Source organism: Sphaeramia orbicularis, chromosome 22, assembly GCF_902148855.1.
Source record: "Sphaeramia orbicularis chromosome 22, fSphaOr1.1, whole genome shotgun sequence".
In the NCBI taxonomy this organism is placed as follows: domain Eukaryota; kingdom Metazoa; phylum Chordata; class Actinopteri; order Kurtiformes; family Apogonidae; genus Sphaeramia; species Sphaeramia orbicularis.
Window position 1 is genome coordinate 33,297,121 of NC_043978.1, and position 72,089 is coordinate 33,369,209.

General features: G+C 40.0%; 3 protein-coding genes across 4 annotated transcripts; 1 reads left to right on the plus strand and 2 right to left on the minus strand.

Moving 5' to 3' along the window:
* Positions 1-23,591: 23,591 nt before the first annotated feature.
* On the minus strand, positions 23,592-34,923 carry exoc5 (exocyst complex component 5). The gene is made up of 18 exons (XM_030127255.1): positions 34,733-34,923; positions 34,272-34,366; positions 32,769-32,916; positions 32,453-32,647; positions 30,975-31,039; positions 30,696-30,724; positions 30,454-30,563; positions 30,294-30,338; positions 30,069-30,209; positions 29,902-29,984; positions 28,630-28,839; positions 28,388-28,535; positions 28,148-28,256; positions 27,579-27,699; positions 27,404-27,490; positions 27,151-27,259; positions 26,750-26,965; positions 23,592-25,735 (listed from the first exon to the last, which is right to left on the minus strand). Exons 1-18 carry the CDS (start codon positions 34,757-34,759, stop codon positions 25,547-25,549), a joined length of 2,127 nt encoding a protein of 708 aa, XP_029983115.1. The 5' UTR covers positions 34,760-34,923; the 3' UTR covers positions 23,592-25,546.
* A 55-nt stretch (positions 34,924-34,978) lies between these two features.
* Positions 34,979-39,290, plus strand: ap5m1 (adaptor related protein complex 5 subunit mu 1). The gene is made up of 8 exons (XM_030127658.1): positions 34,979-35,189; positions 35,292-35,952; positions 36,434-36,661; positions 36,749-36,888; positions 38,284-38,369; positions 38,452-38,564; positions 38,655-38,751; positions 38,838-39,290. Exons 1-8 carry the CDS (start codon positions 35,122-35,124, stop codon positions 38,918-38,920), a joined length of 1,476 nt encoding a protein of 491 aa, XP_029983518.1. The 5' UTR covers positions 34,979-35,121; the 3' UTR covers positions 38,921-39,290.
* Positions 39,291-45,910: 6,620 nt separating this feature from the next.
* slc35f4 (solute carrier family 35 member F4) lies at positions 45,911-64,585 on the minus strand. Of its 2 annotated transcripts, none has more exons than XM_030125868.1 (7): positions 64,357-64,585; positions 51,182-51,482; positions 49,317-49,536; positions 49,104-49,229; positions 48,808-49,000; positions 48,409-48,498; positions 45,911-46,683 (listed from the first exon to the last, which is right to left on the minus strand). In XM_030125868.1, exons 1-7 carry the CDS (start codon positions 64,583-64,585, stop codon positions 46,442-46,444), a joined length of 1,401 nt encoding a protein of 466 aa, XP_029981728.1. In that variant the 3' UTR covers positions 45,911-46,441. The 2 variants fall into 2 exon arrangements, with proteins under 2 accessions (XP_029981728.1, XP_029981729.1); XM_030125869.1 differs by lacking the exon at positions 64,357-64,585 and adding an exon at positions 56,076-56,559 and having other exon boundaries at positions 46,442-46,683.
* Between the last annotated feature and the right edge of the window lie 7,504 nt (positions 64,586-72,089).

Here is a 72,089-nt window from a genome sequence, read left to right on the forward strand (position 1 = left end):
TGAATGTAAGCAACACTGTGGCTTCATCAATGTGCATGAAAGTCAGGCTCCCGGAAATTCATTTCTGCCGCCTGTGCCAGATAAGCATGTTTCAGGTCAATGTTTGTGCAGTGTGTTTTTGAGGAGCTGCGGAGTTCATTATAAGGTGTTAGAGTGGCTCTTGTAATTTTCATTCACATTTACATAGGGTTGTTTTTGGGATCCATCAACACCTCAATTGTGTATAACGACCAATTTGAAGATATTAGATTAGCCCACCCAGCATACACCTCCTTAAAACACAGGTGAGAATTTTATTCAGAAGCACAGATTAGGATTTGATTTTGAAAATTAATCTTAGCATAAAGAGAGCCGACAAAATCTGGTTGCAGATGTTTACATATAAATGTACATTAAAAATATGCTTACTAGGCCGTCACACACACATACCACACAGATACAGTACATACTGTGTTATATACATACAATTTGCTATACAGTAAAAGTTGATCTTCTATCCAGTCCAAGGACATTGCTGCTGTCTCCCATCCTCCCCCTCCTCTACCCTTCCCGACAGTGGGCCAATGACAACATAAACACAGAAAAGGCAATTTAGCTCCCTCTTTTAGAACTACTTTGAAAATAAAGGAATTTTAATTATGGACACAATGAAAAAGAAAAAAGGACTAAAAAGGGAGAAAACATTCACGCACAGTAAACAAAGCTGAAACAATTATCTTCTGGTGACCAGTCGGTGTTTTTAGAACAGTCATTTTAATCTTTTATTTACTGCAAAGAGAGAGAGGGGGGACGAGAGAGCAAAAGACAGAGAAGGGAGAAGAGGGTGTAAGAGAGAGAGAGAGAGGGGGGAGAGAAAGGGAAGAGCGATAGGAGGGGGGGTGAGAGAGGCTAGGGTAAAAGAGAGAAAGATAATATGCATATATTTAAAATATCCCCACCCTCGCAATCAAAAGATGCATTTTTTATTAGAGAAACAATTTTGCTACACACCCGGGTGGAGGAGGGGGTAGTTTGTCATTTGTTGTTGGAAATTGCTCGCTGTCAACCCCCAAAGACAACATTGTATTTTTCGATTCATCAGTGAAAGAGAACGCAGTGACATTGTGAGAAAACCAACAGCACAACACAATACAATATGATGTGCAGCACGATTTCACACCCAGGCATAATTGAACCTAGAAGTAGCCTTTTGTTGACTTGTGCCTCAGTCATAAAGCGACAGGCAGGTTGTAAAAACCAGGTAATTGACATTCAAATGATGTGTGGTGACCTGCCATTCACAATATAAAACATTAAACTTGGTCAATTTCAGATGAGAAACACCTTCAGTCCCCTGTGCAGACAATTCCAGCCCTGCCCTGTTAAGTGAAATGATGAGGAAGAAATTAAGGCCTGTTCAGCGTGCTGGACACGGTTAACTGTTGACAGGGCTTTGTAATTGGTTAAAGGAGCTGTGCTGTGAGACACCAGTGTAAGTGAAATATAATTAATCTATCACATCTTTTCCAAATGAGCCATTGACACCTTGCCTTTGAAGCTCTGCTGCTGCTTGGATGTAGATGCGTATCAGCTGTGTCTGGCCCCTGGGTGCCTCAGATATAAACATTCACTCCACCGGATGCTGTTATCCTCTATTGAGTGACACTGATGCGTTATGTGGGATTGGCCAAGATAGCAAGGCAAAAGCTACAAATCTCCATTTGCAATGAGGAGAAAATTCCATAGGATTAATTTTCTGTATAAGACCCCTGCTCGGGCCCCAACCCCCGCCCCATCCACAACTTCAGCTGTGCAGCCCGATGTTAAAAGACCCAGAGGAATACTGTCTTTGTCATCCTGCCGTTTGGGGCTGAAGAATAAGAGAAGTTTTAATCCCCATTGTCCAGGAGTCTGGGGGGGGTCGGCGGCTGTAAGATGATCCAACCGGCCACACTAATCCCTCCATACCACTTTCGCCTTCACATCAAAAACACCCCCCACCCTCCCACAAAGCAGTGGTCTTGTGCGTTGGACCCCAATGTGCAAATTCTAAAGAGGAAAATGGAGCAAAGAAAAAGTTGCAACAACAGAGCAGAATAGACTTAAAGACAGTTGCACAGAAGATAGGGCAGCTCAGGGGTGAGGGTGGGGGCATGGTAGGCTCCTCTGCTGCGAGAACACACGCTCCCTCTGCTGCCACTCTCCCCCTCAGGTCGGCCCTGATGCTGTTGCGGTTGCTCTTTTATAGGTCTCCCTGGCAACCAAAATATTTCCTGAATCCTCTGTGTTTTCCATTTTCTAGAAGGACTATAAGCCAGGGGGAAGGGGACAGGTGCCACTCAGCCGAATGCACATGGGCTTACCGTTGTAAACAAATACCGACTGTGATACACCATATTGTTTCTTTCTAAATCCTGCTGGATTAGCTCGTAAAACAAAAAGGCAGCCAAATGTGAACAACTCCAAAAAAGTGGGGATTGTAGCTTCCAAGGACTCTTTTTGCTGGTGGATCAAAAGTGAATTTTAAGAAATGATGAAGGAAATGTTTATGTACGATTCATCTTCCACATGGGACAAACTGGATGTATGCTTCTTCCAATTGTTCATTCATTTGTAGTTTTGTCCATGTTTGATGTCTTTGGAGTCCTCTCTAGAAACTAAATTTCATCAGAAATTCCCAAAGAATAGCTTGAAAGATGTATTGCAGTGGCATCTGATAAGATTCACCATGACGATTCTTACGAAGATGATGAGACTTGAATATGAAATGAGACATCTTGATAAGGCAGTGCTCTCTTTCTTATGATGGTTCGAGCCACTAGAGGGGGGAGGAGCCAGCGGATGGGAGATGAGGTCGCTGCCAGGGCCACAGCTCAAGGCCCCGACTCATCAAGACGATACGTCGTGTGGCAAAAACACACACACCGGAGCTGCTCTGATGAAGTTCACTGTAATCGAGAGTGTGTGAGGAGTCAGGGTGGGGGCAGGGAGGGAAGACACAGGGGGTGGTGTGTGTGTGTGTCTGTGTGAGGGAGCCAGGAGACAGCCGTTTAAAATTCTGTTTCCTGCAAGTGAGGAGGCTAATCCTGCCCCCATAATTCCCTGCAGCCAAAGCACCCCTCCTTGCTCAACATCACCACTCCCTTTTTCTCTATCTCGCTCTCCCTCTATCTCACTCATTCTCTCTCTCTCTTAGTGCACACTCCATGAGTGACAGCACAATGCCCAGGCCCTCGCACGCTTATCTAACTCTAGCAGATGGTCGACTTGGATCAATGCACACACGCCACGATCAATGGCTGCGATAAAGAGCGGCGGGGATGGTACCCACTCCCTAGCTCCCTCTCTCCTTCTATCTGCCTCCCCTCATGCCCAGCCTGCTGCCCCCTGCCCAATTGTTTCTCTCCGACGCTCGTTCATCTGCATCTGCACTGGCACCTACCCTGCAGCAGGCCCCTCTGTTGGTACTGGGGTCCCACTGATGGCAGGGGTGCCCAGTGTGCTGTCTGCTGCATCCATCCACCTCCCTCAACCTGCTCCCTGGGAGAACTCTGAGCCCTCTTTCTATCAGGCTTATCATGAGATCACTGCTTCATCTCCTCCTCGCCCACCCTCCTCAACTTATCTCACTCTCTCTCCTACACTGGCTCTGGCTGTATCTCCAATGTTAATCTCCCACGGCTGTACTCATTCTCTTCAGCCATACAGGGAGCTTTCTGCTTCTGACCTTTCATGCTCTCCTTGAATGCACCATTTATGATGAACTGTGGCTGCCGTCCTCTGGTCAGGCAACTTCATCATTTATACCTAAACTGGATGGCTGCCATTATGAAATAATACAACTTTGACTTGTTTCATTCCTTGTTTCCATGTTCAGAGGAGGTTCTAATGGGACGCTTAGGCAAATCAAAGTGGGTCAGTGACAGAACTGCGAGGAGAAAAGTGGAGCAGAAGTCTGACTGAGTGAATCCCCATCAGGAACTATAGGTGGAAGTGGGCCAGGGTGCATGCTGCTAAACAAATTTAAACACCTTAAGCAAAGATTTGTAATGCAGAAATGCATCAGAGGATCAGATACCGAAACCCAAGTCAAAACACCATCCATGACACTACAGCGGCTGCTTTCTTAACAGTATCTTTCTGAATAGACAATGCCCCATATTTTTAGCAGGAGGCAAACATAAACTGGTGATTTTTCTCACAATGTCTATGAAAATGCAGCAATGTCTGTTATCAGTGGTAACAGATGTGTTTTTCAACAAATATATTTCAAATGTAATTTATCAATTGTGTGAACATTACAAAAAAATCCATTCATATTTTGTTGCATTGAGTGTTGGTAGACAACACTGGATAAAATCATTCTTTTGAGTAAAATCACCCTTCAGACTATAATTAGCCTGCACTGAGTTGTAAAACTAAAATGAACATAGTGACTGAAGGTAGGTTTCAGCATTAAATATAATAACCTGTGTTTGTACTCACTTATTCACCTTAAAAGATAAATAAAAAAAGATTTCCTCACAGAGGCAGGGGAGTAAGATACAGCTGTGATGCCCATAGGACCAGTGCATCCACAGGCTAAAAGAAAACATGGGGCCGTGTAACTTGTCAACTGCATAAACTTTGCCTAAGAGTAAGCTCTTCCTTTCCTTTTCCCTTAAGGAATTTGTAATTGGCCGTTGGTGATGTAATGCGGTTCATAATAAGCCCATTAAAGCCTTTCTCTGTGCTGATGGAAAACGCAGTGGCAATATGGACACCTCCGCTATTTATACCTCTCAAATCCTCATGCATATTCACACAGTGCAGAGACGGGGAAAGAGCAGGCAGACACCCTGACAAATAAGTGCCTGGATCTCATTTCTTTTGGAGCCTAAGCTATTTCAGCACACTGGGGCCTCCTCCCCTCCTCACACTATGGGCCACAGCCTCATCCATTCTCTAGGTCTTCTTGCTTTCATTCGCACTTGGTCAACATAAGCTAGAGATGTGTGTAAGTGTGTTTGTGTGTAAGAGTAAGTGAAAGAAACAGAGAGAAGGGAGAGAGAGGGAAAGTAATAACAAGACTTGGCGAAAGAGTTTAATCTGTTTTGGTTGAAACACAACTGCCCCAAGTTCTGTTGTCCTGTCCTGTCATTGTACGGAGAGTCCACCTCAAAGCACACCAACAGTACAACTGTATCTTGCTTTGGTCACAATAAACCTGTCTGACTGTTTAAAGCAGTTGTCTTACACCAGTTATTCTTTAAGCTGACTTCAGTCATACAGTATCCTATAGGGACCTTCAGTTTTTTTTTTTTTGTTTTTTTTTTCTTGTTTTTTTTTTTTTTTACTTCATTTTATGAACAATTGACATGTAATACCTATTCTGGGTTAATATGTTGTTAATCTTAAAACAAAAAACAAAACAAAAACATAACCACGAATGAAATGAATCAGAAACAATTTTTGGCATTTTTACTGAATAAAAATGGAAACACTACAATTCCAAACAACATAAACTCTGAATAATTTGTGGAGGTCATTACAAACTACAGATTGAGTACTCTTCCCTTTTTTTTTTTTTTTAAACTTCATTTATTTATTTTCATCAGTTAGTTCTAGTGATGGTCAGAGTGGCACTTCCTGTTCAGCCTTACCCTGAGGTGCCCATCACTTCCCGGGTATCCTTATGGTGTGTTACATTGTAAATGGAAATAAAAGATATTTCTGTTTTTTATTACATCCAAATGATAGGTATTTTTCACTAATACTTTGAGATTTGAGCCAAAAACAAAGGTGCTCACTGTAGTAACATAGATTAAAATGCCCTTGAATAGTAAATATCTTTTTTACATATTGTGTCCACAAAGCTTTCAGAGAGAAAATTTAACTGATATTAGAAAAGATCTCAGTGTGTCAGTAGATCTCTCCATACATCAGAGGTTTATTCTACACATCAGGTGCCAGTTTAGTTCTATACCATTAACATTATGGTTTGATGAGAACATGCAGTGAAACAAAATTCTGAATAAATCAGGTCTTACATGAATATCATTACTATTGTAGTGCTGTACACCAGGCCAAAATATGTCTCATTTTGAGTAATAATTAAAACCTGTCCATTGTGTTGACCATACATGAAAGATAAAACCATTTAAAGAATATATTTGTTCCTTGACCTGCTATATTTTATGTGAGGTAGATCATTGGCTGATGTGCCCTTGAGCAAGGCACTTAACCCCCCATTTTGCTCCCCGGGCGCCTGCTATGGCAAGTCCACTGCTCCTAGTTTGCAGTGTGGTGTGTTCCTGCATGCTCTAGAGATGGGTTAAAAGTAGAGGTTGAATTTCAGTGTGTGGTAAAATGTACTGTATACTGACAATAAAGGATCTTAATCTAATCCTAATTCTGGTCTGAGTGATGTTTTATGGCCAGTAAAACAGTCTTCTGCAGTTTATACAGGATGATCATGGTAAAGTGTGTTGACATGATACAGCTTTTTGTTCAGTCATGAAAAAGATCCCACTCAGAAACTAGACATTAACTGAAGAATTTTGTATTCTAAAAAAATATAGTGTTAAAAAATCAATGTGCTATGTTCGATATGGAATATTTTTGCATGTCCATGTGTTTTCATGAAGTTTGCATCGGCATCTGTGTTGGAGCTGGTTGTTTTTGTCATTTACTGAGTGTCTGAGGTAATGGTAGCTAGTGTTGCAGACTGAATGGGTACAGAAGTAGAAGAGAGGCTATAAAGGACTCAGCAGCGAGTGTAAGGACTTTCACATAAAATCCAACCGGAACTATCTATGTGGAAGTCAGTGTACAGGCTGTTATCATGGACATAGATGACCGAGGCAGCTGTCAGCTCATCTTGTAATGGTGTTAGACAACGTCAACAATCAGTTCCGAGCACAAAATAGACTCCAACACAAACTCCACCTAAGCACACAGGCATACGCACACATCCTCCATAGTGGACATTAAAGGAAACTGGTGGTTCCAGTACTGTTAAATGGACAAGTGAAGGTGCATTAAAGCTGCTGTGGCAGCTCATGGTGGTCCAGCACTTTCCTGAGACACTTCATGTTGGTTTCATAATTAATTGGTCACCCATCTGTGTGCGTCTTTGTTGTAAGGCGTTCCTTTTGTGCTTGCAGAGGGCAACCTTACAGCTCTTACGGCTGCTGCTGGTCAGATAGTCTGGCTGACCACACTCAGCTATTGTCACATGAGCTGCAGTCTGAAGAAGTCGGTGCTCCCCCTCTGTCCCTCCGTCTCCCCCTCCCCACACCCCTTAATCCTGCTTAATTTGAGTGCAAAGAAATTCACATGTGCCAGTAAGAACATTTACAGAGTACACTGCCTCCATTTTCCTCCCTAAAATAAAACAGAGCTTAAGCACTAAGCTTTATTGATCTTACAACTTGATAGTGTGATTAAGGGGGAAGAAGGTGCCTCTTAAAAAATGCACACTTTTAGATTTCAGGCTATGCTACATTGCTTTTAATTGGAAATTCATTAGCATGGCTGCAGAACCTCAGCAGAGGAGCTTCAGCTAATTTCAGCATGGACATACTGTATATTTATGCCAGATGCTTGTGTGTTATATGTTTTGGTGAAACAGTGGGAAAGTAAAGTAAAGAATCGCATACTATTTTATTCATTCCTAACTGTCTGAAGCACCTTAAACGGATAATGTTGAAGGTAGCTCTAACTCTGGCTGCCATCACAAGGGAGGAGTGGATATTTGTGGGTGTTTATGTGTATGTGAGGGAGAAAAAAAATGGAGTGTGAGAGAAGGAGCGTGGCCCAGAGAGATGCAGATTTGTCCCATTGGAGATTTGAACACCTCCATACTGTGGGTGGGCAGACACATGGAGAGAGACAGAGCTAAGGGGCTACATGGCCACCCTGTAGGAGAAACTCTACACCCTGGCGATGGTAGGCATTAGTTCAGCACCAGTTCTTCGGCTCACACACACTGACAAACCCAAAGGCTGCAGAAGTAACAGCTTTGATCACTGAATCACTGGCAGTGATGACATGAACGTATCTACCAGTTCCATTTAACCCACTTCCACTAAATCACAAAAACTCAAATTCATTTTTTCCCCCTCAACATCAAAGTAGGTGAAACAGTCAGCTGCTGTTTTGACAAGATGGGGTTTTATCTACGTGAAGAAAAAGAGAGGAAATACCTTTAAGTGTCTGCATTAAAATCACATTTTGGAACTGGAACTTTATATATTAGATGCACTGACAAATTAAACAAAGTGGAGCCTGTGCCAAAAAACTGAGTAGAAACTGTGCCGTAGATTTTATACACATTGAGCCAAAAGGTAAGAAACACAAAAATCCTCACTTAACAAAGGCTGCATCTTATTGTTTGTTGCACTGAATGTAATTTCTCAGATCTCATTGGCATCTTCCTTTGGCACCCTCACTCGCATTTCTTTTTGTATTTTTTATTGTGGATTGTTGTTTACTGGCTTCAGCGTGTTATATCAGTGCCTCTCTTTCCTCAAAACACCTACTCATTTGAGGACTGATTCATTCCAGGCTAATTCATATTCCCAAGGGATTAGAGACATCTAATTTGGTGATATTTCTGTCATGCACACTTTGGATGTAGTATTCAAACAATCTTCCCCTCCCCCTTTGCCACAAGCACAAAAACACAAAAAAACAAATACACTGCAACACATCATGCAGTTATCTTCCTTGCCAAGCTAAGTATCTTCTCATGTGCTTGAAACAATCTGAGTTCATGTGTTTATTGGACATTTATACAGTGGTTTGATAGGCAGATAAGTGCTCATAGCAAAGCTGGAAAGAAGAAAAATGAGCAGCACCACAGTCATAAGTATTTCCAAAATGAAGTCAGGGTGAAGAGGCACACAGGACACTCGCATGTACCGAAGGATCCAGATTAGATGGAGAAATAAAGTTGTAAACATCCTAAACTAAACTATGTTACAATAATCTGATGGAAAGATACAGTTAAAAGTGAAAATAAATAGATTTAGTTTCATCAACTCTGAATATTTGATCACTAACTGAGTGAATGGTTGTTTGTGTGTGTATGTTATGTGCAGGGGGTATGTGTGGTTGAGATAGGGTCCAGTATCCCCACAAGGATTTGAGGTTCAGAAAATGGATGGATGTTAACAAAAGTACGTATAATAAAATGAAATGAAACAGATGGATCTCACAATAAATTAGATCTAATGTTAAAATCAAATTGTTTAATCTTGCTTTATCGACCCAGCTGGACTGTAGTTCAATTGTAGTCATAAAGGAGAAAGTTCTTTTCTCCTCCTAATCTGTAAAGTGACTGAGGTATGCGTACATTTTTTTTTTTTTTTGGTACAAAATCCACAGCCCTTAGGGTGCAAAAACTAAAACAAACATTTGATGTATCAACACATTCACTTTCAGTTCTGTCAATGGAGCAGCTCCAGGCTATGCATCAAAGTAACACCAAAAATCAGAGCCATTTTTTCTCCCTTATACATACACAGAAGTGTTTATTTCTCACTAATTCACAGAAAAGTGTCCGGAGGCACAGGAAGTTTCTGTTGAGTTTAAAGCACCCAGTCAGTGGCTTCCAAAAGCTACAAGTGTTGATGCAGTTTCTCCCCAGTGTGCCCTGGTTTTCTGAGAGTGGTGTGACAGTGATGGATAGCTGTGAGCTTGGTATCAATAAGAGCCTCCAAGTGGTTGATCTGGGGCCCAAGTCTCCGGTAGATGGACCCTCCAGGAGACCCACTCTAAATTAAATCCTCTGAGGCTGCCAGGCTACTATGACGCTTTCCCTGTGCCTCACGCCCATTCTGGACCACTGCTTCCAGCCAGCCCCACTTTTGTTCCCCAAGAACAAGTTTTTCCTCCTTAATTAATTCAACAAAAAGTAATTAAACCTTTGCATTTTGCCGACATGCCTCGTCTGCCCCCACCCTCACCAGACACAAAGGAAAGGTAGGACAGAGAGAGGGGGTGCAAGAAATTAAGAACACTCAGTGCCAAATGACCGTCGGAAGCAAAACAATATTAGCCCCCTGAGTTAGTGGCCAGGACTCATAATAAAGGAATAACAAGACCAGGCATAGAGCTGAGACGAATGCTCCGCGGTGGTAGTGCAGGTTGTATTGTTCGACGGGGAGGTGAAGGCTGCTGAGGTGGCCGGCCCCAGCCTCAGAGCCCGCTCTTAATTTGCTGAGTGATGTAAGTCCTCAGGGGTGCGTGTTGTTTGGCCCCAAGGGGTAATAATGTACTTGGCAACTTGTCCTCATCTCCCCTGTATTCAGCACTCTTTGTGGAAATTTAAGAAAATGTGTTTCCTCAGCCATAAACAGCTCTTAAAATCCCATGATATTAAAAAACATAGATGCTTCAGAATATAAGTCATGATTACATGATTATACTTAACGATTTATTAATTAATTCTTATTACACTGTTAGTTTTTGTTTTTTTTGGGTTTTTTTCTATGTTAGTCTGGAGGTTCGCTTATTCTTTTAATTATTTTAATATAAAACATAATTATTTTGTTCCCTCCATCATGGTCATTACATGCTTTTTTTCTATGTCAACCACATTGAACTGCCTTACCTTCATACCATAAGTCATTTATCTTATTGGTGGAAAAAATTGTTTTGACACCCTGGGTGCTATTCCACTGTGTTAATCAAACATGTTAAAAATGACTTTGTTGAAAGCTGATTTTTTTTTTTTTTTTAATGTCAAATAATTTCATAATTCCATTTGAGCTGTTCACACTGGTACATGTACATTCTACAATTGCACTGGTTACACTAGTACATGTATCTTTCACATCTACCCTGTTACGTTTGCACTGCCTACACTGTTACTTGCACTGTTCACACTGTAACACTGTTACAAATGTTTACATTGTTTACACTACTACTACTACTACATTGCACATTTTATACTACCTTACATTTTTAAATCTTAGCCTTTCATACTGTACATCTCCATTTTGTACATACTTTTCGATTGCACACTTTATATTTTTAAACTTTAAATTTTTTATTTTTTTTTTAAAGATGTCTATCTTATTGTATTGCCACTTAGATATAAGTGCACTGTCGCAGGCAGAGACCTCCTGCAATTTTGTTGCACAACTAGTGTAATGACAATAAAGCCTATTCTATTCTATTCTATTCTATTCTATTCTATTCTATTCTATTCTATTCTATTCTACTTTTTATATTTCAGACAGTTTTTTTATCTTCAATGTGAGACAAATTATTTACATTTTGAAACTGTAGTTTTTAATTTATAAATTACACTTCTTTGAACTTGGTTTGATTTTAGTGTTCATTTGTCAGGTAATGTGCCTTGATGAATGACAGAATGCATGCATCAAATCTGAATTATACACTGTTGCCCATAAAGTTGGAATTTTTTTTTTTTCTTGTAATTATGATTTATTCTTGATAGATTAAATGGAAGTGGGACTCAGTATGTATTCACTGTGCCTGGTCAAAGGTGATTACTGATGTGTATATATAGGAATAAAAAGAGGGATGTGTCTGAAAGTTATTCCAACTTTACGGGCAACATTGCATAACAATTTATTAATTAGACGCCACATGACACAACGCCATTTTTCCTTGTACATTATAAGCCATTGACTATGGCTGATTCACAGCTTAGATTAATATGGGGCCGATGGAAATATATAAAAAACAAAACTTTTACCTAGCTTAAAATAAAAAAAACTAATATTACCTGCAATTTACTTTGTTTTGTATTTCTCATTATTCATAATGTTTGTTTTTATTAGCTATAGGTCCGATCATTGAAATCATACAAAATCACTGTTTTCACACTTATAATGCTGTAGCTGAAGGTGACGCTTACTTGATGCATAAAAAACTAGCCAGCTAGCTAGGATGTTCTTCATTTTTCGATAAGGCGACTGATCTCCACTGAAATACACTCAACTCGCATTCCCAGCATTTCAGCTCCATATGCATATTCCCAACAAGCATAGTCACTGTCATTGCCTTAGACTGACAGCAAAGTGAGAATGCTGGGACTTTTTTCCATGAAACATGGAGGCTATAAATGATTCATGGCCTGTGTACTGGGTGTGGTCTGTGGATGTCTTCATGGTTTGTCAAGTAAAGAGAAAACCTGGTTAAGCTCATGTCTTTGAACTATGATGTTGGGTCAGACAGCCACAGCAGATATTTGCCCAGCAAATATTTTAATCCCCAACTAATCACTTGGTGAGTCCAGTGGGTGGAGGTTTGGGGGCTGTGAAGGGGGCTGCTGCGGTGGCCTGGCACATTCTTCCTGTCAGTGACACGCCCTTTTTTCCAAGGGGATTGTGGGAAGAGTCAAAGAGGGTGACCTCTGGAGTGAGCCACGGGATGGCAGGAGGCGTGGGTGCATGCATGTGGCACCCACATCCATGTTTAGGCACAGGCACATGCAGGTACTTGCAAATCCACCCAAACGCCCTTTAACAAATCCCTGTAATTAATGAGAGATATGAATCCATTTGTCACTGATCTAAATGTTAAATCGGAGGTATAAATGAACATTGTGAGAGCATGCGTCTCTTTCATCTGCAGCATAAAGAATCTGCCCTCTAGAACCCCTCTCTTTCTGCAGTTTGGATTACATTTCCTTTGACTGAAAATGCTGTGCATGCACTGCTCACTCTAAACATTTTCCACTGATGCAGAGGAAGGCAGTCTCTCACACTGTGGCACTCCAGATTCCTCAGCCATTCGGTGACTCTTGGCATTTGCTTATTATCAGAATATTCTTAATCATAGTGAGACAGTGCCAGTGGAGAGAGCGAGCCGAGAGAGACACGTCAAAACATCTTCAACCGTAAAGGACCAGACAGCAAGCGTGATGGGCAAATTAGTCAGAGGCGCTGCCTAAATGGATGGTGAGGGCACAGGGGGAGAGATAGGGAGTATGAGTGTGTGTGGAAATCAGCGAGGGAGCAGAAAACAGAGTGAAAGAGAGAAAGAGAGGAACCTTCTCTATTTCACCATTCAGCGGTGCCTCCTATTCCCGAAGCGCTTCGCCAGATCACAACCCACTAACTGATAGAGAAATAAATTAAGGAAAGGCTGCTCAAATAGATATGATTCTGAAGGAGATTTAAGGAGTGGAACTGATTGTGCATGTCTGATTCCTGCGCTTCAGAGTCCTCACCCGGGGGGCTTGGCTTTCAAAGCTGAGTGACTTGCACGGAGAAACACTCCATTAACAAAGTTCAGCTCTCCTCTAAGCCCCCCCCCTCACCCCCTCACCCCTTCTCCCCCTCTCCCACCACTGAAGACCTCTCCCAGGCAGTAGAGCTTTTTTTCTAATGATGTTCCAAGGTGCAGTGCCTTAATAAACTGGAAGAATGTACATAAGAAAGCAAACATTTGACTGAAATAGCTCCAGGCCTGGGTAGCGTCTTGAAGGATTTTTTTTTTCCTACAACTTGGGTTTCATCTTTATAGTTTGGGCTATCATTTTCTTGGTTATGATAAAATTGTTCTTGCAAAAGTAATTACTGAATTCTGCAGCAACTTATGACAAAAAAGTCTGAAGAAACAGGTGCAATGGAATGATCAGGCAGATTACAACAAAACAAAGCATTTACAGCTACATGACGCTAAAGCTTATTGTAAATAAATAAATAAATAAATAAATAAATAAATACATAATAATATTCAAAATGATAAATGCACAAATGCCTGACAAACTGATAAACTTAGACTGATGATGGTCTTAGGTGAAGAATTGGAATTATGCAGTTATTAGTTTGATATCTCGCTGGAAAACTTGCATGTCTGCCTAAAAGTGGTGCTTCAATAATGAGGTAGAAAATCCCATGTCAGTCCACTGAGTTGTTGCTGAGGTAACCATCCAGCTGACTGACATTACTGTCCCCAGAACCATGCACTTAGTCTCATTGAAAAAGATGGTAGATTTGAAGATTATCCATTTTAAATTCATTCATTCATTTTACTTAAAGGTTCAGTGTCAAAATGAGAAAGAGAGTCTAATACAGATAATTATGCTTTTGGGTATTATAGAAAAAGTCCTGACTGAGGGAATGGGTACCTTTCCACAGAGTCTGCCATCTTGTGCGATCATGTTTCTACAGCAGCTCTGGACAGATACTTTTAACTTTTTTCAAAAAAAATTTTTTTTTTTTTTTTTTTAGCTTTTTTTTCTTTTTTCAATTTTTTTTTTAACCTTCATCTTATATGCTTGAACAGAGATAATGTTCTCCTCACTAAAAAGCCAAAGGGCAAACCAAACACTCTTTATTTTTGCACACTTATTATGTATATTTCTGTAATTATCATATTGATAATATATTGTCTGGTACATATTCTACAAATTGCTGTTCTAATTTTGTGTCATATATATAGACATAATAAACACTCTGTTAAGACACAAAATTAGATCATATATATTCAGAGCTACATATATGTATATTTAGAGCTTCAGATAGATAGATAGATAGATAGATAGATAGATAGATAGATAGATAGATAGATAGATAGATAGATAGATAGATAGATAGATAGATAGATAGATAGATATTTCTTCCCTTTTTCTTTTTCTGTTGTATTGATAATTTCTTTCCTGCTACTTTTTATTACACTTGAATGGAGTGGCTGTAACACTCAATAATTTTGCCCCTGGATTAATAAAGTATTCAGCTTCTGATTATTGCCACAGTTGGGGAGGGTGAGACATGGGCAATGCAGGTCAAAGATCTACAACTAAAGACAAACGATACCAATCTCTCCAGTTTAACTGTTGATGACAGTGTAATAGCAAACTAATTAGCTTATGCTTAGAACATATATGTGACTGTGATCTAGTCATATCAACACCCTGACATCACTGAACGTTCTCCCAGCGTTATGACAATCACTTTTGTGGTTCAGCAGAGGGGATTTATTAGCTGTGATGGGTGAGATTAGCTACATGGTCGATAAATGTGGTTATGTTTACGTCTGGTTTGGCTTCATGACGGACTGTGGAGCTGCTGTAAATGTACATCACCATGTGCGTCACAACACCTCAAACTTTTACTTGTCTCACAAAATGATCATGTAGTTAATGTTAGGTCTTATCAGGTGGCATTGTAATTTGCCAGTCTATGGATAAGATGTTGAAGCCTCTCCAACACCACCTGACTGTTATGGAAACAACAGTTTTCACAAAATAGCTGTTTGTAGTTTATTCTGAACCACTTCTCCTGTAGGACTCCAGTCACACAGATCAGCCTCTAGTCTCCCTTCAAAGACCCCCAAGGCCATGATATGGTTCATTTTGCATGTGACATTAGAAAATCATTGTTCAGTTGGTTGCAATCTGCAGCTTCACCTCTAGATGTCACTAAATATTACACATTGAACTTTGAATATCAATTCATAATGTATATCATTTAAAATGCTGAAAAATATTATAGGATGCATATAGTTTTAGCTAGGAATTCAGGGTTATCTGTAAACAGTGTTAAGTGTCCATATTTTGTTTTCCCATATGCATTCATATATGTTTATAAAACCTAAAATTTTCTTCAGTATGTCTGATTTTCTACTACTGATTCTTATCCTATTCAACCTCTTTTTAACAGTATTCCTGCCCTCCTAGATCATAAAAATAATATTCTGAGAAACTTATTTTTTATTGCTAATTCAGATATAATGACTAAATATAATGACTAAAATCGAAATTAAGACCCTTGCTGTTAGATTTAAATGTTTTAGGACAGGTGACTTCACTTTTCAGTTCAGTTTAATTACTCTGTGAAGAATTGACCTGTGTTGGTTCTGCATGTTCACTTTTTGTCACTCAACAGTTTATTTACATATAAAACTATATATAAAGGGTTAACATTCAGCAGTTCAGATAGACAGAGGGGCATTGAGCAGTCAGCATGGACGAGAGCAGTAGCTTGGGTCCCGAGTCCCAGGATTAGAGTCATGGGACTAGGCAGAGGCAGGACCATTACCCCTGAGTAGAAAGGCTCAAACCCAGTGACTCCTCTCAGATCAGATGGATAGGAAAAGACTGAGGAGAGAGAGAGAGAGAGAAAGAAAGAGAGAGGGATGGGATGGAGGGGGGTCTGCATTTGAGAAGAGGATTGCAGAAGTGCAGAGCAATTAGGTGTGGTGGGATGAGGAAGATGTGTTATTATGGTCAGTGGAGAGTCTCGTGATCACTTTGAAAGAGTATGTTCATAATCTCTATGAAGGGGTTATTGTAGTGAGAATGATTGTGGTAATGGAGGTCAATGTCTGGTGGAGGAGCCTGGATGGGCCATTGCCACTAAACTTCATTTAACTTAGTCCTTCTGAATCCATCTGATACGAGTTTCCAAAAATCTGTTCATAAATCCTTGTATTATTCCACCGAGGAGTCTGTTATCACCTGAATGTGTTGCAACTTTATCACACAGCTCATGTCTGTGACTGAGCTCTTGACCATTAACCCCTTTAAGTTGTCAATATAGCACTGGAAATATTTGAGTTTTTTCTTTTTTTTTGCATTGGCGAGAAAGAAGAAGGTAGGTGAGTGTGGATAACCGAGCAGTCTGCAGGCATGGAGCCCAGAGATAAGTGAAAGAGTCAGAAATTGAGTGTGATGCTGAGGCGAGGGCCGGGCCCTTTATTTGATGGAGAAAAGAGGAACTGAAAAAAGAAGAGGAGGATGTCTCTGAGGAGGAGAGATAGACAGCACCAGAGCGAAGGACTCGGAGACAGAGAAGGGGAAAGATATGGATGGCAGGCAGCAATTACTGAGACTGAGGCTCCATGTGAACACAGCCAAGTGTGTGTGTGCGTGTGTGTGTGTGCATGTGTGAGTGTGACAGTATGTGAGGACGAGCGAGGCAGGCAGAGAGTGAGAGGGGGAAGAGGCAGAGGGAGGATTGAGATCTCTGCCTGCCTGGGCCCCTGCTGACTCTCATACAGGCAGATCACAGGCTCATCATGTCAGCTCTGTTTGTGGAAATCCTCCCTCATCAAATGACAAATTTGCTACACGTTTACCTTTATCAGATCAGGGAAGAGAGGCAGAGGAGATGAGTGAGGGAAAAGGGGTGTGTGTTTGTGTGTGTGCCTCTTTCTGTCGCCGCTACCGTCAAGGGGCCAATTACTTGCTCCTCCGAGAGCAACTCTGCCATCTCAGGCCTTTCATTCAGGCACCCGCCCTCCTCCTCCTCATCTTCGCCTCTGCCACGGAAACATCTGTCTCTGAATATGCAATGAGTGTGTCAAAGAGAATACACCCACGTCCTGCACAAAGCTAATATTTGCTAACATCAGACCTGTCTGTTCTGCCTCTAGTGCCGTGTATGCCGCTGGTGCAGGATGCCACCGGTGCTGCTGGGAACCTCCCCCCCACCGCCCCCCTCCTGCTGGTCTTGTTACTGACACCATGCTTTGCTGCCCTCCTCCTTTACCTCCTCTTCCTCCCCTTTTGACATCCTCCTCTTATCATCATGAATGCCCTCTCCTCCTCCTTTCCTCCTCCTCTTCTTTTTTTTCACCGTCATTATGACTTAATTAACTGGACTTGGGCCTCATCAGCCTTCAGCAGAATGCCTGTCCTTCTTGAATAAACATCAATATTGACCGTAGTTTTGCATGTCAGCGAGGCTATCTGGATTTTTATGGATCAGTGATAATGAGTGCATTTAACCTGCCTTTACCTGCCTGTCTTACACAAAACATACTCTGTATCCAATGGTACATTACTAGGATGTAGATTGATACTGAAGACAAGCTGAATCCTGTGAATAACAGGAATTAAAAAAACAATTTGTTTTGCCATTTTTTCTCCTTATCTGAGGTTTTTTCACTCTATTCCTTTTGTCATTTATACATAGAAAATGTTAATTATGTTTTGATCATTAAGTGTGATTTATTTACCCAAATGTGCAAGTGTCTTTGCCTTAACCCACCTGACCATCAACTACCACTAATAACGTCATCAAACCCACGGTACAGTTTACAGGTAGGTCAGGGGAAATTTTATTTGGGTCACCGAATACATATGTATTTCGAGCTTTCAAAAACCCTTTAATAAGAGTTTTTGATTGTACAAAATGTTCATACTGTCCTGATAATTGAACTTATGATAGTGAATCTAGTGTGAAAAGCTGGAGTACATTCTTTTTAACAAAATACATTAAATGTGTTTCCAGTGTGTTTCAATACATGCATGAAACATATGATTTACCATATGTAAATTTTGTAAAAATAGCTGTTTTAACAATTTAATATACTTAATCTTCCTATACAACATTGGGTGGAAATTGCTGTAAGATGGTCAAAAACATTAATTCACCTTTAATGTGATTTATCTATAAGGCCGGATGAAAATTAGGTCACAATAGTTTCCCCTTTTTTGCTCCAGGAAAAAAAAGTTTTTGAAACACTACCTTTATAATACACTTTCTCTAAACTTCTGAAAGATTTTACCACCTCACATACATCATACAGTCCCAGGAAATATTGCCTTGTAAATCTATAGTCAATATGTCAGCACTGAGCTCATGTTACAGGGAGTATGTGGAGGATTCTCTCCAGTCTCCAGCATCTCTATAACACTGGGATTTAACAGGAACTGTGGGAGTCTTGGATCCCTCTACTTGACCTTTAATTTTTTTGCTTTTTTTTTAGATTTGGGAAGAAACACTTGAATGAGGAGGAAAATGAGAGATGAGAGAATTGCGAGTCTGTGAGGAGCTGCAGCGACAGGAGACACTCACTGCACTGTCTCTGTCTCTGCTGACTGATGAAGATTAAAGAGACACAGAGAGGAAGATAATAGGAGCACAGAAAAAGACTGCAAGAGAGAGAGAGAGAGAGAGAGAGGGAAAGGGAGGGAAGTGGAGAGAATGGAAGATAGGCTGTGAGAGAGGGAGAGTGAGGAAGAGCATTTGCATAATGTCCTCCACCACAGTAAGTCCCTGAGGCTAGCCACGCTGGATAACAGAGGACCAATACTCTTAATTCAATCTCTTTATTTTTCTAATACTTCAGAAATTAATAATTCGTCCCCATTCCACCCCCTGCCACCCCCTCTCGTCCACAAACCACCGTGAGCGTCGAGCTTAGCTGCCTAAGTTTGTAACTTTAACCCAAGAAATTGATGTGAGCAGGCCTTGAGGCAGACCTGCTAATGAATGGATAGAGAGAGAAAGAAGAAAGTTAAAAGATGGTCTTTTATAAAGTAATTTAAGAAAATCCTGTTAGCTGGATCAAGTACAAGAGTATAATTTCTCAAAATGGGAAAAAGAGGAGCTTTCGCGCCTCTCCCGCACACTTAATAACAAAATTAAGGAGGTAAAAAGATAAAGAGGGGGAATCAATTAGGCCAGGGCTGGTAAACAGTGCTAATTGTAGAGAGGGTGGGATGGCCCATGGAGGTGGGATGATGGCTACGATGCTCAAGTACTCACATCCTCAGGCTGCCTAATCCCACGCCACCTCCCACACTGACATCCCAGATGAGAACTGGGCTGGGTGAGGCCAGAGGGGAGGAAACTCAGGACAGGTAGAGGGAAGAAAAACTTAACTGTCTTCCTACATTGGAGCGCTTGATTTATTTTCTTCAAGAAGACTGCCACCTCCTTTTAACTGATCCCTTTATTTTTCTATTACCTCAATATTCAGATTAAATTGACCTCAATCATTCTGTGTTGATTAAGATTTTTATAAAGCTTATTTTCTAAAATATGGGTTATTTTCAGCTTCGTTGGCTCTGTTTTTTCCTGCTCTACTGTAGCATTCACTCTTCTTTTTTCAGGTTTATGATGACACGATAATTCCCCTATGGCGGAGGCGTGGAAAGACACCCATCAAGTAGACAGCCTGTTTTCAGGCACTAAACACACTGGAGATAAGAGGAGATTATCAGACTTGCATTGTTCCAAAGGGGAGTCCTCTGTCACAGAGACCTGGCCAGGCTCAGTCAGTCAGTGGAGGGATGCTCCAGAGTACAGTAGTGGTGTTTACCTCCTCCACTATCTCCTCTGTGGTGTGAGCATAACCTTGGTATAACGCTGCCTCGGGGACTCAACATCAGATAAATAGAAATTAGGTATATTTGGCTAAAAATTACATCATTGCTACTAGGATATTTTTAAGTGTTTGCACAGTCATAGAAATGTGAAAAGAACTAGTTTTGACTTTAACACAGTAATTAAATTTTTTTTCTTAGTGGTTACAGTATTACCTTACATAATCCTGCAATTAATTCAATCTTTTTTCTTTTTTTTTTGGTAAATAATTCATTCCAGAGACGTATTTACTTTTTCTTACACTAAGGTGAAACCATTATAAATTGAGAGTTACAAATATTACTAAAATTCTCAGTTTTTTTTTTTTTTTTTTTTTTTTTAACATTAAAGGAAATATTTAATTGAAAGAAAAAAGTATAATTTGCATCAAAAATCTAATATTTTACTTCTATATTATTTGAAATCTCTGTACCCTGAAGGCACAATTGTAAAAGCCAGGCGAGACATAATAATTTCCAACAATCATTAATTACCATGAACTCTATAAAATGAATATTATAATAATTATTATTTCAGATTAGTGTTAGATTATTGCTAAGAATAAATTAATTGCATCTTATTACACATTATACCTTACATTTGTACCTTAACCTTGCCTTTTGATGTGACCCTTCTGACCTTTTATGCAGTGTTTCACTTGTGTTCCACTTCCTCACTAGATAAAAGCGAGGATGAATGGTCTCTGTGGGCACACCAAACACTGAGCATTATTTGATTCAGACTCCCCAGGGTGTTATGACTGGGAAATAATTGTACGTATTTGTATTTGTTTCTTTTTGCTGTGGTGTGCTCTGGGTAATTCTTAATACCTTCTAGAGATTATACGGTAACTCCCAAACTCCCATGATTATAATTAAGCCTGACTTGGTTATAAAATGAGCAAATACCAATTTAGTTTTGCATCGTGTGAGGGAGCATCTCCGTGTGTTTTTCTCAGTGTTGCCACATCTCCATACATCTTTACATTTCTGAATGTACTTGTGATTGTGTTTGAGAGTTTGTGCTAGAATATGCACACTGTGTGTGTTTGTGAGAATGTGTGTTAGGGGAAAGTGCTGCAGAGGAAAAGGCACAAACGGAGGGCTTGGTTAGGCATGGAGACGGCTATCATCTTCCTTCTGGCAAAAAAAGAGAAAAGAAAAAAAAACCACAAACATTCCCCCTTCCATTCTCTTTCTCCTCATTATTCTCTATCTTGCACTCACTCTCTTCAGCTTCCTCACTCTCTCCCTCTCTCTTTCTGTATCACTTACAAAGGCAGCCGTTTCCTCCAAAATGAGGCCACGTACGGAAGGTATGCAAATGAAATCATTGCTCGTGGATTAGAATGGGACACCATATACCCTAAATCATGATTGTCAATCATGGCTGGGGATTAAGGGATATGGGCTCACAGACCTAAAAAAGCAACATTTCCCCCTCAGGCAGATCCCCATTGTGAGGAGCTCTGAGGAAGAGAGGCGCTCCACAGGGGAGGAGAGCAACACTGGAGCACTAGTGCCCCCTTCTGTCAGATGTTCACTGCACCATTTCATCATCAAACAGCCAGTCTGAACAGAAATAGAGGCTGGCACACACAAGCCTATTCATTTACATTCAATGTGCCCTAAGGCAAAAGCTTGATTAGACAAATGCACATGCTTTGGTGATGCAGTGTTTCATCTTAAGTGGAGGAGAGAGAGACCTCATTTGTTTCTCTGGTGTGTGCACAGGCTTGGTTCAACATCAGTGGGTTAGGAGGGCCATAGGCCTTACAAATGTAACAGATGTTTGTTTGCCCTGTGAGTGGATGCGTTTAGTACTGAACTCCCTTAACCATCAGAATCAATTTGTTCTTTAAACTCTTGCTGTGTGATGTCAGTGTGCACTGTAGACGGTAAGCATATTTATGTGCATTTTTACTACATTCGTTCCACATACTGTATTTGAGCATTTGTGCATGTGCAGTATATAACATTAAAATCACATGAATGCAAAGAACCATTACATACTTCTTAGATTTTCACAACCAGAATGAATAAACATAACAAATGATATTTTAAAGTACAGCTCAATATTTGCATGTTTCATGTAATTCATATGTTGCAAATTAGGAGCACTACATATTTAGGCTCCTCACACACAGAGACATGTTTAGTGGATTGTGTGTGCAGACCCTGGAGCCCTCAGCTAGAGTGCCAGTCTGTTCCTGTGGAGCAGTCAACCAGACAAACCCAGCCAAGAGAGAGCAAGGCACAGGCACAGGGCCAGGAAATAGCACTGGAAAACACTCCACTCCGGCACAGAATTAATAGTGTTTTTAAAGCAAAGATGGCATGGGAGAAGGAGGGGGGAAAAGGACAGCGTGTTAGTTTAGCATCTTTAAAAGGATGTTTTTGCACCATTGTGGGAATGAAAGGAGAATTTCTTAAAGCCACGTAAGACTAGACCTTAATAATGACAAAAGTGAGCAAAGGAGGAGAGTTGGCACCGTGTACATCCTGCACAGTTCAGGTCCTGGCTGCCCAAGACTGAAGGTGGTACGGCACCTGTGCCATTTTGGCCCCGGCATCATTTGGGCAGGAGGTCAAGGCCAGGGCAACATCTGCATCACATCAGAGGGTCTGGCTGTGTGCCCACTTGTAAAATCTGTCACATAAAGAATAGATTTTAAAACAGGTGCTGCTTTGATACAACACTTCATAACTAATCACTAATGTTTATTCTGTTTAGCTTGAGGTAGATAATAATCATTTCACACTCGTCACATTTACTGGACGCTTCATAAATGCAGAATAATGTGATGTTTGGAAAGCCAAGGACGTTCACCTGCATGTGAGTTCCGAGTCTGAGAGCAATGAAATCTCCAGTGTGTGCTGTTACAATTACCCCACTAATTTCAAAATGGGAATCCTTTGCTTAATACCATCTCAGTATGGATGCTGCGACTAGACCACCTGAGTCATCTTTCTAATGGTGGGAAAATAAACCACAGAAATTGATACAAGCCGCCAGCACACTAAAGAGCAAATCATTATGCATCATTAGGTGAAGATTTAGTTTAAACGTGTTTAGCAGGAATTAAGCAAAGCTGTTGTTGACATGGATTGACTGCTGTAATGCTTTATTGTCAGTGCTCCAGGAGGCAGAGGGAGGGCCAGCCTAGTTGGAGTACCACTGCACCGAAAGCAAGGATTTGTGGGATGTTGGAGGACTAGTCGGGCGTGCAGAAAGAGTGGACAAACAGGAAACAGTGGTTCATGATTTAGAAAGGGAGATATTTAGTTGCTTGAGCCTTTGTGCCAACTGAGGACCTACTTACATCTAATCACTAGATGAAGACTACCAAACATTTCCATGATACTCTGAACCTCAAACGGATTTGGTAAAAATGCTCCAAATTTAACCTGTTTCAGAAAAAACGTATAATCCCAACACAGAAAAAGTTAGGAAGAGGAAAAAAAGGGATGGAAAATACACATAAATAACCCCAAAAAGCATTATTTCCTATAGCTACAATTACTAACCACTATGTTACTGGGAAGTTGTTGTTTTTTTTTAATATGAAGTGTTCAGTGAACATTGTTGATTTAATGGGAGGATATGGATGAGTTAACCTCTTGCAGGAGGAAGCAGTTAACAAAACAAATAGAGCTAAAAGTGTAACTTCATCGACTGTGTTGTTCAATCATGGACAGGTTTGACTCGTCCTGAAGCTGCTGTGTTTGTGTGCTGGTGTCTTTATGTTTCTGAATGTGTATGCAAGTGCTGCTCAAACTGACGAGTAAGAGAGGACAGTCTTATCCAGCTCTCCAGTGTTGACAGCATTACTAATCCCCTCCACCTGCTCAAACAGCCACCCCAAAAAACACATCCCTCCCCCTCTTCCATGTGCCTGCGCTGGGAGTCCCTGGGGCCAGGCTGCGCCTCTGCCTCCGTCTCCACACCAGTTATCGTCCCTGGCCTGGCTTCTCTCCCCCAACCCCTTCCTGAACCGCGCACATTAATCGCTGCAAAAACAAATAGTTTTCAAATGTTTGGAAAAGACCCACTGTTTGCATCAGGGCCTAACAAAATAATTTTTACAAGCTATCCAGTTGTGATTAGGGCTGAGAGAATTGAATTTATGTGGCATTGATAATATTAATATTAGCCTAATTAATTATGTTGTTTGAACTTGCACAGCACTGTGTGTACCTTCTACACAACACTAACCAGCCGGAGCTGGAACTGAGCTCTCAGGCGTCTCTATCTCCCCGGCTCTCCCCAGTCCATGACTACTGCACACAATTCATCAACTCGTAGATATCTAATCCCCTCTGGCTCCGCTCACTTCCTGAAGTCTAAGAAAGAACTTTACTCTGGTGGCAAGAATTCCCATGAATACTTGATGACTTTCATAGAAAAGAAGACTATTTCATCTCACTTTGAAAGTGACATTCGCAGAGACTTCCAATTCACAGCTTCCCGTTTATGAAGGGTTTTCTTAAGAAGGACAGTGGTAAATGCAACATGTTATGAATTGGTCACTAATTAAGGTAAAGGGCAGTACAGTGGGAGCGGCTTTGAGTAGCAGACAGTTTCAAAACACTGGGAAACAATCTTTTCTTTCTCAATAAACTGTTGACATTCAAGACGCACTGTGTAACAAGTCTCTTCTAATTTGTTTCTTTAATCAGCAGAGGCCAATGTTTAAGTGTCCCCTGACCCAGAAATACTGCAGATCCAGCCAACAATGTGTTTGGACTGTGTGCGTCCCTGGATGAGCGAGTGTTGATCTGTGCAATTACAGTGACACATAGTCAGTGACCCATCACATCAGTCACCTGAGCCAAACAAGGGACCACCCAAACCTCAGGAGAGGTTCTCAGACCTGCTCGTAGCTCGGCTCACACTTGTCTGTGATGGCCTCTTGACCTCTGCTTTGAGTTCAGAGGTCAAAGGTTACATAGGTGGTCATGTGTCTTTCTGAGCCAGACAGAACACTATCTCATGCTTCAGCAGGCTTTCTCTGTCAGGCCGTCTACAGTTAATGATAAGGGGTAGCTGTACTCAATACACAATGTTACTGCAGCTCTGACTGTTGACAGTCTCTCTTTACAGCAGCTTTAGGTTTTATTCCTGTGCAGCCACAGAATGTATATATGTATATATATATATTTGGCACAATCAAAAATCTTTTACACAAGCGCAGAAATCAGTGTCGTCCATTTACATATAATACGCCAGAAATTGAACCATGTGGACTTCATGAATTAGTATTTAAAAACAAATGAAAATTAAACTCAAAAGACATCATCAGTTTAGAGAAATCAACATGAAAAAAAAAGATAAAATGCACATATCCCTCATTCTACGAGGAGTGGCCTTTGTTTCCATGATGTACAAAGCAATCCCAGGACAGTCTGTATGCAGGGATGGGTTTTCATCTTCAAGGTGCATCATCTCATCGAAGCATACGGGGGCTGCGTTACTGGACGGAGAGCAGCAAGGTGTTGAGTCAGTCATTAACTGAAATGGCGACCCAGTCTGGCCGACCGGTAGTCCACCCTGAGCTGGACAAAGGCGTGCAGGAGGTTCCGGTCCAGATTGGTTAGCTGCTCACCAGAACAGACCTGCTTCAGGTTGTCGGGGGCAACAACCAGGAGGTTACAGAGGGCATGGAGTGTGTCGAAGAGTTGAAGCACCAGAGGGACCTGCAGTGCACAAAAAAACCCAAACTTAGGCCATGTAAAGTATATACACTTTCAACAAAATTAAGCCTGTTATTACAAATTTTAACATGTTACAGTGCTGGCAGGTAATCTGTTACAATGTGTTGTGCAATTACAAAATAAATGAAATTTAGTTATGAATCAAAAATGAATCAAAATCTTTGTGATTACAAAGGGGTTACATGTGAATATGTTATTTTTTGCCAAATTTAAAAAAAAACTTGTACTGAAAATAGCATGCATTCTATTATCATTTATCTTCACCACCTTTTTCTTTGCATTTTTAAATGCATATTCTACCCATATTTTAGGACAACTGTAGGGATAAACAACAGTATGATAACATTGATAACAATAATGCAGAATGATTTTCACAAATCTAAATAATGACAGGCTCCATTCATTTGGCAGTATGCAATCGAATTTTGCAGTTTGTTTTTTGTCTGAATTTGGACCACTCCTCATAATTTATGTCCTCCATGTCCTGATGTGATAAGACAATCACACCAAGATGAAGGCCATAATGTTGGACAATAACGCCTTTTTGTATTGGACGTTCAATAAACGTTATGGATTTTCTGTGCTGTGTCTAAATATCGTACAGTATCAAATCTTAATTCAAGCTGTTTTGAAGAGCTTTTAACACAAGTTCGACAGTAATTACACTGCCTGGTTATTCATGTATCTAGGACCTTTCAGCATAAATGATATTACACTTGTTAAAACATTATTTTCATAATCAAAATAGTTTTTTTTAAACAAAGATTAGATACTAACAGTTCATTACACTTCAGCAGCAACCTTCCCATCACTCGCTGCAACTCAAGAAAAACATGAGCAAAAGCTACAATATTCTCAAATGTATTCAGATATTATCTTAAAACAGGAAAAGCAAGTAAGCCTCTTAAGCTAATCATCAACAAAATATATGACAAATCTACAACAAACGTGTTGCCCTGTGATCAGAGTCTCCTGGACCTATGCCCCCCCGCTCACCCTGAAGTCCTTGGCGCATCGTCGGTATTCAGCCACGTCGCAGATGGCCAGCATGCCTCCCATCGAGCTGTAACTGTACTGCTGTAGGTGCTCGTGGATGAGGCGGTGGAAACGAACGCCCAACTCCGTCAGCACTGTGTCTACATTTTTCCCATCCATGGACTTCCGCACGTGCTCCACCTGCCGACTGACGTAGGCGCAGACCTTGGAACAGGCCTGCCAAGAGAGGAGACATACCGAGGAATGACATTTGGAAAAACTTGACATTGACCGATTTATTAGAACAAACTAAATCAAACATTTACATTTAGTCAGATAATCAGGGCATGATTTGATTAGTGTCATTTGCTGATTTGTTTTGATTTGCGTGTGAGCTCAGCGGACAAGGCTGTATCCTTTACCGTAGTGTACTGGATCATGACATTATTCTCGTCTTCGGGTCTAAAATCAGTCTTCTTCTGTTCTGTTGCCAGAATGTGCTTCATCTGCCCCACCATGCAGTTCAGTGTTCTGTGTGTGGGAGGAAAAAATAGTTTCTAAGAAAACTGATTCTAAAGATCATTTGTCATTATATCATATTTTGGACATGTTCTGTACACAATAAAAACACAAGATAAAAAAAAGCAGGTTGCTTTAAAATCAAAACCCACAGACCTGTCTATCCCATTGTCCAGTTTCACTTCCATCTGTTCAATCACCTCTTTCTTCTTGTGTAGGCACTCTGCCAGCTTTGGTGATGAGCTGAAAAGACAGGTTTTAAAATGTAAATTCAGGGGTCTCTGTAGGTGTACAAAAAACTAAATACAGTGGTTTAACTTTTAACCCTGACCTTATTAGAGGCATTAGCTGGTCATTGAACTGCTTGTCAAACAAGTGGAAGATAGAGTTTGCCTGCTGAACCACATCCAGGAAGTACAGGTTGGCATTTTTGGCATCTGCTGAGGGAATCGCTGTAAACGAAACAGACATTCCTGATAATAGCATAAATAATAATGATAATCCAAAAGTTGATTTAAGATCATACTTTGCAGGTGCATATTTATACAGGTATTGTACACCTTGAATGTTGAACGCCAAAGAGACACAGTCTGCTTATGTCAAGGACCAATATGTCATTTTTTCCCTTTCTTTTCAAACAACAGTATGCTATGATATCAGTAATGGGAGGTGTTTTCTGGTCCCTCACAAGGTATTGCTCACCTGGTTGGTCGGTGTTATTCATTGGTGATACTGGGAAGGTCATAACTTAGTGATTTGTGTCCCATCGAGGATCAAGCCTCTGAATGTGTACAATCTATGTGCAGCAGCTGTCTTCTGCCCAGTGTGACTGACTGGATTTATCTCCTCCAGTATCAACACACAGCAAGTACAAGTTAGATTTATTTGAGCTGCCTGTACCTGAGAGGCCGATCTCTAGGGCGTAGTCAATGTGTTCCACACAGAGATGGTCAACCAGCAGCAGGAAGATTGAGAAGGCATTCTTGGGAAGGTCAGCAGGATCTGAAAGCTGAGTTACACCAAACAAAAAGGAAGATATATTTAATAATTTGAGCTCAGGAGGATTTTTTTTTCTTTCCAGAAACTAGTTTTCCTAAAACACATAATATTAATTTAATGCAGCAGGCGGCATAGCCTCACCCTGTGGCATCTCTCAAAGGCATGGCGTGTCTCCTGCAGCAGGTTGACCACAAGCTCTGGTGACAGAAAGGTCTCCCCGTGGGTGTCAATGCTGGGGCCCAGGGGAAGATTGGTACGCTGTCTGATCCGCTCCTTTAAGTCTTGGATACTGTGGCAGGACATGGAGAGATATTATTACACCTACAAAACATCAAAGCCAAAATTGCAGTAGTTTGGAAAGAAACTGAGATTCAGAATCTGACCTTCCAGTGCCGATTGGACGTTTCTGGTGGTTCTTGGAGTCATAGTAGCGCTGCAGAATCATGGCACCACGAGTACGAAGGTATTCTCTCTCCATGTCTATGTAACTTTCCAGGTAGGTGGAGAAGATGCTCTTTATGAGCTTAGACAGGAAGGTGTGCTTGTCTGAGCCGAGGTTGAACTCTGTCAGCTTGGTGGCTAAAGTGGTGGTTCTGAGGAAGTAGTATTGATTTAACATATAAACTATGAGTGCAATATTTAATGAGTATGCATGTAGGATGAATAAAAAGGAATCATATATGTATGTGCCAAGTTTGAAATAAATTGAAACAGAATTAATGTTTTTATAGACATTATTATTATTTGAAATTTTGACCATTATAAGTAAATGAAAGAAAAAAAAAAAAAATTCATTGAAATTTTGAACTTTGACTCACTTTTCCCAAAATGTAATCACATCTATTCTGGGTCACTGGCAATCTATAAACCCAATTTGGTATGAATTCAACCAAAAGTTTTGCTGCTACAATTTGAAATTTCGCCCATTATAAGTAAATGGGGAAAAAAAAAAGATTTTTAAAATTCATAAAAAAAATTGAACTTTGACGTACTATCCCAAAATGTAATCAGATCTATTCTGGATCACTGGCAATCTATAAACCAAATTTGGTAGGAATTGAAGCAATAGTTTTGCTGCTAGAATGTTAACAACAAAGAAACAAACAAACCTAACCAAAAACAATACCCCTTGCCTCCCCTTTGGGGGGGCGGTATAATATCATATCGTACGTTTCAGACATACTTCTACCCAGCAGCTCAGAAGATATGTGTAGTTTAAAATAGGCACCAAGCATAAGGGTGCCAATTCCTTATTTGACCAAATGTGAAACAGTTCCTGAGTTATCGTGTTTAATATTAACCAGAAGACTGTGTTTATATAGTACTATGATATCACAGTGTAGGTATCTTTTTGGATATAAAATCAGGTCACCAAAGTCACCACTTCATCATTTTGTCCTGTTCCATATTTGCATAAATTTTTGTACATGAATCATTGAGTTTTGTCAAGTCAGTAACTTCAGTCTTTGTCCATCAATATTTTATCTGTTCATCCTTGAGTCTAAATGTGAGCTAGTGTCGAATTAGAAGAAATTCCTTTGAAGAAAAACTATGTGAATAAATAGATTGCACTCATGAAATAGTGAAATAGAACAGACAGCAGCCATGTCAGTCACTGCATCAGAAGCACAAAAACAAGAGACCAAGTTAATTACCTGGTATAAAGATCATAGAGGTTCTTAAGATATTGCTCCACATCAGAATGTCGAGTGTTATCAAGTTTCTCCTTCACATGGGCCTGCACACAGAAATCCATTCAATTTAATATAACACAAAAAAGGTATCTAAATAACTTTAAACTAATAGAGAGAAGAGGATATACCTGTAATTTGTTCTCAAAGATGTTCTGAATGAGTTTTGCCATAACAGTCTCTGGGCTGCTGAAGACCTCACCAACTTGCTTGTTGACCCTCTGGCAAAGAACTGCTGTGTCCTCAAACACATCGTTTCGCAGGTAGGCCCCCTAGCAAGTCAAGCAAAGGGTTAATGAGCAGTCTGTTGATAATAAAACAAACTATTACGAAAAAGTAAGAACATGTCGACTCACTTCCTGACACTGCTTGATATAGACGTCCACACAGTGTGCATAGCCCTTTAAAGAAAACACAACACAACATCACATCATACAATACTGAACATGTAGGTTCAACATCACCGGCTACAGATCAGACAAAATGTAGACATCAGACATGACTCTTATAGGTCACCTTGAAATGTAACAGAACTGCTGCCACCTCCCGCATACGTCCAATCTCACCCCTGCGTTGGGCAGCCGTGAACTCCTGGATTAACTGCCTCTCCAGGTCATGGTACTTACCTGAACAAAGCAAACACAAACAAAGACACACAAAGCTCACACACAAAGTTACACTGTCCCCTATTATATATAAAAAATATGGAGTACTGAGAACAAGTTGCATTAAAAACAGTGTTAATTTCACAAACTTACTTGCAATTTTGGCCTTCACATCTGCAAATCTGTCAGAGGAAAACAAAACTAATCACTAATGAGTCAATTAGACCATAGACTACACTAGAGCATTTAAAAGTGAATCTGTGTTTAATTTCTGGTGAACATATACAGATATGGTAAACTAATATGCTTAAAGACTTGCTATTTACTATGACGAGTTAACATTGTCAGGAATAAACGGTAGCCCTAAAACACCAACTTCACCATGTTTGACAGTGCTCTTGTCTAAAGCTGCCTCCAGGACGCCTGACTCACCTGTCGAATGGCAGCTCCTGGGCAATGAGATGCAGCTTCTGAATGATATCCGCAGCCTCCTTAATCTGAGAATGTGTGTGTGTGTGTGTGTGTGTGTATGTGAGAGAAAGAGAGAGAGAGAGAGAGAGAGAGAGAAAGAGATGTCAAGTGATGGAAAAGAGAGAGAGCAAGACAGGACCATGAGAGGTGGACATCCAGACAGAGCGGGCAGGCCGCTGGCAATGTTTCCACTTGGGGGATCATCATCTTAGAGCAGCCCTCCTGCACCTCCCCATGTTGAACAGGGAGCTGATAACAGACAGGCTGCGCTCACCTGGGCATCGGCAGCAGCGACAGCAGCAGTCCTGACTTAGCACCACATCCAACTCTTTATTGGCATGCCTTTTCTGAATGGGCTGTAATCCCACAGGAGTCTAAATCGCCTTCAATAATCTGTCCGGCCAGGGATATCTGTCTAAAAAAGGGGGCCCTGTCAAGAACCCCCCTCCCCCTGCCCCTCCTGACATACATGCTGGCTGAAAAAGCCCCAGACCTACGAAAGGCCCGCCGTCCGCAACTCCTCTGTTCCCGCAGATGCCTGCCTCAGCTAACATCATTACTCTGCTCCCGTGAGGAGGATCCAGCCTTTCTGCTCGGCGAAGGTTTTCTAAGTATCTGTCCCCCAGCTAAGATTAGCTAAATCCCATGTAAGTAATGTAGCCGTCTCCCTGCAGTCAGGGTTTAGCAGCACTTGTCTCCACGCTGGCGGCCCAGCCCTCCCTTTCAGAAGGATTAGCAAAGCCATCCCCCTTCAGCTATTCACTTGCAGCTTTCCTCTTTCCTCCTCATCTGGAGGTATGCTCAGGAAAAGGAATCTGGCCAGATATTTCTGTACGCCTCTCCGGAAAACTAGCTCCATCTGTGGTGCTCGTCTTTGGGATTGACCCCCAGACCGAGAACGCTGTATCCAGTAATGATGTTATAATAACAGGAATTAATCTAAAGCATTCCAATCTCTCGACTGTTACTTACAAAACTGCAAAATCAAACTTTCAAGGGTCAGCAGTCATTTGTCATCATCAACGCAGCCTCTGCGTAGGCATGATGTGTACATTTCATCTCTTAGAATGCTTGTTATCACCTCCCTTACATGCACTTTCTTGCCACAAGCTCTTTCCTGCTGTAATGCGACACAAAGCTGTGGACCAACCAAATTCTCACTCCTAGACAACCTACAGTAAATGCAATTAGGGTTGACATGCGCATGTTGACATCCATGCTAGTCAATCAGGCAGCTATTGTCAGACAGCAAATGACAGTTTATTAATCCAAATTAGCCCAGGGATCCAACTAAAGGGATAAACTTGACAAATTAATATGGATGGTTTACCTCATAATCCTGTTCATTCTCACCTCCAGCAATGTCACAGTGGGGGTCCTTCTTAATGGTTACACACACCTCCAATAAAGTGAATGGAGATAATGTGCAGCATGCTCACCTTGTCTGGGTTATTAAACACATCACTGCGAAGGTCTCCATCAAGGAACTCGTTGAAGTAGGTCATCAGACGCTGAGCTTCCACAGCCCTTTGCCGGGGTGTGTTCACCCCTTCAAGCTGGTCACCAAGGTGACAAACTTTGGTTGCCACATAGCTGATATGTTCATCCAGCTCCTGGAAATGCTGAAAGGCCACCTGAATTGATGAAGAAAGGAGAACATGTACAAAATATGAAGAAAGTGCCAATCAGTGGCATGAATAACACAAAAACTATTTAATGTGGGTGTCACTGAGCTCCTTTGACTGTACAACATACCTGGTTGCTCCTTTGCAAGTCCTGCACTTTGTGTGCAAATTCCTTGGCCTCACGATGACACTGATGCTCAAGCTTCTCCACTTTCCGCTGGATCTTCTCATCCAGCTGCTTCAGCTCCTCTATGTGGTTCTCAAATTCTTCCAACAGCCTATTACAAAAAAAAATGTGCCAGTGAAGAACTTCGCACAGATCAAAACAACAGGTTAAATACACAAACAGGCACTTAGTCTAGAGGAGTCATTTGCATCAGCAAGGTTAAATCTGTCCCACTGACCTCACAGCTATAGTTAATAGTTACAGAATAGTGCAGAATGTTTAATTCCTGGGTCCCCATACTTAAGAAGCTCTGAAAACTAGCAGCTTCGTCAGCTGCATTTTAAGTGCCATCAGGACTGCAGAGCAAATGTTCTAAGTCAGCACCACATTTCACAGAGTAGGAAACATCCCAAAATGATGAGTGTATAATCTCTTGACTAATTCCCTCAGCACTGGCTACAGCTTAAAGACATCTCCCATCCCTTCCCAATAGACACTCATTCCTTGGCTGGTGACTCACAGTATGGTGGCCTCCAAAGATATGTTGTCTCTGACTCCTCACTAAGAGCTTCCAAGGAGGTGGTGGCAACATTTTTGTGGAGGAAATAGATAAGGCAGGATGGATCTACAGTATAGTTAAACTGTTGTGGCATTTTTGCTTACAAGAAGAAAGTTGGGACCCAAGTGTAAACATCACCACAACCACTGAAAAAACACACCATGAATTTCTAAACATATTTTCCTGTTTTTCTTCAACACAGCACTTCAGATATTCAATACATACAAGAGTACTGTCTCAGTTTGACAAAACTATTCAGAAACTGAGACTAATAACTGAAAAATACATTAAAATCATACAGTAAAAAGACAAACCTAAAAATACAGATATAAGTACATAGCTTCAAGCAGTACAAACTATAGTGCAGTGAGAAATAAGTGTAAGTTTGGAAGCTGTGAGAGAACAATAATATGTTAATGGGTATGGTGTGCGTACACATTTAAGTGGGTTCTTGTGATAGTGAAACATAATAGAGAAACATGTCAACCTCAGCAAAAGTTTAGAGTTAGTCATCACTTAAACTGTGTCATACTTAAATGATTCATATAGTAAATATGATCCTCTATGATCCACTGAGTGTGAACATTACAGTAAAAGTACACTATTTAAACTAAGCTTGGTTTTGTAATGTACTATGGTAATGGTAATGGTGGGTAAGTTAGGATCTTTTAAAAAACTAAATTTCATGCAAATTCTAGTAAGCATTTCAACTGTATGTCTTTGTGCTTCTTGGGTGATGTGAAAAATACTCTTGATAACAAATGTTTCCTTCATAATTGAAATAAAATTTTAGATACACACCACAAGAACACATAACTTGTGATTTTTCAAGTTTTCTGGTTCTCTTTGGCTCATGTAGATGATAAAGTGAAATGTGTGCAAATGTGTATAAGATGCGCCCTCAGTACCTTTTGGGGTCAAATGCCTCTGCCCCCCCTTTGGAGCCTCCTCCAGGGGTCCTCCACGCCAACCTCTCGATGTACTCGTCTGCATCAAAGGGCTCCTGCGAGCACAGGAAGTTATGAATGTACGATGACCTCCGAATGATCAATAAAACTATATGATACAAGAACAGACTTGTGTTTCTCCACGAAAAAATCCAGAGCCACTTGATGAAACGCTGAAATTATATTGTTGCTTTACACATTCATTAGCATTAACGTTTATCCATGAAACTCAAATTAGCTTTATTTGCACCATTCTTGCAAGCTTATGGTATAAAGTAATAGTCTTCCGAACTATTTTGAGACGTTGGTTAATTTTAATCACGCTATACATTATGATAAATAACACACTACTGTTTCAAAACGTTACCGTTAATAATAGTTAGCTACAGAGCTAGCCTGATAGCTAACAGTAGTTATTTTACCTCGAACAGCTGAGCAGTCGTCGCCATCTTCGAGACTGGACTGTCACCGAGGTGAAATGTTATTTACGATAAGGTGCCCAAAGTCGAAAGCACCGTCGACCTCCACATTGATTTGGTGATACTGTACAGTTTTGTCCTTTGTTGACAGCTCGCTAGTTGAACATTCAGCTTCCTGTATGGGGACGAAGGGTGGGGATAGACGAGTGACAATGCGCATGTGCACATGTCAGCTGATTGATGTCACGTGGAAAAGGAAGGAAACATGTCGTAGTCGTTAGATTCATCATTCGTGCAGTAAGGAAATTGGTTATCAAATGATAGTATGAAAGTGATAAAATGCTGTAAGACACACGTTTCCATAATTTGAGAACTCCGGTGCATCTGGGCTAATGAGTATACGTGCTTTATGGGTAATTTCCCTCGACAAGGGGGAACATGTATCAGTTCGCTTTTCAAGGTTTGTATCTGACTTCTCAATCATTCGCTTCCTGTTTATATGAGTCTTCAAGAATGAAACCTGGCGTTCATATCCTAAAACGTGTTATTTTTCTCTTAACAGGATGTTTTCCACTGTGGAGCACCGTGCAAAGAGACTGGCAGGTTCGTCTTATGTGTCGGTCCCAGAGGAGGACACTGTGCTGCAGCTCCTGCTCACTGAGCTGGGACTGTCAGACCCAGACAAGCCCTATGCAGCTTTGAGGGATGACTGCCTTCACTGTCAGCGCTCTCCAGCCCTGGAACTGCGTGTGGATGGTCGTGACAAGGGCTTACTTTGGCCAGTGTTGGCCATCGCACAAGGCCCTCTGATCCTAGCTTGCCTCCCTTTGGTGGATGTCCCCTCTGAGCCACGGCCACCTCTGGCAAGCCTACTGTCAGTCTCCAAGGGTCTCACTCTCCTCGCAGGCCTACAGACTTTTCTTCTTGGTTCTGGGGGTAAACCTGATAGTGAGGGGCTGGCCTCTCGCCTTTCAATGCTTCCTAATGTACTCCTGCAGATATGTCCACTAGGAACACCTCTGGATGTCCCATCTCTCGGGGCTCCTGTGGCATCCACTGTGCCCACACCAGCTGGAAACCAAAAGCAGCCAGCTTGGAAAACAGGGCTACACCGTGGTCGAGCTGTGGTAAACGTAGCTGTGGTAGAGGTGGTACGCTCTATGCAATATGGGAACCGCAGCAGACAAGATCTGTGGGATGTGTATGGCACTGTGACATGCAAAGTAAGTTAACCATGTAAGAAAATACACACCTTATCTAAAGCTACTGTAAAGGGTAAAACTCCAAATAAATCCAAACCTTACTTAAAAAAAAGTAGTATGTTTTGACTCATATTACATAATCACAACCAAATACAAAATAGTATAGAAAATAATTTGCCATTCAGTCTGGGTTCACTACTTAACAAAACAAAAAAAAATACCACTGAGCTTCTCTCAAAACAAATAGTCTTAGCTTGTCCATATACATGACCAAAACCCTTTTTTTATTCCACTTTGTCACATTCACATTTTTGTCTTTGTCAGTGAACATAAAACTGCACTTATGTCAATTCCCTTTATAAGCAAACAAAGCATTTTATATGAATAAATAAACAAGCAAAAAGTTTAACTTGTTTTATCTTTATTCTTTACATGTATTATTTTAATCTGATAATTTGGCTTTTACATCAATTTTCTTATACATTTTGTTTTTTATTAACAGTGTGAGGTGGAGGGGGTGCTACCAAATGTGACAGTGACCCTCACGCTGCCACCCAATGGTTCTCCACTGCAAGACATTTTAGTTCATCCCTGTGTCACTTCACTGGACTCTAGTATTCTTACTGCCAGCAGTGTAGATAACTGTGATGGTTCTGCTTTCTCTGGACCGTATAAATTCCCCTTCTCTCCACCTCTGGAGCCTTTTAGACTGTGCAGCTATACCTCTCAGGTAAACTGTCAACACATGCCAACTTAATTTCATCTGACTCAAAATAGTTTAAATCTGATTCTTAATGACATTCTAAATTTCCAACAGGTTCCTGTGCCACCCATCCTTGGTTCATATCAGCTAAAGAATGAAGAGAACCAGCTCCTTGTGTCAGCAACCCTCAAGCTTCATGAGAGTGTGAAGAACAGTTTTGAGTACTGTGAAGCACACCTGCCCTTTTTCAACAGGTACACAGCACAAGACATGACAGATATGAGAACAGTTTCTACAGGTCATTTTAAAGGTGATTTGATAGACATGTATTTTTGAAAGGCGAAAAGCACTGAAAATAGGATTCAAAACACATATCATTCTTGTCTTCAGAAAATGCACAGTAACTAGTAAACTCACTGTTAACCTGAGTAAGTTGTAGCCTTTTAACTCTATGAAAAGAATATTGAATTCCAATAATGAATAATTAAAAGTAAGCATGTTTCAGATATAGGCCAAAAAGGGCTTTAAATAGATTGTTCAGTGTAAACTGACAGATAATGAGTAATATAATAAACAGTAGGTGGAAGTGTGTTGGAACGCACGCATGGCTACTAAAACCACGAAAAGTTAATGCTATAGTCTCTAAGACTGTATCACATACTGAATGTAAATACAATAGAAGGTCATTTATAGTTAATATATAGCTCATTTCCCATTATCGTATCAACTTTCCCTAATACCATAATGGGCAGTCATGTCATATAATCTTCAGGTGTTACATCCACTGATAGGTTTCATCATAGCTCTGTTTTTCAGACAGAAAATAGTAACAGTAAAAACATAAATGCAACATAAATCTGTTTTTGCATGTGGTTTGTGTTGCTGCACTGGGTTTGGTATTGTCCAAACAAACTCAGGGCTACAGTAGTTTAGCTTGAACTGTGTAATAACAGTTTTGAAATGAGCAAACGTAAGAACATGTCATATTAACTTAATAGGTTCACAACATTCTGCATCAGACTTCATTGGTTTAATTTAGAGTTGTGTTTAGTTTTGAAAACAACACCAATGCATAACTTTGTCACTTTGGTTTTACTCTGGAAGTTGATTCTTGCTGGTTCCCATCCTCAGCTTGGCCTTGGTGTTAGTTTCTATCACCACATACAGTTACAGTGATATGTCAGCCTATGGCTGTGAATAAATTCAGTTCATATCTCTGCAATATAATGCATTGACATTTTTAATGTTAGAAGCATTTTTTTTCTAAACACTTATGACACTTTTCGGTCATTTTAGATAGAAGCACTGTGTTTAGCTCCTAAAGATTGTAATAGACACTTCATTCACATCAATCAATCAATCAATCAATTATTAATAGTGTTAGGGAATAAAGTAGAATTTAACAAGCCAGAAAAGGGTTTAGAATCCTCTTGAACTACTACCATTCCTGCCATCTTTGAGGCTCAACTGTGAACTTTGCAATAATAAGAAAGCCCTTTAACAGCAGGTAAATATGTCTTATTATAACAAACTATGTCCATGCATCAAACCTCTTTAACATAATACATTCATATGTTTTCAGGGCTGTTTCTGTTCAACCTGTACGTTCGGCTATGTGTTATTATTAATAGCTGTTTTGGCTTTTGCAGAGACCAGATGGGCATTGTAGATATGAAGGTGAACTCCGGACAATTAGACGTCTCTAAGGAGAAGAACCTGCTGGTGTGGATCCTTGGTAAGCTCTGTGCTTCTCAGTATTGTAGTAAGTAATCACCTCTAATAAAAAAATTAAACTAAAACTGCTCATTGACATTCAGGACAAAAGTTTCCTAAATCACGTGAGGTCACATTGGAGGGAAAGATCACCTTTTCAGGACCATTGCCAGGACCTACCGACCCCCTTTGCACAGAACTTACAGCCTACATTAAAGTAAGTTATGTAGCAATTATTGAACAGAAAGTAATTTACATATAACAATTTGTGAAATGATAAAAAAGAATTGAACTTTTGTCTTAACAGTTATATTTCAAAGTGCCTGATCTGACACTGTCTGGGTGCTGTGTGGACCAACATTCAGTGCAGGTTTATTCATCTGCCAAACCACGGATTGTAACATGTAAGCTTATATTAGTAACTGAGTCTAAATATGTACTAATTACATCTTTACTGAAACTGAACATACTTTCTCTATCTCATCTTCAGCCCGAGAACTTCAATCCAAGGAATACTTCATATGGAATTCAACCGGTGCTGCTCCGGTGTCTTCAGGACAGATGATGCTGTAGTTTGGACAACACAGAAATGGGACTTACTATCCTGTCCAGCATTTCCAGTGACTAGGTTTTGATATTGTTCAATAATGTTGGACACTGTTATAGATACTGACAACTTGGCTTGAATATCACTTCCTGAATGATAGTTTGTTTCTATACCAATTTCTCATTTTAACAAAACACCAAAACTACATATGACAATACAAATCTTTAATTTTGTTTTTCAGCTACTTGGTATTTTACAGTATTTTTAGACACAACATATAATTGTGCAATATATGGTTTGTCTGTTTTTCCAGTTAAAGCAGTGGTATAACAAAAATAAACCTCTTTACCATGATAAGTTGTCTGCATGTGAGCTACATGTACTGATGCTGAAGATATTCAAATTTAGTATAAAAAAGGAATGGATTTTTTATGCACAGTTCACATGGAATTCAATCAGTGCCAAAGTTTAGTACCAGCCCCTATAGTTGATATTAAATCTAAGTGTTCTGTTGTTACTGGAGAACTTGCAATAGATACCAAATTTAATTCAAGTTGTTTATTGCATTATTTTACATGTTTTCTACCATTTTCATCTACAAGTTTGTCTTAGTATAACCAATGAAGGTAACTTTTAGACTTGATATTATTAATGGTAGGCTTCTTTTTAAAAATTCTGGCCTGCTGCTTTTATCCTCAAACCCTCACCCTCCCTCAAATTTATCCCATTTCAGACACAAGGGCCACCCCTCGCTTTGACAGTCCCACTTCAGTGACTCTCCATCAGCCGGATAATTAGCAGCTGGGGCCTTGTCATCAGCTGTTGTGGGCCTGGAGGAGAGGGGCAGCCAGGCTGTGAAAGGCCAGGCTGCTCTGGCCAGTGTCTTGGCTACAAAAGGTTCCTCTTTAGAGCTGGCAGGAGTCCCCCCCCCCCCCCATTCCACTCACCCCCACCCTTTTTGACCCTATCCCCGCCCTGTCAACTAGTGGCTAGTTCAAACACACAACCTCTCCAACCAGACTGATTGAGCACTGACCCTGTGGCCCTTTGAGACTTTAAAGCAGTCGGTCCCATTCAGCTCACAGGAACGGCCTAATTGGTGAAAAAGTCACAAGGATGGTAGTGGGTGGGTTGCCTCTTGAGGTCACACAGACGCATTAACTCTCAATTATTAAGTCAACAATTTACATTTTAATTGTAGCAGGGTTTTCGACACTGAGATACTCAGTTTCTGATTAGCACTTACAAATACATTATTTCTCATTTAGATTAACAGACGTACCTTCATTCCACTTTATATTCTAGCTCTGTTATCTATGTGCTATATAAGCCCCACAAGTGTATTAAGTTGACTGAATAACTAGTCTCTGAAGGGTTAAATCAGAGGAGAATGTGCCCCACTATTTCACTGCAGCCAGACTCCTCTGAGTGCTCTCATTGTCTGCTGTTGGCCTCTTGTGCCCCTTGCTGGTCCAAATGCTACATTCTCACGTGGATTTCCACTCAGAAGGCTGACCATGACCAATCCTCTGTCAATTGGAACCAATTGCTCACACGGCATCCTTCACCTTCTTTTTATGTAGCTGTGCAGAGTGGCAGACACCAAGACCTCTCGGCTCTCCCCTTCCACGATGATTTGGCTTTAAGGCCCAGTGTTTATGGGTAGCGAACTGGAAAAGGAGACGTTTTTTGAAGAGTTGGGCCACTCTAAATCTCCTCAGTATCCCAATATGTGGTCAGTCTGGCTCCTGAAGTCTGCAGTCAGTGGCCTCTCACTGGCAGACTTTGCTTTGTTGATTGAATGGTTCTCTAAGTCGATGGACTCGTTTTAATGTGTCGCTCTGCTCCAGTGCTTTCATTCCAAGCCTTTGGGTACTTAATTCTATTGTGTTTTCATTTCATTTCATTGATAGATATTCTTGTATCCATGCAAACGAGAGAGATGAGTGCTTTTTCATCACAATAAAAATCAAACGGAACAAAAATCCATTGCCATAAATCTTCTTGAGGATACAAACCATTGCATAGCTTTAAGGGCTCATAAATATTTGAAATGGTCCGCAAACCAAATTTCATTGCTGTTCACTGGGAAAAGTTCCCTTTAACCCAATAATGACACCCAATGGCATAGTTTAAGTAAGTTCATGTATTTTCAAACAGTTTTGTCTTTTGCACATTTCTACAGTTGATTTAGTTTTGCTCAGCGATTACCAGACTATCTTTATTTATTTCCTCCCCAAGCCCCTCCTATGAGACGTGAGCCCAGCAATGTTCAGCTAATGCACCATGCCTTAGAACCAGGTTTTCATTGGCCTCAGGTGTTTGGTAGGAGTCCAGACATCTCAGCCCCTCAGAGCCTGCTAAGAGCCACACTCTTAAAGACCACTTGAAGAATGATGGTGTAATTAGCAGTTTCATGTTTGCAGTCTAATCATCCAAGCACCACAGATCCTGTCAAATAGGATATCTGTTAATACTCAGTGATTCTTTTATACTAATTTGCGTACCAAATACCCCTCATATATCAGACCTGTGAAAGCTGGTTAACTGGAGTCACTACTCTTAGAAATGAAAATAATAGTTAATTCTAGTTTGGTTCATTATTGTAGAACAACTTCCAATCCCTACTTTAAGAGCATCATATCACATGTGTGCCTCATTTTCACCCATAGAGGGCACTGTTAACTTAGTCATGAAGGGAATCTCCTCTGGGCACCTTCAGTTTTATTGCTTTCTATTACATTCATTACATTGATTTGCTTCTCCTTTGTACACAAACACGGTCATAGTGTTTATTAACTATCATCAAAACAGTGTTTGTTAAAGCTTATTAGTCAAACACATCAAGACTTTTAATAGAAATTACAGATTATCTTTATGTCTTAAAAGTTGTTACATCAACAGACATCATGTTTCAGATCTGTTCTCATCCAGATTACTTAATATAAAAGTGCTTTAACTCCAGCTTAGGTTTGCAGATCCCAGATTGCACCTCTTATCCTCCCTCTGTGACAGCAGACTCACACCACATTGAAGAATCCCTCTGTGTTGCACCTCTGTGTTCTATTCTTTGTCTTTCAGTCATCCATGATATGTTTTTGTCTAGTAACAGCTTGCTGTGTCCAGTGTTTTGACCAGTTTGTTAGACCCTCAACTCGATCTAATTTGGAACCATATTGTGCCATGAAGAGTGTATGTTTTTTGGGATGTTTATGCTGTCTGTCTTCTTTAAGAGAAGGCAAATAATTTGTCTCCAGGAGGCAGTTGGGGTCCAGCCTTTCTCCTTTTACATCATCCCAAAAAATGTCCCTCTGTGTGGGTCGTCTCACAAGTTTCACAAGCTGCTGGTTTCCTTCCTCTCCAACTAGAAGATTCAATAAAACAATGAAATGATGTCAGGAAACTATGGATATTCAATCAGGCTCTTTCAGGTTGACTTTCTAATGTAATAATTTGTCGTCCTACCGTTAACTGAGTAGAAAACCTTATGTCTTCTCTGTTCTCTGGCTTGTCGGAGGTGAGTTCGCCGCCGCCGATAAGTCTGTTGAGTGAGAGCTGTTTGGGCTTCCAGAAGCCCCCCCTAAAGAGCCAGAAGACCCACAACATCTATATGACCATATATATCATGTCATAATGCTTTATGTATTTAAAGATATAGAAAAAAATCATGGGACTGTCTCAGATTTTTTTTGTTTAAAACAAGCAGCTTTTCTTTTTCCCATACCCTAAAACAGATCTCACTGCAGAATGGTCATGACTATAGACCACCCTACTTTCCACTCCATAGACACTTTAATCACATCCACTGGGACAGGAGGGGCCCACTCCTCTCTCTTTCTTAACGTCCCATCTTTCCTTCGTCTTCTCTTAAGAACTGCAGTACACTTTAATTTGCCTTCAATATAAAAATGTTTTCTTTGAATTATTAATGCACTTCAGCTCTTCTGTATACTGTCAATGTACTTTACCTGCGTCATCCTTCTGGAGCCTGAGTTTCCTGCCTGGCCAGTTGTAGAAAACTGGTGGACATCCCCATCTCTGCAGTCCCTGCCCTACAGCAAGTGCAAAGGATGTTACTGCATAGCATTAAGAGATGTGACACTGAAACAGTCAGGATGGGTATATTTCTTCCTTTTTCTTCCTTTTTATTACCATTGCAATTTGATTGGCAGTGCTTGTGTAGCCAATTTGAAGGGCCAATGGTTGCAGTGCCTGAGGAGAAATAATGATGGGATGTCTAGGTAAAAATCACAACCAGTCAGAAACAATAACACTAAATTATGTCTCCCAGGGTCCCAACACAGGGATGAACAGATGAAAAAGTTATCATATCAAAAATGTGACAAGAATAGCCTGTTATAGTTAATAAAACTACATTAAGCTGCTCATCTTGTGGTGCTAACCTGGGGTCTTCGGAGCGGATGTGAATGGATGATGCTTGAATTGTTGCTTTGCATTTGTAGGAGGCTGCCTGAAAAATGTGGATCTTACAACACACACATGCACACACTGTTACACATTGTCAAAATCTGTATCAGCACAGAGACAGACAACAAAGCCTGATCTGGAGTGAAACATTGAAATGTGGAGTTTTATACTAACCTGACAGTTCTGAAAGCGTTATTTCCTGTTTAAGTGGAGGCAAGGTTGTCCTCTTCGGTCCCAGAGGTCTGGACTGCTGCTCCAGGGCGACTGGCAGAGCAGGAAGCGTCCATTGTGCTTGCTGTACCTTCTCTTCACTTGTATGTTTGTCTGGAGCCACTTTACACAGCCTGGATCTGGAGCCTGTGGAGCCCATTTTCCTACTTGTTGAGCAGAGTGATGCTGAAATACTAAACTCTAGTCCAACGAGGTTTGTAGAGCTTCAATGTTAGGCTATCTCTCCTTGAGTTAATTAAAACGACCTGTCACGTTTTTAGTCAAAGGTCTTGTTTCACTATGTTGATCCTTTGTTTGTGTTGACGTAAAGGCGTTGAGTCCCGTGCCTGTGTTGTGCTCTCCTATAAAAACTTTTTGGTACAGAATAAGGTGAGAAGGTGTTTTGCTCCACCTTCTCTCAAACAAATGAGTTAATGATCAGTTCCTCCACTCCTGAAAAACTCCTTGTCCTGAAACACCTCTGCCTCGTACCAAAGTACAAATGCATTAAACACTTTTGGTGGTAGTTAAACAAGTAGGTACATACTCCATCCCTACCTTTCTACTTGACTTTCTCATTATAATGAGCTGGGTTTCTATGGTAACTCTCCCTACAGGTTACTTTATAACTCATAAGTTAATGCTTGAAAGAACCTGTTATTTTTCTGCACGCCCTTCTCTACTGGAAAAAGCCCTGAGGGGTGAAGACAAAGGCAGATTCTTTAGGAAACTGTTAACTGACTGAAAAATGTACAGTATCTCCAAGACTGCTCAGAAATCCTCAAGGGGGAGGAAAACACGACAGAGGTGGGTTGTGTTTCACCATGTGGAGTGGTAGTTCTACTAGTAAATCCTATACCAGCTGGTTACCTTAAAAATGTTGTTTTGTTCTGTTTTATTAATGCAAATTGCCTGTGTGTGGGATACAGTGTATTTTTCTGTCAGATTAATTATCTGATTTACTCAGCCATTTTCATTGATGCATCTGCAGTTTAGGGTGGAGTGTTTTGGCCTCTTTCAAGCACTATTAGTTGTCTCATGTTACTTTTAGAAGTGCTGATTGCTGGACCTTTTTTTTTTGCAAATGCTGCTGGTTGACATCCAACATTCTATAATACTGCACAATCAGAGCCAGGAACATTTTATGAAATTTATTCATTTTTCATATTTTGTCTATATTGTGTTCTCTCTGAATCTGAGAATTTAGATGTATACAAAATTATTTAACTGCTGCCTAAGCAGTATTTTACATCTGCCACATATGGCTAATCTTTGATTATGGCCTCTTATCAGTATCCAGCAGCCAAACTACTATATCACAGGACTGAGACTAATTTCTCAGCTTCTTCCACCTCATTTATTTTAAAATGTTAAAATGCCACCCTCAAATGTTTCGCTGAAATTGTCACCTCAGCAGATGCTTCGTTAGAGGTCTCGACTCACTGACTTCACTTCAGCAACCGTAACGGCTCTGTGGTTTGACTCTTGGGAATGTGTATGTGTATGTGTGTGTGTGTGTGTGTGTGTGTGTGTGTGTGTGTGTGTGTGTGTGTGTGTGTGACGGTGAGTAATATAAAATAATTTTACTGACACCCTCATTATCTCTATAGCACTATTTGGACTAAAAATCTAGTTTAATCACCACGTTATGCAACACTAGAAAGTCATTCTGACAAGTGCCTATCCCAACATTGTGCTCTAAGGAAAAAACATGTCCCTTGGGCTTTTTGCATTGCCCGCAGACAGGCATGCATTATTACAACAGATTGTGTGCATCTGTAAAGCAGGTTAAATTATAGTAGAAACAATCTCAATCAATCCTCTTCAGTGTATTGCATGTTTGTATGTGTGCCAGTTACTGACAGCTAAGTGCACTCCAGAAAAGCATTTTATAATATGTTGTGAGGAGAATTGTGCAAAGTCATTGCTGCTAAATCAATGCAATGCACTTTGTAGATTACCAATATTGTATGACTCAAATCCCTTTCTGTGTGTGCTAAAAAGGTTGATACATGTATATTATGACAACAGTATGCCTCTTTGGCTGTTTCCTCATGTGTAGTTTAATAAAAACAGAGTCTATGCCTTAAATCAACATAAAACATAGATCTTTGCTTAAAAGGAGATCAGTGGACTTGCTTTAAAATTCACTGCAGTGTCTCTGGCTGTCTTGTGAATCCTCTCTGCAGAGCTAAATTATGGTGATTATATAATCAGATTCTAAAAGCACTGGCTTGAATCAGTAACCTGTAAGTCTGCAACAGTACTGTGTGCATTAATGTTGATGCTAACTTATCATTTAAGTCCTTCTGCAACAGAGAAATGACAGAAAACAGTATATCCAATGTTGTTTGTTAAATAAGTTACACTGATGTTAATTCAAGTTTTAAGTCTTTTATTATAAACCAAAAAGAGCTTGTTTATTACGCATAGTATAATTTTCATTCTAATACTACTCAGTAAGACATAAAATTAGTACTCTTATTGATACAGCGCTAAATAAATATCATAAATACATATAAGATTGAGCCAAACTGGCCCTGCCAATATTTATATTCACAGAATACAGTCCGCAGAGCAGGTCAGGGGAGGCCAGTCAGCTCTTGGTTTGGGAGCGTGCGAGGGTCAGGACTGAGCGTGGCAAGTACTTCAAGAAAGTAAAGTAACACTTTCCACCCTTACAATCTGCAAAATCATTTGCTGTTCTCATCTTCCCTCCTGTAGTGAAGTGATGGAGATGCATCTCTAAAGTAAAGTTCTGTGTTTAGAGTTCTAGACAATACTTCCTGTCTTCCTGATAGAGCCCATTTGGACCGGTCATCCCACCACACCACCTGTGTGGGCACTGAACACTGGACACAGGAGCAGATAGTGCTTCAAGAGAGAGGCTAAAAGTGAGGGCAGCCACATCATGCCAAGGGAATAGAAACCGTGCCATTGGCTCGACTGCGGCTCCGGGTGTGGATGCTGGACTCTGTGAGTTCCTCGCCGTGTTCCTCTGATTTCTTGTCTGCAATGGTGGACAGGAAGCGCAGCGTAACAGAGTCCCATTCCTCTGGCAACAGTAACAGCAAGAAGCCCAGGCAGATGATGCAGGTGGCCGCCAGACGCACCATGCTGAAGATCACCTCATGTTTCAAAACATCTACGGCTACAGAAGTGGGGAGACAGACAGGAACAAATGAGGGAGGCAAACAGTGGGACAGTGAATGAGGGAGGGGGAGAAAGAAAAACAAATTGAGATTAATTACATAAAGTAAGATAAACCGCAGGACACCGAGCCTGTAGCGGATGAGTGTGGCAAATGCGGCTTATAATCAGCAGCAGAGATCCACTTTATCCTCTGTGTCTTTGTGGTGTTGAGCCCTGGGACAACTTGTCGTAACCCACTGACCTTCATACAGTCCATCGTGGTTAAAGAAAAGAACCCGTCTGCAGGCATTTAGTGTCGCCTTGGCAACCTGATCCTCCCTCAGAGAGAGAATAGTTGCAGGGTCTGTTGAGGCACATTGGTGATTGGGTTTCCAGGACGAGAGAGGCAGACTTGCTGTGTAATCTGTTTGTTACAGTGGCCTTAAGTGCTGACCTCTCAATACAGAACCACAGTATGTGTGGCCATTTACTGCCATTCTCACAATCATTTTACAGTTTCTCAGTCGCCTTGGTACATTTTTCAGATCAGAATTGAAGTTTTAAAATATACTTGTTTAACCTTCACATCATCTTGTCACAGGTACATGTTATAAAAACAATTTCTCACACTTTTGAGCTGACTGAAAACGCTTTGGTACATTAATACAACTGGTTTGGTTCCCTGCAATAATAGTATGGGATTACATTAGTATAATGATCAAATTATCATCATTATATGGTTTCTCTGTCAAATTGCCTAAGCCCCTAAAAAGTTTTAGTCATCAGCTAATTGTAAAAGTCATCCTGAAATGCATGTCAAGGAACATGGATGAGAATCTGTGGCTCAGAGACAGACAGTAACATTAGAAAGACATAGACTCCACTGGAAAACTTCATACAGTCCTGCATGTTCAGATCTAAATAGTGTTTCCTGTGTTTACATTTTGTATTTGTTCCATGTGCTTCTCGAAAGGGAATTTTATGTTGAGCTGCAGGAAAAAACACTCTGAGAGTGCTGAAGAAAACTGAACAAGATTCTCTCTGAATCTAGTTCTGAATTCACTGTACAAAGTTATATTGACCTAGTGATCACCAAACCTTAACAACTAATGCATTATGTACATTCCTAAAGGAGACAAAAACAACTAACTGAGGGAAAAAAAATGTGTCTTTGAACCTTAGGCCATAGACATCTTGCTTACTGATTCAGATGGAGTAAAGAGTTCAGGGCAAAGTGTCCAGACCATGACCACATCCTGACCTTCGAACTAAGAGACCGTCAAAACCACAAGTTATGTTAGACTTCCTCTAAAACTACGCAGTGCTTCTCTGTATCGCAATAACACAGTCTGTCAACAACTTACAGAACAAGGTGTAAATGTGAATCCTGTCCAATGGCCCAAATAAAGCAATGCATATCTTTGTACGGCTGAACCTGATATATGCCAGAAAAAGTGCCGCCTTATGCATTTTCACTCACTGTCGCTCAAACCTCTGCTATAGTTTCCATCAGAAGATAATTTGAGTACACTGTTACATTGACAACATGGCTCAGCATTTGCACCATTTTGTTTGAAACAAAGAACACGGACATGTCATCCTAATGAAACTGACAAGTTCATGAACTAATATAAATATTTACTTTGAGGAGTGAAGATTTTCAGCACACTGTTCCATCTAAGTAATCAAGCAATAAAAATCAGCATATTAAAATGAAAACTGAAATGGCGTGAAATAATTTTACCTGCATTGCCCGGGACACTGAGCAGCGTCCCTATGGAGATGAGAATGGGGTAGGTGAGCACCACACCGACATGCACCAAGATGTTGAATACTGTAAAAAGCATAAAATGGGTAGAAAATATTAGAGCTGAAACAGGGAATCATGTTGTTAATTTTAAAAGTTTTTTGTTTTGTGAAAATGCCAAGAATAAAGGGATTCAATTTATGGAGATTGTTATACAAGGCAAATATTTTCTAATTCAGAGACCAAAATTAGTTTGGTAATTGAGAACAAGGTGTAAATGTGTCAGTTTAATAACATATTTATATTATTATCTAGATCCCTTAAATAAATAAAAAAAATGTTTTAAGCACATAATGAAGTTCTCTCTCTCTCTCACAGATGTATGAGCTCTCTCACCCAGCCATAATCCTGCCAGTCCACACAGGTATCCCCAGGGCAGTGAGGAGAGGGAACCCCATTGCTCTACCTTAGTGAAGTAGAGGATGAGGGGCACACAAGAGATGAAAATGAGGTTGAAGAAGCCCATGGTTGAAAGGAAATGAGCCACTTCTCCCAGGTTTGCACTGCCCAGGAACATCTTAAACAGCACCTGGATATTGAAGCATATTAGGCTTATCATCGTACTCCAGAGACAAGAAAGGCAATTCAAATCAATGCCACACTTCTATATGTAAAACGCTTGGTGGTCTAACCTTGTAGAGAGCTGATGTAGAGGCAGAGCCCACTGCCAAAGCCACACCCACAAAGGAATCACCATGGAAACCATCAGCATACGCCATCATGACAATCCCAGTGATGGCCATAATAGCAGCCACAATCTACAATTAGAGATTACAGTAAGAGCCATCAGCAGCAGGAGTTTCCATCAGAAGTAAGAAAAAGTGTGTGATGTTTTTTATACAGACCCGAACGCCCATGAACCGGTCCTTGAGGACAATCCAGGACAAGAGAAAGACAAAGGCTTTGTGGCAGCAGTACAGGGCAGAGACATCAGTGGCAGTCAGTTTCTTCAAGGCCAGGAGGTATAAGTAGTTTGTCAGTGTCCACAGGATGGAGAAAGGTGCTGTCCTCTTTACAAATAGCTTCAGAGTCATGCCGTCCTCCCCAAACAACTTGCTGCACTCCCTGTTATTGGAAACACAGAGAGGTAAATGAAGTCCAAGTATTTGGGTGCTACTATGAAACTGGTCCCTAAAAACAGGACAGAGGGGCTAAAAATTCAAACCAGATGTAGACTAATATTATGAAGCAAAGTTTGGAAGCACTTTGGGTCTATTTTAAAGATAAATATTCACTGAGATAAAAGAGGAACTATTTTTCAGATTTTTTTTTTTTTTTCTTAGATTTTTTTAAATGCAAAAATCCACATGTAACACAGTTAAAAGGACCCGAGAATTACATGCTACTAATTTTTATATCTTTTTATTCTCTCACAGGTACATTTTGAGAATTGAAGTAAATATGCAAGGCAGAGTGTTTCACAAAAATGACCACTGTTGCAAAATCACTCTGGGCAGGTTCCACATGTAACACGAATGGACACGATGGGTTACATGCGAAACCTTGAATGAGACTGCTGATTCATGAAAAACCTGCATGTCTGGATTAGAAAAACCATTAGGATCAACAGATTTAACACAGTGTCTTTATTTATCGTGGTATATAAGACCATTTCAAGTCATGTGTTCCAGATTAAATGCACTGACACCTAGGTAGCTTTTCATGTCTCAATTTGAGTCTTATTTTTGGTCCCAATATTTTATTAAAAATCCATTAATTTTGGGATGGCTCCCAGCAAGAGTATATATTTTTTTGTATTTATCTGAGGTCATCATTAGGTACATCCTGGGGGGAAATATGTCTCAATTTCTCTTTTGTTATTTGGTCTAAATAGCTGGCAAAGTGCCAGGTACCAAAATGAACCCAGTTTCATAGAAGCACCCATTTACCAAACTCTTAGCCCCATTATCAGAAGATCGAAGCTCTAAGCATAGATTATTTTTTAGTGCCTGGTGGTTCTCATATAGTCAAGTGGTTTCAAGAGTCAAAGACAATCATATTGCACAGTAAACAACAGTTTTCCCTCAGACTAAATTACCGCTGAACCTAAATGACAGTAGGACCACATGTTGATATGAGAATACATACATCTTATTGTACCATGTGTTTATGACATATTGCACTTACTGGCTCCAAATATTTGTTTTTATTAAAACATGGAGGCACTGAAAACATATTCCACCGCCAATCTGGCACAGTCACTACTTCTTGGCATGGTGGCCAATATAGAAATGGAAGCTGGAGTATCTTTAGATTTGTAAGTATTTTGGAGTTTGTAAATTCCTGGAGACAATAAAATAATTTTGACAACTCACCCTGTACTACAGACGATCTGTGAGCTACCTAGCAGTTATTGGTGTCACTGGGTCATCATTGTTCCACAGGTAAATCTGGGAGAGGGGTATTCTCCCTATAGGTTTCTGTTTTCTCAGGAATCACATAAATGTGGAAAAGCATGGCCTCTGTGCACTTTCTAATTACATTGTGTCATCACAGTTCTCAAATTCTGGAAAACAGACACCACAATGAAGTGAATAGATACACAATTCCTGCTTTTTTGCTCATTTAGGTGCATATTGACATCTTCAGTTACATAGACATTGTGATGTAGTGTAGATTACGTTCTTGCAATATATCAAATATCAGAGATTCATGACTCCATTGTTATTATGCGCAACACTGTGCCATTGTCACTCTGCCTGTACCATACCTGAATTTTTGTATGGGTGTCTGCTTTTCCCTTGTGGTAACAACATGTACAGAGTAGTAGATTGGGAAGAAGAGGATGTTCCAATTGCTGCTGAACCAGGAGATGAAGAACGGACAAGAGAACGACTGGAACGTCAGCTTGACGACCTGAGTGGTGCCCACCCAGGAGGAGGAGATGCACAGTACAACCAGCAGACCACCCAGCACCTTCAAGGCTGTGTTGGTGCATGTCTGATATGATCGACTCTCCCCACTCGTCTCACTGCCTGGTGTCTCTGCATGAGACTCAGAGCCATCCTCTCCTGTTAAAAGACAAGAGGAGAAAATAAAATGAACACTGATAAGAGGTGGCAAAGGCAGACTCATTGTTTACTCAAGTAGAAATGCAGACACTTCTGTAAGAAAGGCTCTGGTAACAATAGACTTATTTAAGTCACTGAAAAAGTGCAGTCTCTGAAATGTACTAGGAGTATAAAAGCAAAAGATATCCCCTTGGAGGACATTTCTACCTGCAGTTTCTGTGGGAAGCAAACCTCTCATAATATTAATAGTGTAATGTATCAAACCATTCTAGCAACTATAAAAAAAAAACCAAGAAACTGAAAACACTGAACATCAACTTTCCTCCAATGTGCAATTCATTCTTTTAATCTCTTTTATGTTGTTTAATCCTGTTATATTTGTCATGCCTGATATGCACTGATGGATTCATTAAGGGATCATCTTTAATATGTTATAATCCCATTCAATTGGGTTGAAATCGGTCTTGATGTTGGACAGGTGCGCAATGATGCAAAATACAAGTAATAGATAATTCCCCTTAAACAATTTAAACCTAAGACATAAGCCTGTTTTGAGTAGAAAGAACTAAAATGTGGGAACTAAAAGTAAAAAGTCAGCAGGAAATAACAGTACAAATAGATATATAGACTTTATCAAATTTAGTGTGAAAATATTCAATGATATTAGTAACATTCTTTTTTCTATGTCTGTGAATGAACTAGGATGTACGATGTGACTCAGTTCCTAAGCTCGAGCAGATAAGCTTTTATTGATTAACTGCCCTTAGTGAGCCACACCTTACATTTTTTGCAGTAAAGGCACAAACACATTAGATGAGGGTTCACTAAAAATGTGTTGTGTTAGCATCATCGCTGTGTATCTCATAAATAGCTTTGACGCCTCATGATACAGCACATACTGCACACCCATTGTAGTTAGGGTGTGTATAGGAACCTGATGCCCAGAAAGCAAGAGTAAACCTAACCACATGACATTCCACATGAAAGTCATGTCAACCTTGGCACACAGCACTAGACAGACAGACAGACAGACAGACAGACAGACAGACAGACAGACAGACAGACAGACAGACAGACAGACAGACAGACAGATAGATAGATAGATAGATAGATAGATAGATAGATAGATAGATAGATAGATAGATAGATAGATAGATAGATAGATAGATAGATAGATAGATAGATAGATAGATTTACTTTATTAATCCCCAAGGGGAAATTCATTGTCATTGAATTTGCAATGGGATTATTTTTTAATCATTTTACAGTTGAAATTGCAAAAATATGGCTGTAACCCTTTGTTTTGCTAGTTATATATGGGTGCTTTTATGAAACTGAGGTTATTTTGGTATCTAGCACTTTGTCAACTATTTAGACCCAATAATAAAAGAGAAATGTAGGCATATTTCCCCCTAGGATGTACCTAATGATGACCTCAGATAAATGCAAAAAATTATACTCTGACTCTGAGCCATCCCAAAATTAATGAATTTAGACAGACAGACAGACAGACAGACAGACAGACAGACAGACAGACAGACAGACAGACAGACAGACAGACAGACAGATAGATAGATAGATAGATAGATAGATAGATAGATAGATAGATAGATAGATAGATAGATAGATAGATAGATAGATAGATAGATAGATAGATAGATAGATAGATTGATAGATAGATTGATAGATAGACTGATTGATTGATTTGGCCCTGTGCCTTGATGGACTGCAGGAGTGACTACTTCCTGGGCCGTATCTTTGCTGTAGAATATGTGAAGTGCTGTGTGTGTGAGTGTTTCCGGAGGGAGCTCAGATCCGTTCTTTACCTCCCAACAGCGTTATCAATTTACACCAGGGTAGGAATAAAAGATGACATGTGCCTGGTGTTTGCTGCCCGTGCTCCCTTCGCTTACTCAGCATGTGAAGCTCTGCCATTTCCACCATGACTACAGACACTAATGCCGTACAAGGTACTAGTATTTGTAGCTGTAGTATCTCCCCTCTATAATAGCAGGGCACCTCAGGGGTGCTCATTATTGTACCCCATAGTCTATTGTTTGTTATCTGCAAAGACAAGTCAGTTAGTCATTACTGTGTGTGTAATGAAAGGTGTGCAGCTGTAAGTCTTATGGTATCAGTGACAATACAGTTACACAGGAAAAATTACTGAGCATACATGAGTCAAAAGTATTTTCCTCAAAAAGAGTAAATTTGGCTCTATATGGAGTTTGGAGAGCTCTACCTAGAGAGTAACTTTTACTTTTTTTTAGAGAAGGACCAAATGTTATCTGAGTAAAATAAAATTTTCTTCAATTTGAGTAAATTTTCCTTTATTTTTCTTTTTATATTTATTTATTTTTGTATATGTATTTAAATTTTCTAAACTATAGTTACAGTGAGACTTCAGTGTACTGAGATGCCATTATGTACCATGTAATGAGCAAAGACACACAGACACATTTAACATTTGTGCATCTAACATCTTAACTGGACACAGACAGAAAAAAGTGCTGCAAACTTTATAACACATTGCGTTAACTTAAAAAGATTCTTCTCATAAAGGTCACTATAATCCTTTAAAGGAGATAAATAAAATTGACAGGGCTTTAAAACTCTTGCCAAATTTATACTTTCTTCGCTTAATGAATCCATCAGATCATTGTTGGCACTAAGTAAAGTGTATTAAAGCTGTGTGTTGGCTGAAACTATTATACCTGAATTGAAGTGGAGAGATATTCAGCTTACACCAGTGTGTTTAAAACAGGTTAACACAAAAATCCTCAAACTAGGAACACAAAAATAACACCTAAAATGGTTTCATGTCTTCTGAAAACTTTTAAGATGCTTCTTTTTCAATCCATAAACACCATATCACTTTAAAATATGGCTAACTGTGTACAGACGTATAATAGTTACATGGTGTAAGCAAAATATGAACCAATCATGGATTTTTTTTCCAACAGGATTATCTGGGGATTTGGTTTAACTACATTCTGCCACAGCATGAATCCCTAATCAATCTAATGAGCCTGGTGGTTGCAAACTGTAAAACTGAGATCAAATATTTCTGCAGGAGAGAGGCAGCACTTTTATTCTTTTGCTTTATGACTGCCTCTCCTCATCCACCAAGCACGATGGTTCGTGTTTCATAGCACCAACAAAACCTAAAGCTTTTAGTGTTGGATACGGGCTCCTTTGTCCTGAGGTAAAAGCCACTACGGGCTGATCTGGTGCCAAGATGCAGCAATATTGTAACTCTACTATTCCCCTACCTCATAAAAGCATCTCCTGTGGCCAAAATTGCATTCTCATAACAGACAGTATTATTGCTGACACACATTGCTGCTAAAAAGTTGCAGAGGAAACACTGACCAGCCAAACACGAGTTGACAGCACACCAGTACACTGAAGTACTTCACCAAATTAGAAAAGTGCTATTTGAAGTTATTTTTAGTCAAGTGAGAGAAAATGTATGTGTTTAGAGGACAAATACCTGCACAAATTTTTGTAGTTTTTCATTGAACAGCAGCTGTCATGAATAATTTGGTGCATCAGCTCACAGAGCAGGGATCTGCACAACTTAACAAAAGGTTTTAATAAAATGTCACAACATCAAAGTTTCTAAAAATACAGGGTCACAAAAACACTATATCATTAACTTAAGAGTTCGAATAAGCACATGTCTGAATTCATAGATGCATTAGTCAATTAGGTCATGGTTTTAAAAGAAGCATTTGAAATAATTCACTTTATGTGATTTCATTAAACAAATTACATTGCTGCACAGTATCAGTCACTCCTGGCACCCATTAACCAAGCTTATCCACTCTGTGTGACGCAGTTTGCTGCTTCAACCTTGCGTTTCAATCCATCCTATATTTTATCCCCACCACTGCCAGTGACATTGATGGATGGACCCCGGCAGAGTCCAATATGAAGCTCACAGTCATGTCTGCAGTGTTAGAGAAGCTTACCACAGGTCAACCTGTACAAGATCCTCAACCAAAGTAGGTGACATGATGTGGCATAGTTATGGAAAGGTGATTAAATGTATCATTTAGTGAGGATACAAAGGTGAAAGTGATGTTAAATCTTATGGATGAGGAGGTTATGGGGAAGGTTAATGGATTGAACAGATGTGAAAGCAGATGACATGGGCCTGTCCTGTCACACAGGGCCGCCAGAAACACCAAACATATGCTGCTGCTGCTACAACACTTCCTGTCAACACATTTACTAAAACAACTCTCAACTGCCAGCAAGAATTAGAAATTATACAAATCATTCAGAGGAAAACTGCCAAAAGGTTAAATAGCACTGTTTAGTTACTGGTCTTTATAGATTTTGCTGGGGTTTAATCTCTGATTGAACGTAGCCTAACCTGATGTCAGTGGAACACTCCACACACTCAAGTCTAACTGTGAACGCCTGTAAAAAGCCTCATTGTGGCTTTAGGGAAACAACATGTCATATTGTATCTGCATTAAAAAAGGCAACAGCTAAAGCTCCCAAAACTCCCTGTCTGTGAGCACAAACACATTCAGAGAAATCTCAGAAAAGGACATCTTGGGTGTCTTAAGTTTTCCAGTTTACCTTCAGAGATGGGGCAGGTCAGGACCTGAGTGCTGTACGAGCTAAGAGGAGCCACTCGGGCTGAGTGCTTCTTCATTCTCCACTGGGGGCACAACACACTGTCCTTCCTTGGGAGGTGTGTGTGTACAGTATGGGTGTGAGAGTGTGTGCTGAATGCTCAGCAGCTCCTCCTGCTAGCTCCGTGCATCCTCAAAGTCCTGACTCCTCCGCCTCTGCTTGTGATCGCGTCCCTTCTCTTGGATCTCTGTCAGCTCTTCTTCCTTCCTCTTCTTCCTCTCCAGAACTCCAGTCCTCACTCTCGGTTCCTCTCCAGTCCAGTGCCCTCACTTTTATTGGTTCTCACTCTTTCCTCTTCTCTCTGTCTGTCTGGATACTGACACAGCTCAGTTATGATAGCTCAATGGAAGTGCACTGAAGTGGAGACACTACTGTTGCGCTGACATGCCGTGATCCAGCACTGCCACTGTCTCCAAGGGAGACTGAGCTTCAAGTGTGTCTGGCATGGTGCAATCACTCCTATCATCTCTTCCTGTCCTCCCCCTCCTCTGACTCCCTGTCTCACTCATTTTTCCCCTCCTCTTCTTTTGCTCCACAAATCAGCAGCTTTGTTTGGAAGGTAACCAAGCAGCCTTTGGCTAATTATGCTGCGTTAGCTGCTTCCCCCTCCTTTCCTGCCTCCTCCTCCTTTTTCTACCTGACCAGGCTCTCTTCACTCTTTCCATCCCTGACTCTCCATATACTCTTGTCCTCTATTTTACAACATCTCTCTCTCTCTTCTTGGCACACCTCCTGCTCTTCACTACTCCTTGAGAATCAGATTATTTGTAGAGCTCTCTCATGCTGCCTTCACCACCACAGCATTAATCAACCAAGCTGTGAAACAGATATAACTATCATTACCACAACACACATGCAAAAAGAAAGGAGAAGTCTGTACAAGTAAATTCTGTCATCCACTAAAGTAATGTTAGAGCCCTCAATATTATATAAGAGAAAAGAAAGAGGCCTCTGCCCACATGATCTCACAGCACAACTATAATATACAACCCAGAGCATTTTAGATGGATAACAACATGCAGCGCTATGGACAAATGTTTTAGTACTGTGTTTAGAACTAATGTTTTAATACTTGGGCTTCATTCTTATTGGTACAATAAGAAATGAGAAAAATACTTTTTTCATGGAGCTCGTTCACATTTCTTTGCTAATCTCTTCATGCATAGAGATGAAAACAGAACTTATCAGGTAGTTTATTGCATGCAACTGTAAAACTTTACTCCGCTACATATCAGAAGGAAGTATTGAACATACTGACTTGAGCAAATGTTTTGGTGCCTGAAAATAAGAACTGTGTTTCAACACTTTTCAGTTTAGAAAACATGATTCATGCTAAACTCTGAACTTGCAAAAGTAGCACCTGGATAACCTGTAACTTTCAAGTACTGCCAACACAATACTACATCAATATCTTGACACTTGAAATATAACATCGACTGCAGTTTTACCCCTTCCATACATAAGCAGTTTTTATCGGTGCTTTTTCACTTTAATTTCAAAAGCAAGTTCTGTGCAATACCTTTATTCTTAATGGATTATTTTTCATTAAATATTTATATTAATATTTTTTCATCCCAGTGAAGGAAAACCTCCCATCAGCAGCAAGTGCAGACCTGAGAAGGGTCAGTCTAGGCCATGAGTCCCCCTTGGGACTGCGGTCAGTTTCCATCTTAGGAAAGACCTGAGGCAACTCTACCTTTGTGCTTTATCCTGAAGATTAATGGACCAAATCAAACTGATATCAGTTTATACTGTATGCAGTCCAACACACGCAGCTTACATCCTGAAATATAATCTTAAAATAACATAAACTGTGCTGTACTTACAGTCTCACCAGTCAAATCAATACAAGTTGAGCAAAGCTGCACTATGTGACCCAAAGAAGAGAAAACACTGAAGCAAAATAGAAAGAATAAGGCCCTTTGGTTCAGTTAGTTAAAAATACTGTAAGCTATAAACGTGCCGTGCTATTTTTTTGTGTTTGCTTCAGGATCTCTCATTTGGTTAAAATCACACTGCATCCCCTCCCTTCCAGTCTTTCTCTACTCTCCAATGATTACCAGCCAAAGTTCTGGCATGGCTATAGAAAGCGTTGCAGATCAGAGTGTCTCTCTGTGCATTCTTCAGGCTTAGAGAGGAAAAAAGAAAAAAGCACACTTATTGTTTGGCTGCTTGTTGGAAAAATGCGGGACCACGTTCCAGTAACACCATGGTAATTTATTAGCTTGAATGCAGAATACAATATTGGCAGCACATTGACAAACAACACTCACTGTTGTCATTTTTTGGGTCAATCATGTGATGCAAGCACACTTATTTCCCATGGTCACTCAAGATGACAGAATGAGTTCAATACTAATGTGAAAGTGATGTCGTAAGGATGAGCCTCAATTAAAATACTTGTGCAAGCATGGCTGAGGTAACTGTTTAGTCAGGTGTAAGTGGTGGATAAGCTGGGGCTACGGATCCCCCGAGACAACATGGGTTAAACTTAAAAATAGCCCGGCTAATGAGTGGAGCCAATTGCTAGACAGGGAGGGGACAATGAAACTATCTAGTCAGCAGAGCCATGGATGCTAATCGCTTTCAGATTAAGAGAAATACCTGGTGCACTGGAGCTAAAGGAGGCCACAGTTCAGTTTTTGACATTTACAACCGTGAGGTATTTGAAGCTTACAAAAGGTGGTGTCTTTTGGTACATGGTAATAAAAAATCTCAACAAATCACAACCAAAATATGAAATCTAAATTTTACATGACCATTTTGTTTCATTTTTTGTTCACATCAGCTGCTAAAAAGACCATAAAAGCATATAAAATACTCTAAACCACATCATAACTACAAGAAATACATCATAGTCTATGTTTGTATGACTGATGTTAAACTACAGCACAAACAAGTCTCAAAAATGATCACACACCTGATGACAAACACTTCTTGTCAATGATCTGAACCAAAAAATGAGTCAGATAAGTATTTGCAATAAAGCAAGAACTGAGTGTATGTCATACAATTGTGCCGTTGCATCACAGATCAAAGAATAAAATAGTAAAGCATCCCCTTAACCTCCATAGCAACAGTAGCTCCTGTGCACTGACGCATTCAACCCATTCAGACTCTTTTGTCATTCAGATTAGAGAATATTCCTCAGCTTGTAGTACAAGGCTCTTTGTGTTCAGCACCTTCCTGTTGCTCATCACATCTCAGTGAAGGCCAGGAGTAACAAAGAGGATGAAGGGATGACGGGCAGAAATATGGAAATATGATGACACATGCAGCTGATTTCGACCAAATTTGGAAACATTGCTGAAACTACTGCCTGTCAAATCACTTACCAGAACTCATACCATCACCTCAGCACTTTCAAGTGGAAAATTGAGAGATGAGGACACCTGGTGGTGAACACATAAGACTGCACTACAGCCAAGCACGCACAAGGGTTTAGTGAAGTAAGACACGTCAGTTATAATGTTAAAGGGTAACACAAAATATTATCAGTGACTTTGAATAACTTTAGCTTAAACCAATAAGGTTTTTTTTCTCTGTTTCTTTGAATCATCATTTAATGTCTGCACAACATAAGTTAAGATAACATATACTTTATTGATTCCTAAAGGGGGAAATTCAAAAAGTTAACAAATATTGTTAATTTTGGGTGGCAGTAGAAATTTCAGAAGCAGAAAAAGTCAAAAATGTATATAAACTTACACTTTAATCCACCTGTGCAGGACACAGCGTTATAAAAACAGCTTTGTTCCTGTCGCCGTCACTGAGCTCAATAAGAAATAGTGACATTGCACTTTACTAACTTATTTTAGTTATTTATCCCATTTCTTTGCTCTATTTATTACTATTGTGACTTCACATTTTAAAATTTTTAAATTTTATGGTCTTATTCTGGTTTTTAGCCCAGATTGTTCTTATCTTTTCTGTTTTTTATTGTGTTCTGTTGCATCTTGTTTTTATTTATTTGATCTTATTTATTTATTTTATTCTTTTACTTATCCATGCTGCTATACTGATGAATAGTGGAACACTGACCGCTTTTTGTCCTGTCTTTTTGTCCTGTCTGTAAGCGTGATCATGTACCAGTCTTACATGTTCAACGTATGTATTGTTGTAATACCAAAGCAATCCCCTAGGCTGCAAAACAAATCTACCTACGGGTACAAATAAAGTAACCTTGACCTTGACCTTGACCTATGAAAATATAGCAGATGTGATTTAAAGATGTTTTAGACAGGAAAGGACATTTTTTTATGAAACACAAACACTATGGGCATAAATTGTCGTTACAAAATATGCAATAGAAAATTGAATATGCAAGATGGTGCTGCCTTGATATCTTGTAATTATTTTAACTTTATCAATCATTTAATTCATTATTAAACAGTGATTATCACATGTTTAGGGTCTGTATGTGTGATCTGCACAAGGAGTACTACTGTGTGTACAATGTAACTGTACTGACACTGAAATTGAGTCTGAGGTTGAGAATTGATTCACAAACCACATGAGGGCGCTGTTAGGCAGCTGACAGAACTGTTGACTTTAGTAAGGCTATGACAAGACTTAAACACATTGTACCCTTATATTATATAGTATTATTTCAGGTTATATAATATTACTTTTAGAAAATTGACAGTAAGAAAAAAAAAATCTGAACTGTGGAGTAAATTGCAGGGCCCAGCCAAAACATTCAGTGCAATACTACAACATGTCACCAATAGCACAGTGGCACAAGTACAACTCAGCAGTTCTCTGACTCCTGTGGAGAGATATTGTATCCATTATATGGAAGTACTTTTGCCCATTCCCTGAAGCATGTGAGAATAACAGCACTCCAGGAGTCATTCAGGCAAACCTCATATCTCATTCGATGCAAGAAAGTTAAAAATAGCACAGAGTGAGGAGGCATGGGAACGGGACAGTCCAAAATAAATGCATGCTCATACTAAATGTTTGAGGCAGTTTTCCAGGGAGATTCACCTGCTGAGATATAACATGAGCTAAATGGTGGCAAGGTGCTCGGAGAGTCAGTGCACAGCAATCAGTACTAACAAGACTAAGTTCAAAACAATGTGTGTCTGCCTTGTGTGAGTCTCCACACTCTGGTGCGCATACAAACACAGCGTATTGCGATAAATGATGGCATGCTCTGAGCCTGCTACCAGGGCCTGCTGTGATGCCAGCGGTGTACAACACAGACTGAGAGGGACTGCAACTATAAGTTCCTGTTATTTCTCCTGCACTATAGCTACTTACCCAGCTGGGAGCACGCCACTACTACAGACTTGCTCTTTTCTACATTACCTATTCAAAAAAAGCTACGCAGCGAATTATTGTTATGGTTTTGCACAAGATGCTGAGGAAGCATTCACTGCACACCATTGTTGTAAGCTCCAACAGAAGCCAAATGGGTGCTGTTAGAATATACAATCTTTGTAAAGCCAATTTGATTTATTTTCTGTTCTCGAGCTATTATCTACATAAAGTAGTGCAACAGAAGTTATTTCACCATATTTGCTTGGAGTGTCATTTATCGTTTCATATCATAACAGTGCATGTAAGCTGTTATATTCTAGTTGTACTTCATGTATTACAGTGCAATCCTTGTCACCAAATGTAGTCCACAGCCCCCCTCAGAGGCATCTTGTAATTCAACGCAGATGGCAAGTGGCAATAATAACAAACTGGCAACAGAATCTTACTAAATATATCATTACCCCATAGGCTTGGCAGGATGAGCCTACTGTTCTATTTACGTGCTCCTTTTGTCTTATGGAAAACGATACTTGTAAACAAAACAAAATACACGAATACGACGCTTTCAAGCAACAAAGTGACTTTTCCCATTCCACTTTCTAAGAATCTGAAATGTGCAAGACAGGTGTGCACATGAGCAGTTTACCCAGACTGCCTCACAGTGACAGCAGCAGCAGCCACAACATGTTTAATAGCTGTGCAAGCAGGAAAAATGGTGACAAGTATTCTGCCCTGAGGAATGCCTTCTGTTGACTGTGGCAAGCAAAAAAAAAAAAAAAAAAAAAATGTGTTGATGAATAGAGAGCGAAACACAGGGCTACAGATGGCATATTTTACCAGAGAAATGGAAAATGTCTCTCAAATCAAATAACCCCTCAGCTCGTACATACACTGGCTTGTATAAGCTCAGTTGGGATGCTATTACAATCCACACCTGCTCCTTATACCTGAAATTACATCACCACTGAGGGACCATCTTTCATTTGGATCTGCCGATGAAATGAGAGAGACATGGACTTGTTATTGGAAACAGTAATAATATCAACCTTTCATAGTGCGTGTTTTAAGTCAATACACTGCACGTTGCATTTTATCATTAATAAAAGTAGCAAAAATATAAGCCAGACATTAAAAAATTAATAATATAGGAATGAAATTTAGCAGTATACCCTCTGTAATTACACTATATGTTAGAAATTCAGTCAGATTTTTTTGGACTTTGGATTTCCCAATTTTCCTAATTGCCACATAGTTCTTGAGTCCAAAACCATGTAGTGTTCACATGCTGTTTAATTCTGGCATTGTATCAGTGGTCCTCCAAATGTTGAATTGGGCAATCTGTTTTAATTCAAAGACTTGAGAGCCTTTAGTTTAATCAAGTGGGGTTTTTTTTTTCATAGATTAAACCAAACAAGTAGATATACTCTCAAATGGAAGGGTGTGATTGCATTCATGCTTAATCTTCTGCAACTGACACTCCTGATAAACACGAGGCAATTAATGAAAGACAGCCTCATTTCCTTCTCCTCAGCCTGCATCTAAAAATCCACTGAGGTACTCTCATTTCATCCAAAGAGCCTCAGCTGGAACTGTTCTGAACCAAATAAGGCGCTGTCTGCAGGCTCACATTTCCATCCAGATTTAAAGCAGGTTTGTTGCTCAGTCAGAGTAATGCATTGTGTCACAGAGAGCCAAAGTTCAGTAGTAGATTTGCGTGGAAGCATCATAACACTGACAATACATCACCCTCTGGATGTGCATCTGTAAGACAAGAGCTTTCATGTACTGGCCAGAGGGAGATGTTAGAGAGTTTACGTAACAGGTCTAATACATTTGGGATGAACGTTTTGACTTAAATGACATAGATAGAGGCTCATTTACATGTAGAGGTTTTTATGTTACAAAAATACAGATTATCTTTAAGGAAGAATGTTGAAACAATGCACCGATTGGGATAATTATATAATACAGTGGTGAGAAGCTCTATAATGATGTTCATGTGCTACAGGCCTTGTAAGATGCTCCATGTTGGTTCATTATCACAAAGCCACTGGTAAAGCCACAGCCAGGACCGCACTGGTTATTCTTTGTACCTACCAGCCCTGACCTGTCTTCACACACTGAAGGAGGATGTTAAATCTTGTCCCCCGAACAAAGTGCATCATCAGCGTGAACCTCCTGCTTCCTATACCCGTCATTGTCTGCATGTCAGCAAAATCCAGACCATTGCCCTACCAATCAAAACCACACTGACAAATGAAAATGAAAAAGACACTGAATGTATTTAAGAGTGCCGTAGCTCAAGTTTGACAGGCTATAGCTGGAAATATTCACATGCATCACAGGAAGAGCTGTTCTGTTTGTCATTTTGGAAAATTGATTGTTTTAATTAAACATTTGGAATAAACACTTCAGTGCCATGTAAGTGATTATTTGCAGACTTCACCAACATGACTGTAAGCTGTAATTAACTCTGAAATTGAATTTGGAAATGGCACCATTATTTGTGCATGACACTCTGCTCTGTATCCTGTGTTTTGTTTGTGAATTTCCTCCCTCTCTCTGTGTGTGGTTGTGTCTCAGATGCATGGGCCAGGCATCACCCAGCCTCCAGCTCATAGTGGCAGTGATTGACATCATGTTTCTCCAAAACAGCCGTAATTAAAACCCAGTTAGCTGAGTAGGCAATGGGGGAATTTGTGATTACTTTATTAAAATGGAAAGTAATTTGCAAATGAAAATGAGTCGTGCATTGTCTCTTGCACGACCCCTGCAACCGTATTAAGAACATTTTTTGTTTTCTGTGCATGAGTAAAATCCACTGAAACACATTTTTTCTGTCATAATGCTGTCAGTAAATAGTAATCTCAGTCACCCACGCGACCTCACACCTGCGTGACATTGTCGCATCCCCTTCAGATCCCGCCAGTCTACTTTGTTTCCCTGTGTTTTCACTCACTTCTATGACTGGAGTATCCCGGGTTGTAGCCGTAGTAGCCGGTGATCCTCAGAATCCGGTCCTCGATGTCATGCACCCCGTTGGCTGTCACTTTGGGGCTGCTGCCCGTGAACACAACACAGCTGCCACCGGTCGGCGTCGTCTTGCCCGGTAAGTGTGTGTTCTTCAGGGGCTCCAGCCGGATGCAAGGCTGGTCTCCACTCTCCGAAAGACTCTCGGTGCTCATCATTGTCGGTCCGAGCGGATCACAGGATCACAAGAGACCAGAGACGAGCCCTGATCAACATGCAAGAGACCCTCAGGGCTGCATCAACAATTAGCAGCAGGAGCAGAGGAGGACATCAAAATCCACATCCACATTCCTTCAGTGATGCTCCCGGACGCAGAGCAAGGTTATCAAACTCCAGGAGCATGGTACACATCAGACACTAGGGGGCGTGTCACTACTAATGTTTTGAAGGCAAATCTGAATTAAATTCACGTAGAGAAAAAAAACAAAAAACGGCTGCGGCGCAGAAAAGCCATCACTACATCCACCAAAATACAATAATAAGCCTGTCTTATAGTTTAATAATTTATGTAACGATTCTAACTTTAAATGTATCTACAGGTCTGTGGTTCCCTTAGTTGTTTTAAATGCATTTCTATTACACAGTATTTTTTGTGGTCTCATAAATTACATTTTCATGTTGTGTATTGTTTTTATAGAAAAATTTAGTGCTTATATCCATATTTAGTCCAAGCATTTGCATCATTATGTGCCATAACCTTGCAGATGATGATCCTTTAATATATAGTGATCTTTGCTCATTGTGACCTTCAGCAATTGGACTGGGGTTTGTATGTAGAGCTTTTGAAATTATATTTATTTAATGAGATTTGGTAATCTCAAAACCATCAAAAATGGTTTCTGAAGTATCTTGTTTTTTATCTTCTAGGATCAATCACTGAAAGATATTCTAAAATAACTTCATGCCCAAATTATTTTTAGAATGGAAAACTTTCAGAAGAAGTGCAAGTTTAGTAAACTCTCAACCTCTCATTGAAACCCTAACAAAAATAGTCCATACAAATCACAAAGAATTTATTTTTAAATAGTTATTTTCAGCATCTACCTACTGCTTCCGCTGAGTGTTTGGTATTTCTGGACCAATACAGCTCTGTCATGGTGCTGCTGAAGTTTCCATTTGTTGTACACAATAAAATATTCATGGGCTTTTATGAAACATGTGGCACTGGTTTGTCTCACACACTGGTTCACAGCTATCAGCTACATTCCACACTTCAATGTGGGCCACAAGTGTTATTTTTATTTTTACAGACTTTCACTGTTTTCCAGTATATAAATAAATATATAACAGTTTAAAGATTATGATGCTCATGCATATTATAGCATGCCAAACAATAGATGTTTTTCCACACAAAGTTTTGCCATATTCAAGCACTTTTAATGACATTTTTTGCTCTAAGGTAAACCCCAGTGCAATCTGTTTTCCTCAGCTGGCCACAGGTTCTTGGGCTGGCTTCGGGAAACTCCACTTGACTGGATCCCCCAGATTGCAGATGCGCAAAAAAAAAAAAAAAAAATCTGAAACCTCGGCTCCAAATCCAATAACACAAGATGCAGTATTTCAGTGTCTCTCCGATACGCCTTTTTCCAAGTCCTCCACTCTCTGTGTGAAATTGATTCCCAATGTGTGGAGAATTTGCGCCCCTGTTGGCATTGTTGTGCAGACACATGCTTGGGTTTATGATGCCCTTGGACGCCAGAACAGTTTCCTCCCCCTCTCTTACTTACTAAACCAATCTCCACCTCATGTTCTTTTGTTTCAGTTTGTTTGTGCTCCAAAGCACTTATCTCATACATTCAGTTCAGGGACAGCTTTGTAACTACAACAATGAAATGCCAATACCCAGAAAGTTTCTCCATGCCTTTTGAGAATTGCTAATTTATTGTTGGACACTTTCATACAAGTCTGCACAAACAGTCCAAAAAAAGTTTTCTTCATTCGCCTACTTTTCTCACAACACAATTTTACATTGTTTATGTAATATAAATTATACAGAGCAACATTGTAAGATTATGAATTGGTTGCTCAAAGGTACTTGTCTGAATTGTTATTTTGTATCAGCTGCTAATGCATTAAAAAGAATGAGTCTCAAAAGTAAAATTGCTCTCTGACAGCAGTGGGCTCATTAAAAGACTTTGCTGCCTTAACCCACATTAAGAAAACAGTTTATCCATGAGCTGTGACAATGCGAGTTCAGGCTTTTAGGTTTTAAATACACATAGACTGCATGAAAGCATCACTGTCAAGTTATTTCCAAAGAAATGATTTATTCCTTGGAGCAATATTATAAAAGCTTTCATGAAAAGAAGAGCTCTCTATCTTCTTTAATATCGTCTCTAATTGTCCCCCAGCAATGAGGATGAAATGAGGTTGAGGCTGGCTTCAATCTCAGACAATAAGATTAGCATTCAGAGCATCCCCAGACACAGATCCTCAGTGCATGATGAACATTGTCTCATCTTCTACATCTCTTTTCTTTTCTTTTTGAAGAATATAAAATGTCCTGATCTGAAGACTCTAAAAATAAACCTTATGAGAACCATAAATATTTCTCTTTAGCTACTTTATCTACTTTATCTGATTTTTCTTTTACAGCGCAATGCGACCCTTAATGTACAACATATTACTGTGTGCAAATGTATGCCCACTATTTGAGAGAATTGATATTATTTTGTATATTCAAGAACACACCTAATGTTGACCATAAGTGCCTCAATGCACCAGCTCAGTGACTCCTCTACTTTATGCTTCTGTGCATTCAACACTAAAACATAATCCTTTGCCTAAGTGGAGTAAAAGGACACACTGAGGAGACAATATGTCCCATGTGACTTCATCCCAGGCCAATCCCAGTGCACCAGCACCCCCCACAGAAACTCAGCAAGTCACCTTAGAGATCAGTGACCGACTCCCCTGCCACCTGCTGTATAAATATTCAATGTGCACTAAAGATAACCTGGCTAGTACAACGGGGAGAGGAAAAGAAGGCTGTTAGGCAGAAGTTGTCATTTGAATATAGACAGCTAAACCGTGGCTGCATGTCGCCTTGGCCTGTAAAGGTCACGTTTGAAAGTTTGGTAAATATTTAATAACTTTGATCACCAGGTCCCTATAGTAATGCAACAGAATGCAATTAGAAAGGAAGGAACGTGAGTACAATAAATAGTGTATAATCCTATCAGGGCAAATTTATAGTATGAATAATCAGATAATTAGGCTAAGAACATGTGATCATGCAAGAAAAAATGCGAGTCTGATCTTGCTCTGCTTGCCATAGAGCCTTGTCTCTTGGATAACAAAAATAATCGTGTTGATTTCGCTTCCTCCTTTATCTGTTGTGACTGTGTGCACAAGATTAATTTCATAATGTCCTCTGAAGCCTGCTATGACCTTTCTTTGTTGTCTCCATGCAAAGAAAAACAGACAGTCACCTGCTTATGGAGTGTTGCAGAGCATTTCCTCCTAGTCTCTCATAAGCTGCAAAGTTGATTTGTCTCAAAAGAGGCAATTGGCAAATGAGCCGGCCTGCTGTCTTTAAAAGATGCCAGTCCACACATAAATAAAATATACAATGACCAGACTGCATTTTTAAAAATAGACAATCCACAGTACATAGCTTCTCCATCATGCCAATTCACCCCTTGTTATGTTTCATGGTTGCGTGAACATGCTTTTAGATTAAATACATGTGCACCAACCATAGCTTTCTGAAAGCCTGTATGTTGTATCAATCACATGGATGGGACACATGTCACATGTATCAGAAATAGCAGGTAATTAGCCTCAATTTCATATACACAAACACATTTAACCTGACGTGTGTTTGCACATGAAAATTTGATGAGCAATTGTCTAGGTTCTACATCCCTGAAGGTCAACGGATCTATATGTGACGAAGCATCACAAGCATGTACACATGATTTAATGTTGCCTGACATGTGATGGTGGATGTACGCCAGTGGGATTATCAGCAAAATGGAAATCACTATGTGTCTTTAACATGTGGTTTGTATATGAGAAGCCACTTAACATTTGACCTTATCCTATGAGTACAGTCAATACCAGTCCAAAAGACTTCCGTTAACTCCAAAACGGAAGAAACTATCAGAACAGTCTAGTGCAGATCATTTCCATCAGTGTCCCCTTTGTCTTTCAAAATAAACATGTTGCTCTTACATCATGAAGTATGTTTACTTATATAAGCATGATGCAGGATGTTCTTATCTTTTTGTGTCCTATAAAAGGACAAAGGCTGCGCTCCTCTACATGAAGATTAACTTGATCTCCCTGCTGAATTTGGGAGGTGATCACTGGAGATTTATGGCCACTTGAGGTAACAAAGCTAAATCCCTGAAGTTTTTTGCATGCTTCCTCCCTCCTCACTGCAGTCAGAATGATGAATGAGGCCCTAAGTGTGAGGAGGCTGAGGAGCAAAGCCCAGGACGACAACAGCAGAGATGGGACATTTACCCTGATTGACCAGACATGACTGTGAGTAATGTTTACATCGATATTGATTCTGGCCTCGTCTCCCTTTCCCCTGCTCTGAATTTAGATTATTTCAGGATGTTCTTCGTAGGAGATGCTGCTCAACACATTGCAGATACTACAGATATTCCATTTCATTTGCGCCATTGAAGCATTTACAAGAAAACTGCTGACATTCATCATAATAAAGTAACTTAATTAATGCTTATTAGGTTACGTCTAATGGATTTAACATTGCTTTAACAAGGCAAGAAAGCATTATTGATTACTTACAGGTTTCTCGTAAGAACTTGTGGGTTGGCAGCTTGTCAAGAAATATAAGCAATAACTGATATGTGTCAAGTCTTAGGAGAAACTTATGAGAAATTCTATATTTCTGTTCAGTAATTTCCAATCACATAATCAGGTCTTAAACTCAATAATATATGCAGCAGGCTGTGGATGGAACATTTCTTGATTCTCTGACATTAACACTGTTGTTTCTTTAATCAGTGGGACTATTTCCACTAATCTACAGCTGAGATGTTAGTAGTGGGGATGGGTGTCTCTTTCATTCTACAAGTGGATAAATGGTCCCACTGAACTCTCAACTTAAAGATCCTCTTCCAACAGCTCATTAGGTGTGATCCAGTATGGAGGATATAAGCCAGTGGGGTCAACACTCAGAGTCAGACTGATTGAACTCTGATGCTGGAGAGGAGCGGTGACACTGGGAATTCAAGGTTGAAATGGGTATTGACTCCGTGAGCCATTAAGGGATTTGACAATTCTCCACGGACCCACGGCTGCTAATGAAAAATGGTCTGGGGGCTGCTCTGTCTCCTGTGGCCAGTGTCCAGGGTGATGTTGTGGAGGCGCGTGCCTGAGCGCATGGCCTTGTGGGTCCACTTAAATCATCCATATCCATTTTCTTCCTTGATCGGTTTCATTATGTTTTTGTATTTTTTTTACTCACGCAAATTGACTCAGGAAATGTTGTGTCTACTCTGCAAACTTCAAATATAATGAAACAATCCAACGCTTTTGTAGAGCACATCCAGAGAATCAAAGACATTAATGTCAACTGGTCGATAAAAACACTTTTTTTTCTCTTTTACTGTGATCAGCAAAATTCTCTTACTATTTGGAGTGACACAAATGAAACTTGCACTTCCTTTATGTGCTTTCATGTACACCACACTAGGCTTTTCATGCGGGAAGCTGATTCAGTTGTTTTCTGATATTTACTTTACTGGGAAAAACTATCTCAGAAATTACAATTTACTTAACATAATGACTCCCAGTAGGACATTTCCACAAGCCATATCCATCTCCGTGCATCACTATCAATGTTTTTTTTTATTGTCCTGAGGTCAAGCATGATTAATGTGCTTATTATCACAAGCACTATGGGCCCAGATTCACATTCTGTCATGGTCCGTATCTTAGCATGGAGTTTACAAGCAATCCACGTGCACTCATAACTATGTCCCCAAGGCATTTTCTGAAAAAGGAAATGGTCCAAGCACCTGCTCTGCAGTAAACAAGTGAGCAATGGCCTGCACGGTGATGATGTTTACTTCCATCCAAGCAGGGAAAACAGAAATTGATTCATCGAAACACTGCATCCAATTCTTTCTCGTTCACTGAAGTGTGTGTATCACTGAGATACAGTAAAGTGTGTAGTTCTTTAAGTGTATCTAAGGAATATATGCAGACTACATTACATTTTACCCCTCCACACTGATTAATCAGCAAATGTTCCACATTTTTCCATATGAAAAGACAATGCCGTCTCAACCACATGCATGGCAGTAGACACATTAGAAATGACCTGCATGATGATGGCATTTATTCATTTTTACCAGTGTAATATTACCCGTTCTTCATCAAGACTGACTGTAGGGTACATTTAGACATTAAATGAATAGAGTCAGTTTGGCTGACTGTCATTAACACTTGAATAAAGGAGAAACTATTAGGAAGGATAATGTTATTACACCTAATCACAGACAATTTAAATACTGGGACACATGCTGGCAAGCACAGGAACAAAGCTGAACCTGAAACATTTGCATGATACATTCACAGAGCGTATTTAGAACAAATTCTACAATTAACATTAAACATAGTGGATGCTTTAACATTACTGTACTTTAAACACAGAGGGAGTATAAAAACAGGCACAATCCATAAAAAGAAAACACTTGCAGTCTGAATCCAACGCTAACACTTCAATTCTACATTAAAATTTTATGTTAATAATGCAGCCATTACCATGTGTCATCGCATTAACTTTGACAAATAGCTTGTGATGTTTCCTTTTGCACAAATGAATCATAAGCACCAGGGTATTACAGTGTGCATGAAAGCAAGACACACTCTATTCAAAGCAACAATCGTCTTGTATTATATGTTGTATGTGCGGTGTACCTGTTATACTCTAAAGATTATACTGTGTGACTGTTTAATATGGGTACTGAAACATAAGGTGTATTGTAACATATATAATGACATAATATAATATAATTATCACTGTAAAAGGGCTAATACACAGAGCAAATGTACTGTATGCTGTACTTACAGTGTGACTAAAGTTGTATTAAGTGTTTCATGTTTACCATAGCCCCTTAAATCAAATAGAATGAATATATTTCATCCTCTGCAACCCAGTTTCTCATACACATTTTGTAGGACTGTGTACCCATAAAATATTAAAGATATTATTATGTTTACCACCATTTTACAGCTGTTACAAGAGTGCCACCCTCTGGTCAACTTGATAATCACTGAACTATTCCCACAGGCACTCACTATAGAAATGCTGGACAAAACAAAATAAATCAAATGAACATAAAATGGTTGATATGGGGAAAAAAAATCTTACACATAACTGAAACAAATGCAGAAATAATTATGTGTTACATTTATTATGGACAGAACAAGTGCTGCACATCACAGAGATCATCAAAGATAACTATGCCAGTTTGATGTTCCTCTAAACTGAATTCATTTGTACTTATCATAGATGTATGAATTATTAAATTTCATTTGCAGTTATGTAAGACATTTGTGTGGTATTTACACACACGTTATATCGTAGTGTGTGTACTTAAGCTGATGATTTGTATATTAAAAATAGGAAACAGACAACTTCTTCTCCAGGGAGGGAGAAGTTGTTTTACTTTATAACTC

What these genes read in the sequence shown, in the direction of transcription:
- exoc5 (XM_030127255.1), bottom strand. Translation starts at nt 34,759, where the DNA reads ATGGCGACGACTGCTCAGCTGTTCGAG. An exon ending in GAGGCATTTGACCCCAAAAG is followed by an intron (nt 32,917 to 34,271) that starts GTACTGAGGGCG and finishes TTTTTGTAATAG; the next exon opens with GCTGTTGGAAGAATTTGAGA. An exon ending in TCATGATCCAGTACACTACG is followed by an intron (nt 26,966 to 27,150) that starts GTAAAGGATACA and finishes CTCTCTTGGCAG; the next exon opens with GCCTGTTCCAAGGTCTGCGC.
- ap5m1 (XM_030127658.1), top strand. Translation starts at nt 35,122, where the DNA reads ATGAGTATACGTGCTTTATGGGTAATTTCCCTCGACAAGGGGGAACAT. An exon ending in GTATCAGTTCGCTTTTCAAG is followed by an intron (nt 35,190 to 35,291) that starts GTTTGTATCTGA and finishes TTCTCTTAACAG; the next exon opens with GATGTTTTCCACTGTGGAGC. An exon ending in TGTGCAGCTATACCTCTCAG is followed by an intron (nt 36,662 to 36,748) that starts GTAAACTGTCAA and finishes AATTTCCAACAG; the next exon opens with GTTCCTGTGCCACCCATCCT.
- slc35f4 (XM_030125868.1), bottom strand. Translation starts at nt 64,585, where the DNA reads ATGATGAGCACCGAGAGTCTTTCGGAGAGTGGAGACCAGCCTTGCATC. An exon ending in ACTGGCAGGATTATGGCTGG is followed by an intron (nt 48,499 to 48,807) that starts GTGAGAGAGCTC and finishes TGCTTTTTACAG; the next exon opens with TATTCAACATCTTGGTGCAT. An exon ending in CAGTGTCCCGGGCAATGCAG is followed by an intron (nt 46,684 to 48,408) that starts GTAAAATTATTT and finishes CCACTTCTGTAG; the next exon opens with CCGTAGATGTTTTGAAACAT.